The following is a 51,138-nucleotide window of genomic DNA, read 5'->3' on the forward strand; positions in this document are numbered from 1 at the left end:
TAATGCCAATTTTGCTTCTGAATTAAGGACTTGTTGATTCATGAATCTTTGAATCTTTGAATTGGTCATCTTAGCAAGATTCATATATTATTCAATTGTATTAAGTATCTAAGGTAGTAGTAATGTATTCTATTATACGATGACTTATGATTGTCTCTTTGTATCTGCAGAATCTGAATCTCTAAAAGAAAATTGCTTAACCTTGTTCCCAATATATCACCACTCTTCTTTCTCCTTAGTTCAGGTTTGTGCTCTTAACTATACTTAAGTATACTTTAGTTAGGTTGTTATGCTTCAGGTTTTGTTGACTTATTGGAACAATGTTTCGTGAGGTTTTATATAAAAGTATAAGTTTTGAAGTTCTACTGTTATTTTGATTACATGAAAACTTTGGCATACTATTTCGTGAGGTATATTTATATATTTACTTATTTGTGGGATTGAGAATGAAAATGCTATCTTTATTCTAAACCATGATCGTTGTGCACTATGAGCATGTTTGAATGTAATACAAACATTTCAACTCTTCCTCTTGCTATTTTGTAAATTGAAAAAGATGTCTTAGTTTGGTCTTGGATTTAATGTATGAGTTCATATTGATGTCTCTACTTTATTGCAACTTGGTTTATGGAATTCTACAAGTTTTGAAATGGATTGAACTATATTAAAACATGCTCATATATTAAATTGACTTTAAGAGATAAGAAGGAAATATCTATATTTATTTCTGAAATGAAATGAGATGGGAAACATTCACATTATTCTCTTTCAAATTTTACATTATTCTCTTTCAAATTTTTACTAGTGATTTCATTTTCAACCAGTTTTTTGGTTTGTGGACTTATATTACCTTGAAATAAGGTAATGTCTTCTTTAAGAAATCGGGTATTCTGATTAGGTATTCTATTATGATGATAACTATTTATTATCTTGACAGAATTCCTTAGTACCTGATAGAGAAACCAAGAAGCATTTGTTTAGCTTAATTAAGACATGGATAAGACATGGATGAATTCAAACCGATTGTCGAAACAGTACGAGAAAGGGGTATGGGAATTCGTTGAGTTTGCGGTTAAGCACTCCGAAGACCCGCTTCGAATGCCGTGTCCTTGCTTGGGTTGCTGTTATGGGGGTAAGGTTGACGGGGAACAGTTGGGATCCCATTTACTACGGTTTGGAATTGATAGAAGTTATACATGTTGGACAATGCATGGTGAGAAAAGTAACGGGAATGCTGAGTCGAGGTGTAATAGGAAGTATGCTTCAAACGACGATTGCACAGACACATACGATTGCGATCGAGTCGAAGAGATTGCAGAAGCGCTTGAAGAAGATCTTGCGGATTGTCCCAAAATGTTTGAGAGGTTGGTAAGCGATGCAGAGAAACCGTTGTATGATGGTTGTTCAAAATTCACAAGATTGTCTGCGGTGTTAAAGTTGTACAACTTAAAGGCGGACAATGGATGGTCGGATAAAAGTTTCACAGAGTTATTAGCCCTTATGAAAGATATGCTACCAGAGGATAATGTTCTTCCCAATCGAACGTATGAAGCCAAAAAGATGTTGTCCTCTATTGGCATGAGCTATGATAAGATACATGCATGTCCAAACGATTGCGTTTTGTTTCGAAACGAGTATGCAGCGTTGAATGAGTGTCCTAAATGTGGTGCCCCTCGATATAAGAAAAAGTTGTCTCCTGCTAAAGTCTTATGGTATTTTCCTATAATTCCGAGATTTAGACGCATGTATCGTAGTGAGACCGATTCAAGACACTTGACTTGGCATGCAGATGAAAGAATTATTGATGGAAAGTTGCGACATCCGGCAGACTCACCACAATGGATGAAAGTTGATACTGATTATCCTGAATTTGGAAAAGAAGCAAGAAACCTTCGGTTGTCATTGTCTACTGATGGAATGAACCCGCATGGTATTCAAAGTATCTCGCATAGCACATGGCCTGTGATTCTTATGATCTATAACCTACCTCCGTGGCTATGTATGAAGCGTAAGTACATGATGTTATCTATGCTAATTTCTGGGCCTAAACAACCAGGGAATGACATAGATGTATACTTGGCACCGTTAATCGAAGATTTAAAGTTTTTGTGGGACAACGGTGTGGAGGTTTACGATGGGTATAGGAAGGAAAGTTTCAACTTGAGGGCGATGTTGTTTGGAACAATTAATGATTTTCCAGCATACGGAAATCTATCCGGGTACAGCAATAAAGGTCAAAAGGCGTGTCCCGTTTGTGAAGATGAAACCGATACGACACGATTGGAGCTTTGTCAGAAGAATGTCTTTCTCGGCCATCGTAGATTCTTAAATTCTAATCATCACTACCGTGGGTGGAGAAAAGCATTCAACGGAAAGGCCGAACATGGTACAGCCCCGCCTTTTTTGTCAGGTGATCAAATTTTTGAAAAGGTGAAAGATGTGAGCACTCAGTTTGGCAAGCCTTTTGCACATTCACTTGTCAAGGGTGGGTGGAAGAAGAAGTCCATTTTTTTTGAACTTCCATATTGGAAGTCGTTGTACGTAAGACATTTCCTGGATGTTATGCATATTGAAAAAAATGTATTTGACAGCGTCATAGGTACGTTACTCAATATACAAGGAAAGTCTAAGGATGGCCTTAACATAAGGAAGGACATGGTAAACATGGGGATGAGAACTGAATTGGGACCCGTGACGAAAGGAAGACGAACATATCTGCCACCTGCTGTTTACACTCTATCTAGAAAGGAGAAGAAAACATTGTGTAAGTTCCTAAGTGAAGTTAAAGTTCCAGAAGGCTACTCTTCAGATATTAGAAGACTTGTGTCCATGAAAGACCTCAAGTTAAAGAGTTTGAAGACGCATGATTGTCATGTTATAATGGAACATTTTTTACCATTAGGTATACGTTCTATTCTGCCAGAAAAAGTAAGAAGCGCAATAACTAAGCTGTGTTTCTTCTTCAGGTCAATTTACAGTAAGGTGGTCGATCCCGCGATCTTACCAACATTGCAAAAAAGAGATAGTTGTTACTTTATGTGATCTTGAAATGTATTTTCCTCCCTCGTTTTTTGACATAATGGTTCATCTAGTCGTTCATCTTGTGAAAGAGACACAATTGTGCGGACCAGCTTATATGAGATGGATGTACCCTGCTGAACGTTATATGAAAATATTAAAAGGGTACGTGAAAAACAGAAGTCGATAATTATCAGCACAACTCATGATTTTTCAGTAGTTATATTCTTGAAGATGTGTGGAAGCGAGTTAGAGCATGAAGGCCTAAGTAGTGGGATATGTGTCAGATCTTTAGAATTTAACCGTTGTCGACGGTTATCTTTGTAATAGTATATAATGCAAGCTTCTACATTGTAGTTGGGGTCGCAAATCCTCATTGATTCTCTATGGAACTAGAGCACCCAAGTCATTAAGCGAAATAGTTTGTAGATATGTGAGTATGTGTCCACCCTTTAAACTTTTCTCAAATATTTTATATTCAAAGCATTTACACTAAATGTCATTTACTTCATTTACTTTGTGTCTTGTCTATTTTCTTTAGCCCAAAGTTTATTGTTTGTTTCCGGTTGTTTATTATTCAAGCGTTATAAACCTAAAACACACATTTTTCTTACTAATCCATTTTTGCACAATATGCCTCCGAGATTTTTCGAGTTAATCTCTTAAGTGAACTAAACCACTACTAAAAATATTACATTTGCTTACAAGATTTTACATCAAGTATAAAGATAACTGATGTGAAAAATATGTCAAAGAATTTTACATCAGGTTTTATAACAAATTGATGTGAAAAAAATTGATTTAGGGATTTTACATCAGGTATTTAATGGAGCTGATGGGAAAAATAACTAAAAAATTAAAAATCCAATACACGGTGGCATTACTGTAAATAAAACTAAATTTTTTATAAAGGCTTTTATATCGGGCCATATAATACCCGATGGGAATAGTATACTAGAATGGGATTTTCCATCGGCCAATACAATACCCGATGGGAAAAGTCTACACGGTGGCATTACTGTAAATAAAACAAAAGTTTTTTATAAAGGCTTTTACATCGGCCTATATAATACCCGATGGGAAAAGTTTGCCAAAAAGGGATTTCCCATCAGCCCATACAAAACCCGATGGGAAAAGTCTACCAGAAAGAGCTTTTCCCATCGGCCCATATATTACCCGATGGGAAAAGTCTCCCACTATTTCCAACTTAGCCCTAGCCTCCTTCACTCACAAAATAAAATTTATTTTTCCTTCTTTGCTTTCTCTGCACGGTACAACTTCACCTTCACCGACCCACTCACCTCCACCTCCTCAAAACCACCTGCGACCGCGTCACACGGCGAAACCACCTGCGACAGCGACCGGTCCTGCCCGCAGCGAAACCAGCGGCGAAATCACCTATTCACGGCGGCGCAACCACGAAACCCTTCACCGACCCACTTCCGGTCCTGCCCGCGGCGAAACCTCCTACCCCACGGCGTCGAAACCACGACAGCTCACCGACCCACTTCCGATTCAGCCTGCCAGCGGAAATTAGGTGCATAACAATTAGTTTATCGCTATATGTATGTTTGTTTTTGAAGTGTTTAGTTATGCCATCTTTAGGGTTTATGAGAGTGGTTTTTGCTTTGCTGTTTTGATATGGATTTTGCATTTTGTGACCTAATTTTCTATTATGTTTTCCACAAACAGCTTTTTCTGCCTTTGCAAGCAGTTAATCCGACTTCTTTTTTACATTAGTGAATACAAGTAACACTATCAGGTTGGTTCTCTTACCTGTTAACTATGAATGTGTGCGGATGCTTCGACAAACTGAAATTGTGTTGATGATTTATTGAGTAAAGTTGTGTTTTAATTTACAAGCCGTGTTAATTTACTGGTTATGTCGGTGTTTGTTGTTTTGGTTTTTGTGAATGAATTTTGTAGACTGATTTTGAATGAAGTTTTGTCGGAATACATGGAACAACACTCTATATATTGTATCAAATACTAGTATGTGCATAATTTAGCATGGAATGCAATTTTACCATGTAGTATTGTTCTTCAGTAGTAGTAATTTGGTGACCATGCTACTGTTGCTTTACCTTACCCTATGATCTCTCTCTCTCTCTCTCTCTCTCTCTCTCTCTCTCTCTCTCTCTCTCTCTCTCTCTCTCAGTTTCATTTAATTGAAGTATATATATATATATATATATATATATATATATATATATAGCTTTTGTACTTATGGTTTGTTTGTTGTTGAATGTGTTTAATTTGTATAAGTTAGTTTTGAATAAATAACAATGAAATTCATTTTATTATATTTGTTTAAGTTTTTCAACTATATGACCTTTTTCTATGAATGTGATTGTTCACCGATCAAAAATAAATTATATATAGCAAAACAAGCTTAAATTATATGTTTATGTATTTTTTAGGTACTTGAAGATACATGGCTGATTGGAGTTCATCTGATTTATAATAAGGTTAGTTTCTTGTTGTGGCCTAACTTGAGTTGAATATTGACATGTTTAAGCTTTCAGACATATGTATTTCTGGGTTTTCTGAATGCGGTGTTTTTCTTTTTAAATTTTAAGTTAACACACATAAATTTTGAGAGCAAAATTACAACTCAACACAGTTAGTTATAAACTTCCCAATCAAAGTTATTATCCAACACTAAATTAGTTATAAATTTTCAAAAAATAATTACAGCAATACACCATCTCATTCATGTTTAAAAGTCTCTCAATTCTAATAAATTTCTTCAAGTCATCAAATCTTTCAATATACCATCTCATTCATGAAATAATTTTATTAGAAATAATGTCTACACCCCCGCCTTTTGGACAAATATTTAATGTCAATTGTAGGCGTCATAATGATTTAATGATTTAATTATTTATGCATTAATTTCGGAACATAGATATGGATCGTAGTTGGATGAGAGCTAATCGATTAAGTGCTGCGTACGAACATGGAGTGATGGAATTTCTACAGCTTGCTGAAAGTAATGCTAAAAAAGATCTTCCTCCTCCTAAAAGTAGTGCTGAAGAAAGTCTTCCTACGCTTATTCTCTGTCCATGTGTTCGTTGTGCAAATCAAGAACCAAAACTTAGTAAGAAAGAAATCATGAATCATCTAATTTGTAAAGGGATTTGTCAAAGTTATACATAATGGATATGGCACAGTGAAGTAGTAGCAACGTCAAATGTGTCCCAAATAGATAATGTTAGTGTAGAAATGGATGATCGTCTAGAAGACATGATGCGTGATATTGGACAAGATTTGTTTAAGAGGGCACATGCGTATGATAGCTTATGCATTGACAAGGATACACCTTTGTACCCGGGATGCACAAATTTTACACGTTTGTCAGTTGTGTTAAAATTGTTCAATCTGAAGGCAATTAACGGGTGGAGTGCTAAAAGTTTTACCGAATTGCTTGAATTGTTGACACAAATGCTTCCAGAAGGTAACGTACTGCCAAGTCGTTATTACGAGGCGAAGAAAATATTGTGTCCGATGGGTTTGGAGTATGAAAAGATACATGCATGCCCTAATGATTGCATATTATACAGAAAAGAGTATGTAAACTATAATCATTGTCCGAAGTGCAAGGCGTCACGCTACAAAAAGAGACATGGTGAATCTAGTGATGATGAGGAAGTCAAAAAGGGTCCTCCTGCGAAAGTGGTATGGTACCTACCGATCATTTCAAGGTTCATGAGATTATTCGCTAATGCAAACGACGCAAAGAATCTTAGATGGCATGCAGAAGAAAGAAAATGTGATGGAAAAATTCGCCATGTAGCTGATTCTTTGCTATGGAAGAAAATTGATTCTTTGTTTCCTAATTTTGGCAAAGAGTCGAGAAACCATAGACTTGGACTTGCTACTGATGGAATGAATCCGTTTAGTAATCTAAATACTAACCATTCTTCTTGGCCTATTCTTCTGATGATTTACAACCTATCTCCTAGGCTATGCATGAAGCGTAAATATATTATGTTATCGATGATGATTTCAGGCCCAAAACAACCAGGAAATGACATAGATGTTTATCTAAGTCCACTGATTGATGATTTAAAAGTGTTGTGGGAGGAAGGGGTGGATGTTTTCGATGCGCATTCTGGTGAATAGTTCAATATGCGTGCCATGTTGTTTTGCACCATCAACGATTTTCCGGCGTATGGCAATTTGTCTGGGTATACAGTTAAAGGGCATAAAGCGTGTCCTATATGTGAAAAAGACACATGTTACAATCAGCTTGAAAAAGGAAAGAAGACTGTTTATCTCGGACATCAAAAATTTCTATCGTTATCATCCATATCGTAGATTGCGGAAAGCTTTTAATGGGAAACAAGAGCATGGTGTTGCTCCAAAGCCCTTAATTGGAGAGGAAGTTTATCAACGACAATAGGGCATTACTGCTGTCTTTGGAAAGTATCAAAAGCGGCCCATTGTGAAAAATATATGGAAAAAGAGGTCGGTTTTCTTCAATCTTCCATATTGGTCTAGTTTTGAGGTAAGACATTGTATTGATGTGATGCACGTGAAGAAAAATGTATGTGATAGTGTAATCGGAACACTTCTCAACATTCAAGGCAAGACAAAGGATGGTATTAATGCTCGTCTAGATTTGGGCGTGATGGGTATACGAGAAGAGCTAACTCCACAATATATAGGTACCAACTATTTGTTCAAATTAAGTTATCCTTACCTTTTGATATTAAAATAGCATGTTCATAACTTTACTTGTTGAAATTCTTGATGATAACATTATGTAGGTAACAAGACGTATTTGCCTCCTGCCTGCTACACTTTGTCGAAAAAAGAGAAAACAAGTTTTTGTGAGTGTTTAGAAAGTATCAAAGTGCCGCATGGTTACTCATCAAATGTCAAGAGGCTTGTATCAGTTAAAGATCTCAAATTAGTTGGCTTAAAATCTCATGACTGTCATGTCTTAATGCAACAACTACTACCAGTGGCTATTCGTGGGATATTGCCTAACAATGTTAGGAAGACTATAACTAGGTTGTGCCTGTTTTTCAATGCAAATTGTTGCAAAGCCATTGATCCATTAAAGTTAGAAGATTTGGAAAATGAGGCTGCAGTTATCTTGTGTCAATTAGAGATGTTTTTTCCTCCTTCATTTTTTGACATTATGGTTCACTTGATTGTTCATCTAGTAAGGGAGATTAGATTATGTGGTCCAATATTTTTACGGTGGATGTATCCAATAGAGCGATACATGAAGATCCTAAAAGGGTATACCAAAAACCCGCACCGTCCGGAAGCATCGATTATTGAGAGGTACATTGCAGAAGAAGCAATTGAGTTTTGTTCTAACTATTTGTCGAAAGTGAATGCTGTAGGGGTTCCCAAGTCTCGTCATGATGGAAGATGTGAGGGTGTGGGTACACAAGGTTTAAAGATCAAGAGCTTAAGTATTGATGTGGTTGTTCAAGCGCATTTGTATATATTGAATAACACGGATGAAGTTCAACCTTACTTATCTGCTCACAAAAGCATCATAAAGAAAAAGTACCCCAAGATGAATGAAAGAGGGTTGTTAAAAGAGCACAATAAGAGTTTCTCTGAGTGGTTTAAAGAAAAAATTGCTGGTGATGATAGTGCTTCAAAAACAATTAAGTGGTTGTCCTATGAGCCTAAATGTAACATAATAACTTGGAGTGGATATGATATTAATAAAACTTCCTTTTATACAAAGTCAAAGGATTATCGTAGTACCACGCAAAATAGTGGGGTTATGATTATGGCCGAGTCCATGCACTTCTCTAGTGCTAAAGATAAAAACCCAGTTATGGCATCTACACCCTTTGGGGTGATTGAAGAGATTTGGGAAGTTGATTATGTTGTGTTTAAAGTTCCTGTATTTAAATGCAAATGGGTTGATATCAATAGTGGTGTAAGAATTGATGAATTTGGAGTTACACTGGTTGATCTTAGCAAGTTAGCTTATGCGGACGAACCTTTCATCATGGCATCTCAAGCAAAACAAGTTTTTTATGTCACAGATCCTTCTAATAAAAGGTGGTCAGTTGTTCTACAAGGAAAGGTGCATGATAGTGATGAAAATCAAGATGCGAATCTTGATATTTCAGAAACTCCTCCTTTCTCAACAAATGTGCCTACCTTCATTGAAGAAAATGTAGAGGATGATGTGCATTCTATTCACATAGATCATGAAGAAGGGATATGGGAGAACTAGTAAGGTGTTTTTTATAAGTTATTTTATGCTTAATTTTATGTGTAATCGTTTTTATCTTGTGCTTAATTTTACGTCTAATTGTTTTTATCTTGTGTTTAACTTGATTTCTAATTATTTTTATTTTGTTTAAACAGATACATGGTTGATTCAACCGACAAGTCCTCTTCATCTGGTAATCCTAATAAAAAAAGAGTTAGAGGTCCAACTTTGATGAAACAAATTGACAAAGTTCATCAAACGGGTGAAAAGATAAAGGTTGAGTTTGATCAAAGAACCTATGAATGTACTGGTGTTGGTAAAAATGCTGCAAATTTTAAGAGTTATATAGCATCTCTTGCTCGGCAGAGATGTTGTATTTTGAAAGATGAGTGAAAGACATAGATAATGGGATAAAAGACTCTATATGGGTTGATGTTCAGGTATTTTAAATTCAACACTTTATTATATTTTATAATCACATATATACTAACAACATATGCCATATATTGCATGTGTAGGCTCATTTCACTATTCCAGATTGGTGTGTTAAAGACAATGATGGTAAAATCAAGGATCCGTTGAAGAAGGAATGGATTAAATATGCAGGAGAGAGATGGAGAGGTTTTAAGACACAACTCACAGACGAATATGTTAATAATCCCAAAAAAGATCTCGCTCCTGCACATGTCAGGTATCCATATATTAAAAAAGAAGTATGGGAAGAGTTTCTGAAGTCTCGAGATACCCCCGAATTTAAGGTTAGTAGGAGTTATATTTGATTTTTTTTAAAAACATTTTTATTATGCTTAGTGATAACTTTATGATTTTATAATTAATAGGAAAAAAGTCGAAAGGGTAGGGAAAATGTGATAACACATATATTTGATAATTGCTATTAAAATCAAATATATGGTGGAAAAACAAGTTTAGCCCGTCGAGCATGTCTATAATTTTTATAATTGTTTATAATTTTAATTTAACAATTTCTATTAACAAATATTATAAAATAAAACATATTATACACCAAAAAACATATTGATTTAATAATTTGATTAGATTTAATTAATTATATTATATTATGTTTGTTAAATTTATGTAGTAATTTAGAAGTTATATGCTATAGCAATTCAAAAGTCATTAAACATATTATCTCTAATGTCTATTCAATTTAAGTCAATATTTTGTCGGCTTGTAAGAAAAATAGGTTCGGCCGTCGGGCATGCTTATAATTTTTAAATTCTTCTATATTGTAAATTTATGGATTCTATTGATATTATATGGTTTTATCATCTAATAAAAAATAAAATAACAATTGTTGAAAATCTTTAAAATTATTATTTTTTTAAAAATGGAATGTGATAATTAAATTGTAAAAATATCATATAAATATAAAATCCATATACTATGAATTTACATATGCAAAAATATTGTATGAATTTATCTATTTTTCTTATAACTTAAAATATTAGGGTTTTTTTTTTTAGACTTTAAAATTTTTAATAAGTCTTTTTTTTTTTTAAACTGAGAAGCAGAGTGCTGCTACCCAAATATATAGATAGGAAGTAAAAAAAGAATACAAAGAAGATACAATCCAATCTGGACTCTCAAGGCTTAGCGAAATATAAACTTAAGAAAGCCAAATTTGTTACAATGAAGATCAGAAACTATTTGCGGCGGAGGATATTTCCACCAATAAATATCATCTAGACTTATGCCAATATTTGCCAAGCTATCAACACAAGTATTTCCCTCTATAAAAATATGAGAGACTAAGAAGTGCATATTCTTTGTAATTGATATACAATTCTGCCAGCGATTTCTTAACTGCCAAGGTAGGATCCTTGAAGGCAAGTTGGACAAGCTGAGAATCTGTTTCAAGCCATAAATTGAACCAACCTTTAGATTAGAAGATTTCAATAGCAAGAATAGCTTCCATCAGCTCAGTAAAGAATGAGGATGAAATTCCTAGGTTAGTAGCAAATCCACCAAGTTAATGAGAGATTTCCAATGAATATATCTATTATTAAACCTCTATTGGTTCCTAGCAAACCAAATGCAATCAATAATATTGATAACTGCGGCTAGCACGACCTTTTGCAACTTAAAATATTAGGTTGTTTCTCAAGTAAAAGTAATTTGTTTCAAATTCGGTATTGTATGACCCGTAAGATGAAATATTGTATTATCATATTTATATACTAACTCTCCATCACCATTATCCATCAACCATCTGTATTATCAGTATTAAAAAACTGATAGGTACGTCAACATTACTGACATCTGAGATTGAACATTTTAAAAATAATAAGTTTTTATTTGAAATAATTTTAATATTTAAAGTAAACTCATAAAAAGATTGTTTGATAAATAATTTATTATTATAGTAATTTTAAAGCATTTAAATTTATATTATTTTGATTATTTTAAAATAATTTGATTTGAAAATTTAGATAGACTGAATCTGAATCTAAAAAAATCAAAAATTTAAATGAAGTTGATAAAGAAACATATCTGAATCTGAATATATCAATAAAAAATGAAGGTAAGAGTTATGAAGAGTTTTTAAATGAAGGTATATGTAGAAAGATGATGATTACGAAAGATAATTGAAACATTAAAAATATAAAGTGGGATTTACTTTTCTCCCAATGACGACTACATAAATGTGGAACAAAATACTATGTTTAGAATACGTATCAGACAAAGCAAAGTCGTTGTATTAGATTTATGGAAGGTTGAATATGGTAATTACACATAAATTTAGATAATCAAAATAAACATCGAGTAATGACAAATTTATCCACAAATTAAAGAAAGGAGATATTTCTATATAAAATTTATTAATTCATATACATATATAATATTTCTAAACAAAACTATAGCATGGTAAGAATTAAACTATTAAATAATAATACCAAAATTTTCATATAAAAAATATTTTTAATATAATTAAAAAATTATTTATTTTTTATATATATTTTAGGAATAAAAATCGGGTAATGAAAATTTTATCTACAAATTGAAATTCATATGAATATAAAATCCATATACTATGAATTTACATATACAGAAATATAGTATGAATTTATCTATTTTTTTTATAACTTAAAATATTAAGTTGTTTTTCAAGGAAAAGTAATTTGTTTCAAATTCAACATTATATGACCCATAAAATGAAATATTGTATTATCATATTTATATACTAATTCTCCATCAACTATTTAAGATATGGTAATAAAAAAAGTAATGCTAATCAGTGTGCCAGAGGCACTAATTAATAGTTTAAAATAAGATATTTTGTTTATTAAATACTTTTATTAAATGTAATGAAAATTAAAATAATTGACTATTATAAGAAATAAAAGATCTGTTTTTCTTAAAAACATTTGTATTCAATGCATTGCAAGTTTAAATAATTTATTTATTTAAAAGATATTTTTTATATTTAGAATCCTTAATTAGTGTCTTGGCACACTACTAAAAAAATCTCTTTTAAACTTAGAATTAGAAAGATGCTTTTTGTGACAATAATTTTCTCAGTTTTTTTTCATTTGCTTTCCCTTTGTGAAAGCACACAAATAGTTGTTACCCAAAAAAAACACACACACAATAATATTTTGAATATAATTATCTCAAGACTTTATGGATAAGAATTAACTAAAGAAGAAAAAAAAAGAAACTGATTCTTTTTATATAACAATTTTGTTTACATCAGTTATTATCTCTCCATCTAAATCTTAGAATATTTAAAAATAATAAATATACTAAAATTTATTTAATTTTTACTTTTTTAAGTCTATCTAATTTTAAATTTAACATCAATTTCACTCACTTTCCTTATACTAAACTTTTTTTATTCAAGTTGGATTTAACTATACATAAATAATAAAAAATTTGACTTGATTATATTAATATTGTAAAAAGCTGATAGATACGTGTATAACCAAAAAATAATAATTTTAATTTCTTAAAATTATATTAAAACGGATTTTAAAAGGTTGTCCGTGGTTTTCTATGGCAGACTAAGTAGACAATAAGATAAAAAATTTACTTTAAAAATATTATAATTATTATTATGGAATATTTTAGGAAATTAAATTAAAAGAAATTGACAAATTAGATAATAAATATTTTACTCTTTATTTGTTCATAGAACAAAGAAAGACACTATAGTATTTGGGAAAGGTGGTATTTTTGGTGTACCTTTGGGGTTGGCACTGAGAGACATAAAGTGTCTTTCTATCTTTTCTACTGAGTTCCGCCATTTTCATGCTTCCATCTTCACACACTACACACAAATGGAGAGTTCTTTACTCTTCTTCTTTCTCTCCTTCACAACTTCACTCGTTCTCCTTCTCCCTTTTACATCTTCTCAGATCATGCAAGGTATCTATCTATCTCATTACTTCTTTGTTTTTTTTATATACTACTATTTCTTTTCATGTCTCCCATGCCCTAAACTGGATGAGAAAAAATCTAAATCCTAAGAACTCTTTATCTTGTTTCATTGAGATACCTCTGCTATAATATAATCAATAATCACTGTTGCTTTGTAGATTAGTGAATGAATTAAAGTAACCAGAAAACTATGATTTATGCTTTGATGTTGTTGATTTAGGGTTGTTTAAATTGACTGCTATGTTGTTGAGTAAGAAATTATGTTATAATGAGCAGGTTTTGTAAGTTTGGACTGTGGAGGGACAGAAAGTTTCACCGATGAAATAGGTCTTGATTGGACTCCTGATAATAAGCTTACATATGGAGAAATAGCCACTATATCTGTTGCGAACGAGACACGAAAGCAATACTCGACGTTACGGTATTTTCCTGCTGATTCTAGGAAATATTGTTACACACTTGATGTTATTAGTAGGACGAGGTATTTGTTAAGGGCGACTTTCTTGTATGGGAACTTTGACAAGAACAATGTTTATCCTAAGTTTGATATTTCTGTTGGAGCTACTCATTGGTCTACTATTGTTATATCGGATGCTGATAGTATAGAAATGAGAGAGCTTATATTTTTGGCTTCGAGTTCAACTGTGAGTGTGTGTTTGTCTAATGCGACAACTGGACAGCCGTTTCTGTCTACGCTTGAGCTTCGACAATTCAACGGTTCGGTTTATTTTACGGAATTTGAGAAACAGTTTTACCTGAGTGTCTCTGCAAGGATCAATTTTGGTGCGGAGAGTGATGCTCCAATCAGGTAGTACCTTCAGCTGTTCTATATGGTGTGGTTTTGAAACAGGTTTCTGTTTTGTAAGAGGCTTACATTTATTTGGTTTCAGGTACCCTGATGATCCTTTTGATAGAATTTGGATGTCGGATTCTGTTAAGAAAGCAAATTATCTTGTTGATGTCGCTGCTGGAACTGAGAAAATTTCTACCAATGAACCAATTTTTGTTAACCGAGATGATATACCACCGATGAAAGTGATGCAGACAGCGGTAGTAGGTACAAATGGATCTTTAACTTACCGGTTGAATTTGGATGGTTTTCCTGGCACTGCTTGGGCAGTCACCTATTTTGCAGAGATTGAAGATTTGCGTCCAACTGAGTCTAGAAAATTCAGGCTGATGCTTCCAGGCCAGCCTGAAATTAGCAAGATCATTGTGAATATTGCCGAAAATGCTCTTGGGAAATATCGCCTTTATGAACCGGGATTTGTCAATCTAACCCTACCTTTTGTGCTTTCCTTTAAATTCGGCAAGACAGCTGATTCGTCCAAGGGGCCTCTCCTTAATGCCATGGAGATAAATAAGTATCTTGAGAAAAATAATGGTTCACCGGATGGTAAGATATGGTTCTTTAGCTTATTTGAGACTGTTGAAAATTCATTTAATAAATATGTTGATTGCAATGCAAAACATTATGAGCTAGACGTTGTTCGATGCAGTAGAAAATTACAATCTATATTTTAGAGGGTTGGTTATTTTGCAGTTGAAGCTATTTCGGGAGTGCTTTCTCGCTATTCTTCAGCAAACTGGACTCAAGAAGGAGGTGATCCATGTCTTCCTGTTTCCTGGTCATGGATCCACTGTAGCTCGGATCCACAACCAAGAATAATTTCAATGTAAAGGTTAATCTTTTTGAGGTTTTAATTATGCCGATGTAGATTCCTTCTCCTTCACCCAAAAGAAAAATGAAAAGCCAATTTACTTGTGATAAAGGAGAAGTGATGTGAGTTATGACTTATAACTGTTACCTTGTGTCCCTTGTGTCCCTTGTGGTTGCAGCTTGTTATCCAGTAAAAACTTGACTGGGAATATTCCTTCAGATATTACCAAATTGGTTGGTCTGGTTGAACTGTAAGTTTCATCTTGAGTTCAACCTTTGTCTCTTGTTTGATCTGTGAATCTTATATTGTGATAGTGGTGTAATTTTATTCATTGGTGTAGATGGCTTGATGGAAATATGTTGACCGGCCCAATACCCGATTTTACTGGTTGCACGGACTTAAAGATCATGTAATCCCTAATTACTTATTTCCCTCATCATGCTATGCAGTAGTATTCGGTTAATTGAATCCTTTTCCTCTTACAGCCATCTTGAAAATAATCAGTTCACCGGTGAGCTCCCAGCCTCCTTGGTGAATCTTCCGAGTTTGAGGGAACTGTAAGTTATTTTGAACAGACATCAATTGTTTACCAAACTGGAAATTAGTATACTTTTGATGCATACAACTTTGATTTTTAGCTTTGATTTTTAGCAATAGGACATGTACTTCACAACTAAATATTACTTGTGTTGCTTCATTCTTTTGTTTTATTTTGTTGTGATGCCTATGCTGTTTGCAGATATGTTCAAAATAATATGCTATCTGGAGCAGTACCGCCAGAGCTTCTAAGCAAGAATTTGGTTTTAAAGTGAGTACGGTTTTTCCTTTCTAACCTAAAAATGAGATGAAACTGTGCAGCTTTATATATTAGAAAATCGAAGAATTTATTGGCCGGTTGCATCTTAGAAAGTGGTTCAAATTAATGTTTTTTAGAGCTTTTTCTTCTGAGCTAATTTTATGATTTTCTCTGAATCATATTTACATGACAACCACTACTTCTTTTTCCGTCATCAGTTACTCCGGAAACATTAACCTACATAAAGGAAGCAAAACAAAGAGCCACATATATATTATTATTGGTTCAGCAGTTGGGGCTTCTGTTCTACTTTTGGCTACTGTTATATCTTGCTTGGTTATGCGTAAAGGCAAGAAAAAATATTATGAGAAAGGTAGGGTTCTAAGCACAATTGTTTCTTTTGCTGTCAGATATTTGTGGCGACCAAACATAATTTACTTGTTTACGTTCTTTATAGACCACATAGTTTCTGTCCCTTCTTGGAAGAGTGATGATCCTGCAGAATCGGCTCACTGCTTCAGCTTAGCTGAAATTGAAAGTGCTACAAACAACTTTGAGAAAAGAATCGGTTCTGGTGGTTTTGGAATTGTATATTATGGAAAACTGAAAGAAGGAAAAGAGATAGCAGTTAAAGTTCTTAGGAATAATTCCTATCAAGGCAAGCGTGAGTTCTCCAATGAGGTAACTTGAATTATACTAACATTTCATATTCCAACATTGCACTATCGTTATTGCTTTGGTTCAATGATCTGATATGATGGTTATATTATATCTTTCTTTGTCCAGGTGACTCTTCTATCAAGAATACATCACAGAAACTTGGTACAACTTCTTGGGTATTGTCGAGAAGAAGATAATAGTATTCTCGTGTACGAGTTCATGCATAATGGCACACTCAAGGAACATCTCTATGGTAAGCCAACTTGATTTAAATTGAAAAGCTGAAGTCAGTATCCTGAAATTTGTCGAACTTCTTGCAGGCCCTTTAGTGCACGGACAAAGTATAAGTTGGATTAAACGCCTTGAGATTGCAGAAGACTCTGCCAAAGGTTTATGTTTTAAACCTAATGAATTATTTAAGATGGTTGAATCAAATGGCCCTTCCCTTATGATAAATGACATGTAATTAACTATAATTCTCATGCTTCTCCAGGAATTGAATACCTTCATACAGGTTGTGTTCCTGTAGTTATTCATAGAGACTTGAAAAGTAGCAATATTCTTCTTGACACACACATGAGAGCCAAGGTTTCAGATTTCGGTCTTTCCAAACTCGCTGTTGATGGAGTCTCCCATGTTTCAAGCATAGTTCGCGGAACAGTAGGATACCTGGATCCTGAGTAAGACTGTTGTCTATTTTCAATGAATATTTGTATTTTAGTAAACCAAAAGTTTATTTTTCTTGTTCACTTTTAATTGACTTATGGTCCAAGTAACCTAAAGTTTGTCTCAATTCTCTCTTTTTCTTTCTATAGGTACTATATTTCCCAACAACTAACTGACAAGAGCGATGTGTATAGCTTTGGTGTAATTCTTCTAGAACTCATATCTGGTCAAGAAGCAATATCAAATGAAAGTTTCGGGATTCATTGCCGAAACATAGTCCAATGGGTGAGTTTTGATTTCTCTGCAATTTGGAGTATTAAAAAGTGAAATTTCTAAAATCCTTTTTAATTTTGTTTGGCATCTATTTCATAGGCAAAATTGCACATTGAGAGTGGGGATATACAAGGCATCATTGATCCCTTACTAGGAAACAACTATGACCTACAATCAATGTGGAAAATAGCAGAGAAAGCATTGATGTGTGTTCAACCTCATGGAGATATGCGTCCATCGATCTCGGAAGTTTTAAAGGAGATCCAAGATGCAATATCTATTGAGAGAGAAGCTGAAACATCGCGAGAATGCAATTCTGATGAGGTTTCAAAAAATTCTTTTCATTCTTCCATGAACATAGGTTCAATGGATCTCGGTAGAGTTGAGAGTTTCCTTTCAATCGATGAATCGATTGCGCAACCTACTGCAAGATAGATTTATTTTCTCTAGTGAAAAAGCACAATGTTTTTCTATTTATTTTTTCCTCGAATTTTATTTATCAGTTCTCCCGTTTTTTGAGTGTTCATATTGTGTATGTTCTTGTTCGAGTTAGTGTTTGATGCTTGTAGGAGCTCAGTTTTCTGCTTTTAAATGATTTTGTTTGCCGTTAACAATGTTTCTAATTTGCTTTATAAATATAAACAATTTGTTTTGAGATATTGTGAAATCTTTTCGTCGTCTTTTTCTTGTAAATGATTATTTGTGAAAGGTTGTTTCAATCCTCATTTTCTTTCTACCAAAATTTGTTTCATGATTAGTTTCTTTTTACACCTAAAACTAAATTGAAGTGTCAATCAGGATTGAAAGTTAGACAATTTTAAAGTTAGATCAAGGTTAGACGAGTGTAACCACAATCGAACATGAGCCAGACGATTTTTTCTCAAGTCTACTAGGATAACTCTAGACTACGTCAATATACACTGAGACATAATAATGAATTTTATGGTCATGTTTCACGTTAATAGTGTCACTAACTGATCTTATCGGAATCAAAAAGTGAAGAGTGATCGGCGGACGTCGTGGATTTGGTGTAGTTAGCAGAGGAGGGGGTGTACTTGCAGACACTCTGATGCCAATGTTAGAATTGGTCGTGGAGGTACAAGAATTATGGCTAAAAAGTGAGAACACCTAACCCTCATGCAAAGGAGAGTATTTATAGTGAGCCTCAAGTGCAGGGCCAATGATATTCATTATGGGCCGAAAGTCCAAGTCCATAATGAATAACTGCCAGGATTTTCCCGTGCACGTGGGGGGTGAGCAGCACGTGCTTCCCATCCCAGGTCATCTGCTTCTTGATCTTTGGAGGCGTGGGCGGAGTTTCCCGTTACGAGAGATGAAATAGTCTTTCTTGCCGCGCAAGTCGTGGGAGACAGTTGATGACGTGTCCTCGGGTGAGGAGTACGTGGGAAATGTGCTCCCCAATAACTCTAATGGATTGGGCCAATGTATTGGGTCATCCTCGACGCTGATGTGGATTCGGCTTTGCCTGACGGTGGGCCAGCTCTAGGCCTAGTTCGAAACACTAACAAAAATAGATGAAGAGTGCGGAACCATGTGCTAAAAAACCTACTCACATAAGGATATAGTCAACTACACTTACCACCACTAAAAGAGAAAACAAATAAAATACCATACATAGCTCTAAAAAATCCCTCTAAAGCCTTGAGTCCTCTTTAAGTAACTTTCATCTTCACTTCGCTAGAACGACGAGATTAACCAGCCGAAGATCCCTCACTCTTTACCCCACCCCTTTGGTCTTAGGTTTGCAAACACCTTTCTATTGAACCAAAGGAACTTTAGAAACTCCTTTCACACACACCCAAAGGAACCTTCTTAAGCATTTAGAAAAAGACAAGTAGAAGATAAAGATATCATTAAGCACAAAATTAAGGAGACCAAGATACTTAAAAGAAAGATAATCAATCTCATAGTGGATGAACTCCCTAACTAATGAAAGAAAGATAAGATCTACATTAACACCAATAAGACCACTCTTGAAAAAGTTCACTCGAAGACCCAGAGCCCTATCGAAATTTCTAAGAATAGCCTTAATACACCATATTCTTCAAAGAAGGATCAGGCCACCAGTAGAGTATCATTAGCATACTAAGCATACTAAATATGTGACACCATCAATCTGGAAGTACCAATCCTGAATTCAGAGTAAGGACAAATCTCTTATGCCATTGGAAGAAAAAGGAAGGGACCTAGGGGTTCTCCTTGTCTTAAACTTCTTTGAATGCTAATCTCTTAGGTAGGATACCCATTTATCAGCATTGCAAGATTATCAGCAAAAACACAAGCTCTCATCCAAGACCTTTATTTCTCATAAAAATTAAATCTGGTCAACATATAATCTAGAAATTTCTCAATAATTGAATCACACGCTTTCTCAAAATCCACCTTAAGAATGAGGCAATCTCTTTTAGTTTTTTTAGCCAAGTTGACCACCTCATTAATAGCCACCACTCCATCTACCAATATTCTTTCCTTAAGGAAAGACAATTGGTTATGAAATATGAGCTTATACATCACTAATTCGAGTCTATCAGCCAACACTTTAGACATCAACTTATAGATTGATAAAAAAGAATAGGCCTAAAATTTCCCAAGTGAGACGAGGGTTTAATCTTATGGATTAGAGTGACAAAGTAAGATGCAAAACTACGAGGTTTATATGTGAAACATGGAATTGATCAAACATGATCCCCATATCAACTCTAAGAAGGTTCTATAATCTCTTCAAAAAGGAGAAGTTAAAGTCATATGGACCTAAAGTTTTATTACCATTGCACTGAGACACAATAAAATCAAGCTCCTAAAGGGTAAAAGGGGCTGATAAAAAAGATTTTCATCATCTGAAAGAGAGTGGAAGACTACACCATCCAGGCGAGGCCTATCAATATTAGGTTCTTTTAAATTTTCTGTGAAATGATTCACTACCTCTCGTTTAATATTAGACACCCTTTCAATCCAAATCTCTCCTATTTTTAGCGCTACGATGACATTTCTTTTGTTCTTACTCTTAATAAAAGCTTGAAAGAAACTATAATTGGGATCTCCCTCCATGACCCATCTAGATCTTTGAAACATTTGGGAGTCTTTAATCCTACGAGGGGACCACAAATATGCAACCAATTTAGATCTAGCCTCAATCACTACAATAAATAAGGCTCTAAGATCGGCCAGGGAATCCACCTTGCTAATTTCCTCTCTCAACCTTCTATACCAAGATTACCAAAAACCTCTTTATTCCAATATTTAAGGACCCTTTGAGAGCTTTAATATTTTCCATCAGAACAAAATATTTCCAACCAAGAATCTCAATATCTCTCTAGAATGAAGCCATAATTTTAGGGAAACTACTATGGGATAACCAATGATTATTGAATATAAATGGTTTGGGACCCCACAACTGATTGTTGTACTTTTGGATAGTAGGATAATGATCAGAGACGTCCCTCGGAGATCCCTCACCATAGTTATCTCACCACCCATTAGAAATCATAATACGATCAATCCTACTCGTCGCCCCACCTTTACGTTACAACCAAGTGAAATTTCTCCCGAAGGGAGGTAAATCTAAAAGCTACATCTAAGAAATAAAATTTGAAAAGTCCAAACAATCCACTCTCCCAGAAGAACTAGAAACTGCTCCCACACGAACCCTCTCCTTCGAAGAACATATGAAATTGCAATCACATATAACACACCAAATGGAACTTCTAAAGCTCTCTTTTCTGGAATTTAAGTCAACCCACATGGTTCTCTTATTCTACAAAGTACACTATGAGTACACATTTATAACAAAACATACAGACTTAGAAGAACCCACTCATAACAAACACCCAGAAACCCTAAACCAAAGAAGGAAAACAAAGATCTTCCTTTTATCTCTATATGTTGATGATATGATTATTGCAGTGATAGTGTTGATAGGATTGATGAGTTGAATTTATAGTTATCTAAACAATTTGTGATGAAGGATTTAGGCACTATTCGCTAGTGTTTTTGGTAATTAAGGTTGCATACTCCCTTAGAGGTTATCTTTTTTCTCAATCTAACTATACGACTAATATTCTTGAACAAGCTCCCTTGAGCTTAATATGAAATATTCCACTTTGTATCGTACTTTAGTTGGCAACTCAATGTATCTACTATTATCATATTAGATATTGCTTATATTGTGCATGCCGCCAGTCAGTTTATTGTTTTTCGGTGCATTAGGCATCTATTCTTTGCACACTTCAGTATCTTCGGGGCACTCAATTTTAGAGTATTCTTTTGTATTCATATTTTTCTTTGTAGTTACATGCTTACTCTAATGCAGATTGGGCCGGTGATCCCATTGATCACAAGTCTACTACTACAAGTTTTTATATTTTCTAGGAAACTCTCTTATTTCTTGGAAAAGCAAGAAGAAAGACATAATATCTCATTCCTTAACATAAGTAGAATATCGTTCTATGACAATTACCACTTCAGAGATACGGTGGTTATTTTAGCTTCTTTCTGATATGAGTGTCTCTCTTTATCTCTCTCTAAACCCATTTCTATGTATTGCGATAACAAGAATGCCATTCAAATTGATCATAACTCGGTCTTTCATGAACACACCAAACACATTGAGACTAATTGTCAGCTCACCCGCCATCATCTTTAGCATGGAAATATTACTTGAACGCTTGTTTACATGTCCTTGCATATTACTGACTTATTCAAGAAAACACATTCTATTAAACATTTTCGTTTCTTAATTGACAAACTCTCGATGCTTCTTGTTAATGCATCGTGAGTTTGACAGGGAATGTTAGATAATATTTTATATTAAGGTTAGTTTAGTATTTTAATACTTTAGTACATATAATTTTCTATTACTTTGTATTGTAATATTTTTTGTCATTCCTAATGCAATCTCAGCCACTTTGTCTCCTCTCTTGTTATGTTAATCCCTAATGTTAATAAAACTATAATGTTAATATATCTAAACATATTTAACATATTATTAGAGTTAGATTAAGGATTGTAATATGGACATTCGACTCAAGCCCAAGTTAATCATGAGAATGTATGTTGAATATGTATTTGTATTATTTGATTTTGTTTGAAGTCTCACATTGCTTAGATTCACGAGATATTGAATATATAAATATACGAGGACAACCTCACCCTTTGAGATAACTTTTGGGATTGAGATCCAACCACTTCTAAATATGTGATTGGAACAACAAAATAAGGGACGAGGGAGATGCCGACGAGAGAAGTTGCAGTGAACATGTGCATTTCATTTGATAGAAATTCAATAGAAGTTGACACAAGGGCATTTCAACATTGCATAGTTCACCCTGGGTTTGAATTATGAGCTTCGCCATGAGGGCATGTCAATCTCCACAGAGGGATATTACGATGACATCACTACTAGAAAAGGTGATATTGACCCCTAATTCGCCCTGATCGACTTTGGAGAATTCAAGGGATATTACGTTCGCGGTCAACACCTACCTAGTGTATTTCCTCCAGGAGGAGTTGAAACTTCCTCCGCCTGCGAAATCTCTAACCATGGTGTTAACCTCATAATATGGAGTTTTGGTGGCCATCATTAAGGGAAGGAAATGATAATAATGATGATGGAGATTTGGCCCAAGTTAGTTTTACCGGGCCCTATGGTGGACGAGACTGTACTTGTCAAAAAGTACAATATGCATGGTATCCTTACACGGGTTGTAACACCTATGGCCGACGAGGATGGGGAGTGGTTGTTGGTGCAATGAGCGGCTCTTGACAGCTTCTTCGCAAAAACCGAATTCACGTCAGAATGAGAGGGAATTTGAGGCTATGCATGTTTATAACTGCATGGTTGAAGGAATACTTATAATGACTGAATATTACTACCTATACCAATAAGATGCATCTTCTTTTCGGTAATGTGACAAATAAGAACTCTATAGTTAAATGTGCTTGACTTGAAGTAGTATTTGGATGGACGACCTTCTGGAAAGTTTCCCGGAAAACGTGTGAGTGAGAACAAAGCATTGCCGAAAAGACGTGTATTGGTTTGTAGGGTTAGTCGGTAATCTTGAAAGCAGTCTGGAGCGTTATACGGGTAAGGGATAACTAGAAGCCTTAATGATTTTTGGTGGTATAAGGCTTGCTCACGGTGTAAGGTGTTATACATGAGGTGAGAAACTCTATGTTTATGTGTTGTTATCAGTATGTTATGATATGTCTTTTACCTTCGAGGGGTAAGGTATTTATAAAGGCTTTTGGGCCTAGGATATTTTTGGAAATGATAACCGCCCACTCTGTCAGTGGTGGACTGTTGAATCTCTATTTTCCACGGAGACGTGGATCAACCTTTTGACCCTGACTTCTATCTCACCGAGGAAAGTCTTTTTCCATGTTTCCCATGATTGGACGAATATGGAGCACTTAGGACGAGATTGTTCTTAATAACGGGCGACAAATGGACGTCGCCCCTCCTAAGGGCTACAAGACTCACTCCTTTACTAAACCCTTTACAAATATATCACGAAAACACATTTGTTCATTTAGTTGATTAATTATAAAATAATTATTTAGTTAACTAATAACTAAAAATAATAATTTAAATTACATTCAAATAAAAATAAATAAATTATTAACATAAAGATAATTTAATCATTTAAAAATAAACACATTTTTCTTTTCTATTTCTTATCTGTTTCTGTTAAACTAATCAACTTGTCAAATCTATTATATTTTTATCTCGTCGTCTTTTTCATTTTTCACCTTCATTCTTACTTTATTTTTTTTCTTCAATTTTTTAATGGATTCAATCTGATCATAGTGTAAGGGAGATAATTTGATTTAGATGGAATATTCAACTCAAAAAGTCACAAATTCATCAATTATTTTATATTATTTATAATTTTTTTATCTTATATATCTAATTAAATTGTATTAATATGATATCTGTGATATTTTATGAGATAATCCTAAAAGGTGATTTTATAATATCCTAGTAATAATTTGATCCAACGTATCTAAAATATTTTATACTATATATGCAATATTTTTTAATTGACTTTTTTTTTAAGCAAAAAACATTAATACTAATTTATGTACTAGTAACTTTTTAAGCGAGGGGAGCGGTATCTAGAACATTTATTAAAAAATAAAAAAAAGAGGAGAGAGAAACAAAAAACAAAAACCAAAGACAAATGTTAAAAATAAAAAAACAGAAGAAGATAAAAAGCAAACTCTTCGAGTGTTGTGTTGTGTTTTTTGCAATAATAAAAGAAAACGAACGGTGGTGATATCCCTCGTTCTGCAATCTCAATCGCTCCTCCCTCCTCTCTTTTCCAGCGTCCGATTCCTTCTCCATTATCACCGATCTTACACACTCTCGCGCCAAATACAAATTCAGGTATAACAATATTAATATTTTAATCCCTCCAAAACCTCTCTCTCTATCTTTCTCTCTCTAGGGTTTCAATTTCGCTATGTTTATTAGGGTTCCGACGATATGTCCGACGCTCCGGCGAGTCCTGGCGGTGGAAGCCACGAGAGCGGCGAGCACAGTCCCCGTTCTAACATCCGCGAGCAAGATAGGTTTCTTCCTATTGCCAACATCAGCCGCATCATGAAGAAAGCTCTCCCTGCTAATGGCAAAATCGCGAAAGATGCTAAAGAGACCGTTCAGGAATGCGTCTCTGAGTTCATCAGCTTCATTACCAGCGAGTATGTTTGTTGTTAATTATTTTTTATTTGAATTTTTTCCCTTTTGTTCGTACAGTGAATTGATTGTGATTTCGATTTTGATTTTGATTTCGTTGAATTGAATTTGTGTAGGGCCTCTGATAAGTGTCAGAGAGAGAAGAGGAAGACTATTAACGGCGATGATTTGCTTTGGGCGATGGCGACGCTAGGGTTCGAGGATTATATTGATCCTCTTAAGATTTACCTTACGAGATACAGAGAGGTGAATTCTATTTCAATTTACTGTTTTTCAAGCTTTTCTGGTCCCCAGTGAAAATAAATGAGAATTGGGTCCTCTGACAATGTATACAGAATTATTTTGAAGTGTTATTGCTGTTGTGCTTTTTACTGATGGTAATTTTTTTTGTTGCTTTGTCGTGGGTTGATTGGAAATGTTGCAGATGGAGGTAATTTCAAATCCTTTATTTTGTTGGTTGAATTTTTTTGGGAATTATTTTGTTTTGTGCACACATCTATGTTATGGTTTTGCAATTTGTTTTGTTCTAGGGTGATACTAAGGGCTCTGGCAAAGGTGGAGATTCGTCTGCTAAGAAAGATCTTCAACAAGGTTCTAATCCTCAGGTAAAAGAACATACACGTTGAATATGCTTGATTTTATTGTTGGAAATCACATCTTCAGAGGGAAAAAACAGTATCTGATTTTGATATATTTTGTTGAAATTGCAGCTTGTTCATCAAGGTTCTTTCTCACAAGGTGTTTCTTACACAAATTCTCAGGTAAAACTAGTCTCTTAAATGCTAGATTGTGTTGAATGTTAATAAAAGAAATTGCCATGGTTGTTGCTAAAACTATGAATTGTAACTTCCATATAAATAAATATATATTGTTCTTGACTTTACATCAATAATGTTGCCTCCTACTAACACCCTAATGCATAGAAATATTAATCATGATGATAGAAATAAAACTTTACTCACTTACATTTCCATTTTTCAGAACACTATATGTTTAACATCCTCCCATTTTCCATAAACAGTTTTTCTTGTTGGCTTTTATTTTAATGTTTCACATATTGTTTGTCCTCTTACTATTTTGGTTTGATATTTTTATCTACCCCTTGAAAAAGGTCTTTGTTACCATTAATGTGCCTGATAATAACTCACCAATGAGTTAGCTCCTTTTGGTTGGTAGTACACATCAATGCACCCATTAAAGAAAGTTGTGTGGGCTACAGTGTATTGTTAGGTTCAAATCGACTCTTTCTTTATCTTCTCTGTACTCTCTCCCACTTTCTTAAGCCTCTTTTTGGCTGATTTGTGACTATTTAGTATGTACACCATCTAAGAAGGGCTGTTTTTATGTATTTTGAGCTCTGAGGTTGTTTGAGATTCTTCTTCCCACATGAATTATATAAACAATACAAATGTCAATACAGCCATACGGTGCCTTTGTGTTCTAAACATTCTTTTACAAAATGCATTAAGATTAAATGAGGTTTTGTGGATCATGTAGTTGTACATGTAGTTGTAAGCTGGAGGCTATCCTAGTAGTTCAGACTTACTGAAAAAAAAAAGCTTTTTTCGGCTAGTCAGCCTGGGTGTGTGAATGGGATATTGTTATCATATGTGAACTTATGTATTAAATGGTTATTTTTGGCCTAGTTTCTGAATTACACGGGACAGGTCATATGGTTAGTAACTTATAGTTGCTCGAATTGATAAATCAAGATTTTTTTTTTTTGAAAATTGTTTAATGGTACTTATCATCCTGTGCTCCTTATCAGCACTTACAACAAGGCCACTTCCTCACCTGAAAACGGTGCTTCAGTTCTGCCCATCACTTTGTTTGGGAGTCCTAAAAAATAAACAACTAGGAGTCAATTAAAACATTTTATCAAAATACTCATAGAAGTGAAGTCCCTGCAATCTATATGAAACCAGAAAAGTCACCATGGAAATCATCTCAAAAGAAAATTTATAACCCCACAAACTACTCAAAAACCCAATATCCAGCAACCATTATTAACAACCTCAGCCATTGTTAACCATGTCATTATTATGCAGCCTCGCTGGAGCACGGAGCCAGCAATAAAGCTGCAAATCCAAAATCTGCTACAACATTTTGAGACACCACCCTTCACTTACAACTAGACCCATTCTGAACTCCCTTCAATGCACTGTACCCATGCTAGACCTCTGTCTGGGCTTCTATGGACACAAAGCTCATAGTCATATCCTAATTTCCAAAATGGCCAATTTATAGTTTAATAATTTATGGACACCGAATTATAACGGATTTAACTTTGAAGTCAAGAACCTACTATTATAACTAAATTTTTAGTGTGGAATGATGGTTTTGATAGGATCTGTTACTCAACCATTAAGGGTGAAAGTGGTGATGTTAATCCAGATTAAACATTTTAGGATTACTTTTCTCCTTGAATGGTCTTATAATTTATTGTGTTCATGACTCAATAAAGAGAGCCTATCCTAAAATACCAGCTTATTGGGTGCATAGTCCGATTGCTCATGTATCTCATTGTCCTTAATCCATGTGGATCATGGTACTGCATATCGCTTCAGTAGTTGGTACTGGTGTCACTTGTGACACAATCTAAATTAGATATACTGTTATTCATTTTTGAAAATTAGCTTATTAGATACTGGGATACTGGTCCAAAGGTCATAAGATGTCACCTCTAAAGTCACTTGGACACTTCTACTAGAATTCTTTATCAGCACACTCATCCCAAAAAGTTCATTATCTGTTGACACATGTATCTTTCTGTTAGAGGCCCCATCCATGTACGAGGAGCTATCAAACATTAAATATCAGTGTCATTTCTATTGGGATCTGAACTGAAGTTTGTTGCCTTGTGTCGAGACTCGCCTCTCCTCTCCTCTAAGCCCAACGGCTGCAAAAGAGCTTTGTGGCTTAACTATGCCTGCATATAGTATTGTGCATTCATCACATGGAGATTTTTCCTCTTTTGTTTTTAAGTTTATATCAGTTTAAGGAATTTATGCTGATATAGGCAATATAATGATTTTTTATATTGATATTTTTTTGTTCTTCAATCTCAGGGTCAACATATGATGGTTCCTATGCAAGGCCCAGAGTAGGTAACAAGCCAATTGACCTTCTTTCAAGGGTTGTCTGCTGTGCTGGTAGAGCTTTACAAACTGCTCTCGGCATTATTCGAGTGTATTTTATGTTAAGTAATACAACATAAGGCACATTAGTTCTTGTGTCCTGATTTTTTTTTATTTTTAAATTAAGGTTTGTATATTATGTCTGGATTAAAATTATTATTTCAAAGTTACATTTGTAATTTTAAGGGCTGGAGCCATGTTGGTCTTATTCCTTCTGGCGGCTTGGCAAATGTTGAAAAATTTAGGAAATCTGATTGTATGCATAAATTGGGGTTTTTTAAAACCTTATATGGTGTACAATAATGGATGAAGACGGTTGAGTTTTTGAAGCATCGTGGAATTTTTATTGAGTTAGCATGTTAAATGAGATTTAAATGTTTTTTTGATTTGATTAACATTAGATTTCAAGTAAAATGATTTGTGTTTGGATGATTTTATTTTAAAAGTTTGACGTCATTTTTTTATTACAATTTTTAACTTAATATGTAGATTATACTTGAGCGTATCACTTTTAGCTAAAATAGTTGATCTTATCGGGATCAGAATGTGAATAAGGTGATCGTCGTTGGGGGTATACCTGCTGATACTTTGAAGCCAAAGTCAATATTAGTTGCAGAGGTACAAGGATTAGGGTTATAAAGTGGGAATACCTGACTCTCCTTCAGAGGAGGGTATTTAAATGGGTATTGTGTGCAGGGCCAATGGTCTCTATTATGGGCGAAAAGTTCAAGTCTATAATGGATGATTGCTAGGATTTCTACGTGTACGTGGGGGTGAGCAACACGTGCTCACCATCTTGGTCAATTGTCCCATGATCTTTGGAGACGTGGACGGAGTTGTCTGTTATGGAGGCGAAATCGTCTTGCTGCGCAAGATGCAGAAGGCAGTAGACGACGCGCTCCTCGGGTGACTGGGTGAGGAGTACGTGGGAAATGTGCTCTCCACTGACTCTAGTGGATTGGGCCATCCTTGATATGGATGTGGATTGGGCTCTGCCCGACGATGAGCTAGCTCTAGGCCCAGTTCAGAATAGGAGCCCCCAAAGCCAGTGCTCGTAGACTTAGGAGTAATGACTTAATGACAGTTCGGGCGTCGAGGAGGATCAATGGGCACAACGCGAAACGAATTGCATTCGAGTCCGCAAAGGTGAGCCTGCATTACCGCAAATGTCGTTTGCCGTGGTTGCCTCTTGTTCGTGAGTTTGTGAACGTATGGACGATATGTTCTGCCAAGGTTTTGGTCGATAGTTTCACTTGGTCAGGAAAAGTTTTCAGTATGACAAGAGTCTTGGTACGCACAAGCTCGTTGTTGGAGGCATCATAAATCATGTCGAGGAAGCAGTTTTGAGTACGTACATGTTCTGCTTGGGCTCAACGTCTGGATCTCCTTGCGAGTCTCCTTTCTGCTCTTGCGTCTGCCCCACACTATTTCTCGGGGACGTGCTCGGAAGGAAACGAGGGAGTTTGTTGCGGTGTTCGAGTAGGTGTGGCGGGACTTGAAGAGACAATGATTCGTCTTTTTGAGCCACGCATGGTGGTTATTTAATGCGTCATCTTAGGGTCTACGCCTAGGGCAATTATGAACTGTAATGGTGACATAGTTTTCCAAGAGTTGTTACGCTTTCCCGCGCGGGGACTTGGCTTATAAATATGAAGAAGAGGAATTCATTAGTACCTTTCACTCTCTCCCCCACCACACTTCCCTCGTCTGAGTTGCAACTTCTCCAACTTTTGTTCGCTTGTTGTTGCTTTTCTATCGGAACTCTTGCTTTCCTTCCGATAATCACGTAAGCGTTCCTCTGATTTTGTCTTGTTTTTTATTTCTCTTCGAATTTATTTTATGCTCCGGTTAGTTTGCATGCCGAACCTCGACGAATGTTGGTGTTTGGCAGTGGTTTGGTCATCTCCAAACGCCGATGCCAGTTAGGATTACTTAGGAAATTGAGTAGGGACTCTAGGGATTTGTGCGATATTTGACACGCCGCCGTTATGACGGTGACTGGATTTTGCACCGATAGAATTTATGAATGAATTCTATAGGAAACCCATGAATTTGAGATGAAGTTCATGTGCCGGAGAGCGCTTTCTCGGTGACATTCATAATTTTCAGATGAAGTTCATGTATTGGGTAGCATTTTCCTCGCGACATTTATGAAATTCATGTGTCGGGGAGCATTGTCCCCGTGACATTCATAAATTTTAAGATGAAACATGTGTTAAAGTTCATGACCCGAGGAGTGGATTTGATTTGACCGTCGACTTCACTGTTGTCTTCTGCTTTTCAGGTATAATGGCTCACAATGCTGAAAGACTCCATATGGTCGACACAATCACTGACTCCAATCTGGATTAGGTTGCGGAGGAGCCCCGGGGGATAACTTCCCGTTTTTCAGATCACCCGAGGGAAGCGTATGCGATCGTTGAAGTAGGTGCAAGCGAGCGGAATTTTCGGGAAAACTGGGAAGTGTCAAGCCAAGACCAGAACAACGGATCTGCACGTCTTTTTCGGGGAGCCGATTTCCTATGTACGAGTTCATCTTTAGGGAGCTGAGGCTTCAATTTCCCTTCAGCGATTTTCAGAATGGGATCTTTAAGCATTTGGCACTGACATCCTCCCATCTGCACATGTACTCGATTGCCTTTATTCGAGCTTTTGAGATCGTGTGTCAGTACCTCGAGATTGGTCTTCCACCTTTAGTGACAACCTGCAAGCGGGCTACACAGCTGGGTGTCTCTTAAGCAGCCGAAGAAGCTGTTTAAAGATTTCACAGACATTCATAATTTGAGATGAAGTTCATGTGCCGGAGAGCGCTTTATCGGCGACATTCATAATTTTCATACAAAGTTCATGTATTGGGTAGCATTTTCCCCGCGACATTCATGAAGTTCATGTGTCGGGGAGCATTCTCCCTGTGACATTCATAAATTTTAAGATGAAACATGTGTTGAAGTTCATGACCCGAGGAGTGGATTTGATTTGACCGTCAAATTCACCGTTGTCTTATGCTTTTCAGGTATAATGGCTCACAATGCTGAAAGACTCCATATGGTCGACACAATCACTGACTCCAATCTGGATTAGGTTGCGGAGGAGCCCTGGGGGATAGCTTCCCTTTTTTCTGATCACTCGAGGGAAGCGTATGCGATCGTTGAAGTAGGTGCAAGCGAGCAGAATTTTTGGGAAAACTGGGCAGTGTACAAGCCAAGACCAGAACAACGGATTTGCACGTCTTTTTCAGGGATCCGATTTCCGTTGTACGAGTTCATCTTTAGAGAGCTGAGGCTTCAATTTCCCTTCAGCGATTTTCAGAATGGGATCTTCAAGCATTTGGCATTGACATCCTCCCATCTGCACATGTACTCGATTGCCTTTATTCGAGCTTTTGAGATCGTGTGTCAGTACCTCGAGATTGGTCTTCCACCTTCAGCGACAACCTGCAAGCGGGCTACACAGCTGGGTGTCTCTTAAGCAGCCGAAGAAGCTGTTTAAAGATTTCACAGACTCGGTTCACTCCTTTAAAGATAGGTATTACTTAATCAAATTTGTGAGCGAAGAGGTTGTTGATTCTTTGTTCGAGCGGAGGGTTGTGATCGGGGAAGATGAGCACGCGTGCCACAACGAGGATGGGAGTGAAGAGACGGAGATGGTTGATAGGTTCCCCCTTTTGTTAGCATTTTAAGCGGGGTACGAACTTCTATATCACCAAGCCTGACGATTTAGACCCCGGGTACTAACGCATCTATGATGAGTTGATGAAGTTTGTCAATGATTTTTCCCTTGCTCAGTGGGTAATTAGGACCGGGGAGGCTAAGCTCGACGGGTAGGGCCAAGCCATTTACGAGGTCCGATTTATCAACACCAAAGGCCTCCTCGATTGTAGTACCTTCGAGGATGCTAAGTTGCTTTTAGGTGGTTGTTTTACTTTTATTATGTTGATATGCATTTCGTCCTTGGTATATTAACCTTTGCTCGTTATTTGTTGTAGAGAATATGTCGAGCCTTCAGGAGCGCATTATGAAGATGGCTGCCAATCAGGGGAAAGCTGGAAAGAAGCATCCCGAAAATCGAGTAGTGCAGGTCCAGAACGATCCCAGGGGTGACGATTCCAATGGCTCTGACAACAAATCTTCCTCTTCCCCGGTTGGCAATAGTTCTCCTCCTTGGCAGGAAAGCCCAAAGAAGAAAAAACAACGTACCGAGGGAGACGTGGAGGTGCACGTAGATCTTACGAAAGAAACCCCTCGGGTCAAGTTCGAGCTTCCCACTTGCTATCTCCATCGAGGGCTCTTCGAAGGGGGTACTTATCTGTTCGTCCGTCAGGCGGAGTTGTTGGTCATCGAGAACCTCGCCGTGGAGGGCAGGAGAAAATTGTTGGCTCAGAATTCCGCTGCTTTGCTGAGGGTGAAAGAAATGAAAATGGTTCTCATTGAGGCAGAGACCTACCCTTCTCGGGATTTTGATAAACCCAAGTCTTTATATGAGAATCTTAAGGCGAAGGCGACCAAGCTGGAGATCAACTTTATTAATTACAAGGAAAAATATGGGATCCATGCTGAGATCCTTAGCGAGGTATGGGTGAAGGACCTGAAAATCATCGAGCTAGATGCGGAGGTGGACACTCTAAAGGCCGAGAATAATTTTTTTGATGAGAAGATCGCTGCCCTGGAGGCTGTTGCTGCGCCTGTTGAGGACGAGGCTGAAGGGGTGAAAAACCTAACGACTCAAGCTGAGCTGGTTGCTCGGATATGTGAGCTCGAGCAAGATTGATTGGCCGTGGTTGAAATGGGTTTGACAATGCAGTGGCTTAACTCAAGGTTGTGAACCTTACGACTGAGCTTGTCACCAAGGGGACTGGGTACTTGTCTAGGGTGGTAGATGACCAGATAATACCTCTCGTCGTCTCGACTTCCGAGGAAGAAGAGGGTAAATACACTTAATAGATATTTGTTTCTTTAGCTGATATGCATTTGGGGCATGCGTGCCTTATTTTGTAACATTTGGATGATGGGGTTTGCCCCCTTTTATTATAGTATTATGACATTTTTCGGCCCTTGTGGTTATTTTCTCTTAATAGTAGTTATCTTTTTGACATGTGTGCTATCTTTCTTGTTTGGCTTTTTTGTATGCTAGACGTGCCCAATATTTGTCTTCCTCGGACAGGAGTTCTGGGTGCTCGTCGATTTGAGCTGCTCGTGAGACGTTTGTTTGTGATTTATTTCTGCTAAGTGTTAGGGGATCTTGCTTTGATAGTGATGTTTCTCGATAGTGCGGGGAACTAGTCGAGTGGTCGAGGTTGGGATTCGAATTGATAGCGCTTCTAAAGATCTCAATCAAGATCTTAGTCCCGCAGCGTGAACTTCTCATCACGAGCTAGGCGTTATGCCGAACTGGTACGAACGGCGGCAGAGCATGATTGAGGTTTCTCTGTCGGGTCAAGAATATGCTCGTCAAAGGGCGGAAACTTGCCTTTTATTTTAATATGGGATGCTATGCTTGTACCTGAGCACACATCCTAAGTCGGGGCCTACCTTGTCGTCGATTGGACGGGGTATGCAGAGTGTCTGGCCTAACTGTGATACCGTTTCTGATTTTCGGGGTTCCATGGTCGAGCAAGTTCCTAAGTCAGTGACATGGAAAACACGCCACAACTTTTCTTCGTATATTGTGCCATCCTGCTTTTTGCAGACTTTGTCTGTCCCAGTTGCAGATAAAGGTTTGGTAATTGTGCAAAATTAGCGACGTGCCTACCATGTCACAAAGTTGTGACGTGATTAACACAACACAATAAAGTTCCCACGCACTCCCAGGCGACGTGTGTGATCATGTCGCTAATTTTAGGTTCTGACGTTATTTTCCATGTTGTGTCATGGATTCCACGTCGCTACAGACGTGATTTTTTGTAGTGATAGGTCTCGTGTTCCATTTTTGTTCGAACGCGATAGGGGTCTTCCCAATTCGTAGCGAGTTTGCCCTTGCGTGAATATTTGTGGCTCTTTGTAGGACCAGCCTGCCGACTTTGAATTCTATTTTCAGGAGTTTAGTGTCATGTCATATTGATATTCTCTATTTCAGTGAGGCTTCTCGGAAGGCCGCTCCCAATCGAATTTCTTTGACGAGGTCAAGTTCCTCTCTTAGTGCTTTTTCGTTCATCTCCTCATCGAGTGGGACTTTAATTCTCCTAGTGCGTTCTCTAATCTCGACTGGGATTACTGCCCCGGTCTTGTAGGTTAGTCGGAATGGAGTTTCACCCGTGGTCGAGTGTCCTGTCGTCCTGTAGGCCTAGAGCACACTGTGTAATTCTTCGACCCATCTCTCTTTGGCTTTGCCTAATCGTCGTTTAGGGGTGTTCATTGGTTCGGGTAATTCCGAACCAAACCAGAATCCGAACCAAACCATAGTGTTTGGGTTGGATATTTTTTCAGTTCGGGCAAGAACCGAACCAAACCAATGAAATCCAATGACAATCGGTTCGGGCATCAGATTTTCAATTTTCTACCCGCAATCCCAACCCAAACCAACCATAATTAATTATCTTGAAAATTACTACGAAGCATTCAACTTCAATAAGAAAAAAATAAAATGTTATGTGTGGACAAGTTATGCTATTTTAATTTGTTATTAGAAAACTGATAGTGTAATATGATAAATGAACATAAAGTTATGAAACACATTCATTATCATATTAATTCAAGTGACTAGTTATAGATTCAAAAGTCTTAATCTTAGATATTTTTCTTGTTAGATATTTTTGAATCTATTAGAGAAAAATATTTGTATAATATTTAAATTTGAACATTATTAGTATTATATTTTTTATAATATTATAAAAAATTAATTTTTGTAAATAAGTTATTTTTTAAAAATATTTTTGCATTTTTTATCTACCCGATCAATCCAACCCAAACCAATCCGTTGTTTCTCAGATCGGTTCGGTTTGGGCTTTATCGCAAAAATTTGTAAATCCAATCCAAACCAATCCATTTAATTTTAATCGGTTTGGGTATTGGATTCTCTCAAAACCGAACCAAACCGGCCCGCGAACACCCCTATCGTCGTTTAAGGACGCGTGGGATTACTCTGTTTGCCGCTTCGGCCTGCCCATTTGTTTGTGAGTGTTCGACAGACTTGAAGTGTTGTTTGGTTCCTAGTTTAGCGATGAACTCCTGAAACTTTTTATCAGTGAATTGTGTCCCGTTATTAGTGATGAGTGCTTGGAGTATGCCAAATTGGGAAAGAATGTTTCTCTTGTAGAAACAAAGTATATTTTGTGTTGTGATTTTGGCAAGGGCTTTTGCTTCTATCCACTTCGTGAAGTAGTAAACGCCGACTATCAGGTATTTGTTCTAGTACGACCCCGTGGTAAACGGCATGAGGATGTCCATGCCCCACCAGGCGAAGGGCCACGAGGATGAGAGAGTTTTAAGCTTGTTGGGTGGTTTTAGGTGCATATCTCCCAAGCGTTGGCATTTATCGCATTTTTTACGTGTTCTTTTGCGTCGAGTTGCATGGTGGGGCAATAGTAACCTGCTCGTAGGGATTTCCGCGTGAGGGATCCTACCCTGAGGTGTTGGGGGTTTATTCTTTCGTGGATCTCATGTAGGATGTCGGTGACCTTGGATTCCTCGACGCACTTAAGGAGGGGGATGGAGAATCCTCGTCTGTATAACTTGTCCTCAACCAAGAAATAGTCGCTAGCTTCGTGTCTAAATATGCTAGATTCTTTTTGGTTGGAAGGTACCTCCCTGTTGAGAGGTAGTTGTATACCGGGGTCATCCTGCAGTTGTTGTCACCGATAACGTTTACATCGAGAGTTGCTGAGGGATTTTCAATGCTCGGACTAGAGAGTATTTCTTGGATGACGGATTTGTTTCCTCCCTTTTTCTTCGTGCTTGCAAGTTTTGATAGGATGTCTGCTCGGGTGTTGTGCTCGCGACGATCATGCTTTACTTCGGCGGACTCATACTTTGCTATTTTTTCTCGGACCAGAGCTAAGTACTCGAAGATATTGTCGTTTTTGACTTGATATTCTCATACTTGAGAGGCGACGAGATGGAAATCCGTGTATATTTTTACCTCTTTAACTCCTAAGTCTTTGGCTAGGCGTAATTCCGCGAGGAGAGCTTTGTACTCTTCCTGGTTGTTCGAAGTTGGGAAGGATAAAGTGAGGGAAACTTTGATCAAGATGCCTTCCTCTTTCTCGAGGATGATGCATGCTCTGCTTCCTGTCAAGCTGGATGCTCCGTCGACGAAGATGGTCCACTTGTGGGCTCCGTTTGTCGTAGATTCCAGGACGGTCATTTCTGCCATAAAATCTACTAGTACTTAAGATTTAAGGGAATTTTGGCTCTCGTATCGGTTGTCGAACTCATAAAGTTCCAACAACCATTTGAGCGTTCTGCCTTCCATGTCGGGACGACCAAGCAGCTGCTTCAAGGGCTGGTCGGTTCGTACCACGATTGTGTGAGTTAGGAAATAGTGTCTCATCCTCCTCCCCGAATTGATGAGGGCCAAAGTTACTTTTTCGATTTGTTGGTACCTAAGTTCTGGGCCTTGTAGGGATTTTCTCGTGAAGTATATAGACTTATGTCCTTCTGGTTTTTTGCGGATGAGGGCCGAGCTGACGGCCTCGGATGCGACGACGAGGTAAAGATAACGTTGATACCCTTTATCATGTGCGCTCTTACGAGCAGAGGGATGATGGAGTTCTAGGAACCACCGAAGAGCTCCTCGTAATAGAAAGTGATGGGAGCTGAGCTTTCTCGACACTTGATGAGGGTAGAATTCTGGGCCGAAGTTGCATCTACCAGCTCTTCAAATTTCTGTTTCACCGATCTCACGGTGAGTTTGTTGAATCCCCTGCCGGATATGACCATGGTGGAGGGGAAAACTTCCCATGAACTATGTGTCGACAAGGAGGGAGGATGTTCGGCCTCGTTTGGGACGTAAAAGTCCCCATGTCAGGAGATGCTCATTGCAACCTGCATAGTAGCGGTGTCGTCAGAGGGTGGTTTTTCCTCCTCGACTTTTTGAGCTTCCTAGATTTCTTGCCGAGGAGCTTCCCTCCTTTTGGTGTATTGTTTAAGACGCCCGTCCCTGATGAGAATCTCAATGGCATCCTTGAGGTGGACGTATTCTTCAGTGACGTGCCCGTGGCTCTTGTGGAATCGGTAGTATTTGGTCCTGTCCGTGTTAGATTTGGAAGGTGTTTAATAAGGGAAGCGGACCTTAGCCTGGCGAAATTCTGAGTTTGTGCACTCAGACAGAATTCACTCGCGAGAGGACACTAGAGGTGTGTACTCGGCTAACCGACCAACAGGTCCTTTTCCCTCTCGAGGTTTGTGGGGCTTATCTCCCCTTCTCCTCTCTCCTCCCCGACGAGATGTGGAGCCATCGTGCCTCAGAACTTTGGCGCTCTTCTAGTACCGTGAGTCCCAAGCACTGTTAGCAGCTTATTTTGCCTCGTACTGAATATAGGCTTGATCCTGGAGGAGGAGGGCGTCGAGCGATTCCAGTGTTTCAATGTCGACCGCGTTGGAGAAGTCATTGTGGGGGAGTAGTCCCCGCTCGAGTAAGTATTTCTTCATGCGGTATTTCGTGGGGACCTGGACAGCTTCCCGATTGAATCTCTCAATGTAATCTCAGAGAGATTTGTATTTTCGCTGTATGATCGCCTCGAGCGTCGCCTCAGATTTCGGATGGCAGTGAGATGTGGTAAAATGCATTGAGAACCGTTGGCCTAGATCTTTCCAAGAGGTTATGGACTCGTAGACGAAGCTCTTGTACCAGGCCATGACACCCTTTCTAAAGGTAGTGGGGAGTAGCTTGCAGTTGATGCCCCTTTAATGCTGCGGTAGTCGAGCAGTCCATTGATGTTCTTGAGGTGCTCGTTGGGGTCAATCGTGCCATCGTACATCCCTAAGCTCGGTGATTTTTCAAGTCCCTTAGGCAAGGGAGATTCCATGATGGCTCGAGAAAATGAACCGCGATGGTCGTCTTCATCGCTCCAAAACGGCGACGGAGAGCGTCGCACCTCACTCGCTGAGGGCCATCGTCGTGTCGCGGCGTTGATTTCTTTGGTTGAATCTTTGCTTTGGGCTGTGGCGAATGACGATTTTTACCCCGTTGAACAACATTACTCTTCTTGACCCCCGGGGAGTGTCGATCCTCGTGGGGAGGAGCACGATTGTGCTGCTTGTTCTCTACGCCGCCGTGGAGAAGGACTTCAAGAATCGTTCCATTAGTGTCTCCGCGGGGGAGTGGGTTAACAACGAGCCTTCTCTAGGGCTCCGATCCTTTTGTTCGGCTAAAAGAGCAGAGTGTTGGTCTGGTTGAGCACCACGACCAAAGCCATCATAGTTGGGTCGACGTTGGGCGGCACTGCGATTAGTTGAAACCTTTCTGATGTCTTCTCCGGACTCTATCGGGTCTCGATGATCTGGACGGCGTCGTCAGCTGTGTCGTCGGAAAAGGGGGAGGTGCACTCTCTGTCCATCCTTATTGGGGAGCCTTTCTCTGCGAACGATATCTCGTCGCTGTTATGAGGGTTACACACAGGAGAGATGGCGCTTTTGCTACCGATGGTGAGGTTATTGCCGGGACCGGCCATAGTTTGTTATGAAGAATTTGTTATGGTCCTTTAGTTTCAGAGAAATAAGAACGGGGAAACAACCGTTCCCACAGACGGAGTCACTGATCTTACTGGGATCAGAATGTGAGGCGCGGTCGGCAATTGTCACGGACTGGAAGCAATCAACAGAGGAGAGGGGTGTACCTGCAAATACTCCGATGCCAAAGTCCATATCGGTTGCAGAGGTACAAGGATTAGGGTTAAAAAGTGTGAATACATGACCCTCCTTCAGAGGAGAGTATTTATAGCGAGCCCCCAGCGCAAGGCCAATGGTCTCCATTATGGACTGAAAGTACAAGCACATAATAGATGACTCTCAGGATTTCCACGTGTAAGTGGGGGTGAGCAACACGTGCTCACCATCCAGGGTCAATTGACTTGTGATTCTCGGAGACGTGGGCGGAGTTGCCCGTTACTGGAGCGAAACCGTCTTGCTTGTTGTGCAAGATGCGGGAGGCAGTTGACGACGTGCTTCTCGGGTGAGGAGGACGTGGAAAATGTACTCTCCACTAACTCTAGCAGATTGAGCCAGTGTCTTGAATCATACTCAATGCGAATATGGATTGGACTCTGTCCGAAGATGGACCAGCTTTAGGTACAATCCAGAACAACAATATTTTGAAAAGCAAATCAATTGTAATCTCTAAAACAAAGCTACCATATGATCAACAAAGTTTTAACCTTTTCATGTTAAATATAATAAAAAACTTCTTTTTATTTTTTTATTTTTGAAGTTTTTATATTTTTATATGGTTAAAGAGGTAGTAAGAGTTTACCATGGGAAGTTTTTACCGTAGCATTGTCTTCGTTAAGAGATTCCTTGTATCCTCCCTAAGACTCTATATATAAGCCTTTTGTTTTGTAAGACTCTATCGATATAAGCTTTTTGTTTTGTGATGATTTTAAATATTGTTTAATTTAGATTTAGTTTAACGTTATGATTAAAATCAATTTTTTTCTTAATTTTTTTTAATAACGTGACTGTTATGATTTGATAGTATAAAAAAATCTTTATAGTGATGGTGGTGCATATAATATAAGTAATATTTTTCTTTTAGTCAAATTATGCTTTGGTCAATCGATCTTTATTTTTTACGTCCCTACAAACTGTATTGTCTGGATTTTAATTTTTTTTCTGTATATCTTGCTTCTACTTATTATTTTATGAAGGAAATATTAAATGAATAACATTTTGTATTATATTTTTAGTTTTGGTACAAGGATTAATCAGGGGCAATTCCGACTTTTTAGAAGTCCGGGACAAATAAAAAAATGGATTCTTAACAAAAAAAATATGTTTTACTCTTACTCGCCTCAAAAATGAAAAGAATCTTGGAGAAAATATAAAAACATAACGAAACCCGCTAGGTACAAATTGCTTATTAAAAAAAAAAAACTATAAAAAGAATTTCAATATAGATAATAAGTCATATAAGTCATATGCAAATCATTAAAGAATTTAAAATCGAAATATAATTAATTGAATTAAGAATAAAATCTTGTAAGTGCCTTAATTGCTCCAATTTTTAAACTTAATTGATAAAAAATTATTTTAATAATCAGATAAATAATAAATCAAAATACAATTGATAATGAATTTGATTTCATCATAAAAATATGATAATAAATGAGCTAATTGTATGACAAATTTTTAAATATTTAATTATAATATATAAATAATTTTTGCTGAAATAAATTAAAATAAAATTGCAAAAAAATACAATAAATAACTATCAAAGATAAAATTTGATTTAAAATCTCATTATAAATTTTAATTGATTATATAAAAATTATTTTATAATTAATATTTAATAAATAATAATTATCACAAAAAAATTATATAGAAATTTATTTGCAAACTTATAGAATTAGGTAGCAATTTTTTTTGTAAAAAACTAATAATTAAAATTTGTAAAGCACTAAGACCATCTCCAATGGTGCAACTCATTTTTGAGTTCTTTATGGGTCCCACCAGTCATATCATCTTAAAATAATTTATTTAATATTTATTTTATTGGTGTAATTCAAATGGGTCCCACAACTTTACCTCATAAATTAATTTGATTGGATACCACAATATTTTACTAGTTGCATTGCAATGCAACTCTACTATGACATGGCAAATTGATTCAATATTTAATTATTATATTAATGTCTAGTTGGAGAACTCATTGAAAAATACTACCATTGGAGATGCTCTAAGTATCGAACAACCATCACTAAGAGCATCTCCAATGGTGAACCCATTTTTTGGTTCCTTGTGGGACCTATTAAGCAACGTCAGCTTGAAGCAACTCAACTAATTTTTCGCTTCAATGGTGCAACTCTTAAGAACCCATATTGGGTCCCACAATTTTACTTTATTTATTAATATTTTATTCATATTAAATTTTATAGCAATTTATTAATATTGGGTCCCACATTAAAATGAAGAAAGAACCGTTGCATGCTAGGTGAGCCACAAGCAATTAGTTGTTTAACGGTTTCACCAAACAAATATAATTATAATTACATTATTATAAATTCTTAACCCCTATTTTTTTGAGGTCCTCGGTTTTGGGCCTGCCTACTCCGGCCAGGGCCGCCCAGGGATTAGTGTATGACAATTTTTTTAGAGATTTTCTTTGGAGATCCTCCAGCAAAAAATAAAAAATACCCCTATTTCGGAAATGCATTTTCGAAGTAATTTTTTTTCAAAATTTTTCAAGAATTCGAAAATATACTTCCGAAAACATCAAATGGGGGGTGTTTTCGAAGATGCATTTCCGAAAACACTTTTTCACATTTTTGGATCTTTTCGGAGATACATCTCCGAAATATGCAGAAATTGTTTTATTTTTGTGTTTTTCTAAACAACGTTTAGTCCCGTATTTTTAATTAAACGAAAACGCTTGCAGTAAACAGTGCTTGATACAAATAAAATATAACCCGAATAAAATAAGCGACATATCAGCATAAAATACTAATATTATTTATACAAGCTGAATAAAATACTAATAGTGTGCGAAAATATATGTAAATGTCAAGAAATACAAACCGAATACAATAAAGTCCAAGAAAAATAAACCGGAACCCCCTAATGAGTATGCCTAACCCTAACGCCTTGGGACCTCCTCTGCCTGGTATATGCTGCCGCACCGCCCACGTCACCGACCATCCTCTCCATGACTGCAACTGCCTCTGGACCGCCCTGCGCGATGATACCTCGGTCCAATGTGTCCCGCCCAAGCATCTTTATCCGCTGGCATATCGGTAGGAGATCAGTGCCATGGTCATCCTCAACTTGTTGGTTCTCCAAGATCTCCTCATATGCTGGCCTAGGAGCGTCGGGTGTCATCAGAGGATGTGACACCCGATAGAACCATGTCACGTACCCCTCTACACAATGCCACTCCCGGGTGGTCTGCATGCGACGATACTCCTCCGGGACCAAATGATGCGCCCAGTCCTCAAATATGGCAGTGAGCTCCACTCGGGTAACTATATCGGGAGCAGCCTCAAACGGTGACCTCGATATCATCTCCACACGTCCAAACTGCCGCATGCACCGCTCTGGCAGATACCTCACCATGGTGTTGGCCCCGTATGCCAACCAGCCAGAGTATAACGCGATGCGGTCAAATGGAACAACATCAGTGTAGTCACTGAATGGCATCCAACGAATGTCATCGTGAGTTGTGCGGTCGAGGTACCCGCGATATGGTCCCACTACGTTGTTCCCCCTTTGGAGAACGTATCGGGCGGCCCTAGGAAAAGCGTCATCGTACGCAGCATCAATGGCGAAGCCGTGGATGCGGGGGAAGTTGGAGATGATCCAGCCCTGAAACACAAATACGATAACATGTTAAAAATAAATACGAACCTTAAATAAATGTGAAATAATTAAAAAGAAACGTACCGTCAGGAGTGTGGCAGATCCAGTCAACTGCCTAGTCCTCCAATTGGAAGCTTCATTCAGCTTTTGGTATAGGTATACCAGAATAGCTGACCCCCAGTTCCACTGGTGAATGGTAGTCAGGTCTATCAAGTAGCGGAGACAAGTCACGTCGACGTATGTTGCACTCTTGTCCACAAAGAGTGCAGTGCCTACCAAAAATATGAACCAACATCGGAGAGCGCATGCACGGTGATACCCCGTAAAAAGCTCGTTCTCCGCCTGCTCGGACTCGGCCGCCGCCACCAGGTGGTTCTCATACAGCTCTCTCAAGCTAGAGAATCGGATATGGGCCCCACTCGTCGTCCTACACTCAAACTCAGCCATGTATGGGTCCATACCCAAATAGTCGACCATCCACTCGATCGCCTCGACCCTCTGGATCCGAGAATGGTGCATCAGTCTTCCTTTGATCGGCAGGTGGAGCAGACAATGAACATCGTGTAATGTGATTGTCAACACCCCAACCGGTAAGTGGAAAGAAGATGTCTCCCGATGCCACCGCTCCACGAAAGTCCCCTGCATGCCGTGGCTGATAGTGGTATACCCGGTCATGCACAACCCACCGAGCCCGGAAGCAGTCACCACATCATTAAATCACTGCGCCTCTGGTTTAAATAGATCAAAAATCTTCCGCGCGTGGTTCACCATTTTTAGCGTCGCCCTTTCCTATTACAACAAAAACAAAAACAAAAAAGATTGTTAATTAGATCGTGAAGAAAATGTGAAATAAAAAGGTAAATAAAAAACAGTTAAATAATAAAGTCGGTTTAATTAAAAAATATCTCTCTCTCCCAGACACATCGAGCGACGTGCTCGTGGTAGGAAATCAGCACAGAAGTGTCCGTAGACCCTCCCGGTCAGCCTTCCTCCTCCTCCCCGTGCGTAGTCTACCTCGTCCCTGCGTCGATGCCAGCTGCGCCGCCCGCTCATGTCTAGCTGACGCTGTCTGTGTCTCTCTGCCCTGTCTAAGTCATGAGGTGCGGGGTTGCCTGCCATTTTCCTGAAAAATTGAAACAATAAAAAAAATTTTTTTTGGTTAAATTCGGAAGTACATTTCCGAAACTGGTTTGGGAGGTGTTTTCAGAAATGTACTTCCGAAACCCCCCTGCGAACACCATTGTTGCAGAACCTTCCCCCATTGCCCTAAGTGGTTCAAAATGCAAATTTTCCTATCTAACTTTACTCAATGACATATAATAACTTAAATATACTACATTTTACTAATTTCTAACACCCCTTTTATCAAATTCAATCCTAAATTTCAAGTTTTGAAAACTTACAGATTTGAGGTGTTGTTGGAGGTGCTTTAGAAGTGGTCTTTGAATATTGAAGAGCAATAGAATGTTGTTTTCAAGTAGCCTTTGTAGTGTGAAATGCAAATGCTTGAGAAATCCAGAAAATTTGAAGTTTTAGGGTAAAATGGAAATGGGGGGAGGCTGTTTTGTTTAAACAGCAAAACACGCATTTTTTCGAAAATGCATTTCTGAAGTGGTGTTTTCAGAAATGTATTTCCGAAATAAAAGGGCATTCTGGAAAATTCACCACGGGTGACCAAGAAGACTAGGGGGTCTATAAAGAAATTCTCTTTTTTATAGACTTCCATGAGGTGAGGACCCCTGCTAAAAACCACAAAATACCCTTTTATTTCGGAGATGCATATCCAAAATGACCCATTTTCACATTTTCAATTATTTCGGTTATGCATCTCCTAAAGCACTTATTTTCTAATTTAAACGATGGATTTAAAATGTCAGGTGTTTTTTCGGTGATGCATCTCCGAAAAAATCCTTCCCAAAATTTTGGATATTGGTTAATTGGGATATGCATATTCGAAATATCCCAACATTCTAAGTTTTACGTATCAATTTTATTAACGCACAATTTAAAACACAAACTAAATAAAATAAAGATGATAAACCGTACATTCAACCAAAAACCAAAAATACATCGTTAAATAAAAGAATATTAATATTTCAAATATGTCATTGGTAAATTAATCGATCAATTACATGTTACTATATATATTAACACACAAATTAAAACACAAATTAAATAAAAGAAAGATGATAAACTGTATATTCAACCAAAAACCAAAAATACATCGTAAAATAAAAGAATATTAATATTCCAAATATGTCATTGGTAAATTAATCGATCAATTAAATGTTATTATATATTATATTATAAAATATTAATATTTCTTTTGCTTTATTATATTAAATAGATATTTTGATTATAATAGTATATATTTAATTAATACAATTAATTATAATATTAATACAATTGATTCACTTTGATTTTAATTTTTTAATCAATAGTGAGTTTTTTTCGGATATGCATATCCGAAAAATTCCAAGATAAAAAATTGAGTTATTTCGAAAGTGCATATCCGAATTCACTTTTTTTCTTTTAAAAAGGTGATATTTTCGGATGTGCACATCTATAATCATTTTTTTTTCAAAAAATTATGTATTCGAAAATGTACTTCCGAAATATAAAAACATTTATGAAATTTTGCTGCGAATTACTAATAAGATAAATATGTATATAAATAAATTGTCTTAGTGTATTAATAGAACAAATAAACCACCAGCGTAGTTCAAGAGATTTGAATCAGTTGAACTTACGATTCAAAAGAAGTTCAAAACTTCAACAAAGCATAACAAAAAATGCTAATTAGTTACAATTTATTATGATTATAAAAATAAATAAATTTAAATTCATTCCTCTACATTTATTCTCTTATCCCTACAATTTTTAAAATATTTTTATTTTATCTTATTAACTAGCAGAATTTTGCAACTCCATATAGTATAATTTGTCTTATTAACTAGCAGAATTTTGCAACCCCATATTGGAAGTACTTCGAAAAAAATCATTCGGTACGTTTTTATTTATTTATTGGATAACTTGAAATGTTCTTTGGTGTGCATTTTTTTTATTCGGAGAACTATGTGATATGTTATCTAATTTGTAATCTTTACCAAATAATTTGGTTTAACGTTATTTGGTGACTTTACCATTAAGTAATTCCATATATTTTTTGTTTTGATTATTGTAAATTTTTTTATGTTGCACAAATATGAAAATCTCTTTATAAATATGCGATACAAATTAAATATATGTAAATATTATTTATGTATTTTCAACTACACAAAGATTCGTTACACGTGAAGTGGTAATAAGGTGTATTAAGGAGGTTGAAATCAATAAAATATCTGTTATCATCACTCGTTCGTATACCGAAACAAACAAGAGATAGAGAAACAACAAAGTAATATTTGATCATGATAAATGTGAGAAATACAAGGAAACAAATAGTTGAACACAAAGTACCATTAAAAAATGCGGCAGTCCATTCAGAATCAGATCAGCACCGTCAAAAGATGATTATGGATGGAAAATTGATGTAAAATATGGACTGCATAACCACAGTTTACCTGATAGACTAGAAGGTCATTTGTTTGTTGGACGGGGAAGCGCAAATGAGCAACAACATGTTGATTTGACAAAGCGTCATGTTCCTCCCAAACACATATTGTTGATCTTGCAAGAGCGAGATCCAAAGAATTTCACTTGGATCACGTAAAAGTATAAACATAAGAGTAAGTTACAAAAGAGATAAGAGGTCTTAGAACTGAGATACAACATTTGTTTAAGCTGATAGAAAATGCAGGCTATGGATAAAGTGAATATGGTTGACCCATGGTTCGTCAAGACTTGAATAAAGAAATAAGAGAATAAAATAGATCAAGTTTAAATGATAAGTTATTTGGAAATCAGTTATTAGAAGTGATAGAATCTTCCATGATATCACCTTTAGGTCCTCAGCCACCAGAGAAATGGATGACAATACCATATATGAGTTATTTGGTAGCGAATCAGTATAATGTCATTCTCGCCAGTTTAAGCTGTGCATGACTTTCTTTTCTATGATGAGATCACATTCTCCAACTGTATCCATTTATTGCACTGGTTTTGTAAACCAAAATTATTGGGTTCAGGTACTTAAATATTATGTTTGTTAATATTAATGTAAATATTAATTTGATGTAAATATTAATGTTTGCGTTATTTTTTAATCAGGTAGAAATGAAGGAAGGGTTTCCAATTCTAGAATTCATATTGGATTGGAAGAAATTTTGTTTCCCGGTAGCAACATCTTGGATGTTAGGATTTGCGGGACAAATACAACAGTGGCAACAAGTTATGCCTGTAGTACCAAACACTATTAGCTTAGCATAATACCAAATACTGTAAGTAAGCTGAACATCCATTCCAGCTTATAATAAGCACCCCTGCAAGCAAAATCATATACTACTTGTTGGACTTGAGAATTCACACAAGAGGAGGGAGGGGGTGAATTGTGTGGTTTGGAAAAACTTAGTTTTACATTTTTTTCCATATTAAAAATAGAAATTGAAAAACTCAGGCAGTGAAAAGTAAATAGCAGAAAATAAATCGATGAATTAAAAAGTTAAGGAAGAAGAAGAACATCAATAATTATAGAGGTTCGGTCAAATCAAAAGGACATAATCCTCTCCCAAGAGTTGATCTTGAAAGTTTTCAATAATAATTGAGAGCTTTTAGTATGAAAGACTCACGAACCCCCTTATACGAGGAAATAATGGTTGATCTTCAACCGAATATTGTAAGACGATGGATGTGGCTGTTTGCATCTTTCTTCAATATATTATTTAGAGTGAAGAGGCCAATCTTTCTTCCAATAGTGAATCGAAGCGGTTAGTCTTCTTTCCACGAACACGGACTTTGGAGCGGTTAGTCTTCTTTCCACGAACACGGACCTTGGAGCGGTTAGTCTTGTTTCCACAAACATGGACCTTGGAGCGGTTAGTCTTCAAGTTCCAAAACATTTGAGCTTAATATCTTGGTTTTAACAGGGATAACAAAAAATATATGAGCTTTTAACCGGGCTGTTATCGAAACTATGAAACTTAAAATATTGGGCTGAGCTTCAACCTCTCTTGGTTTTGACTGGGCTGACTAAGAACCTAGGAATATTTTAAGACGGGCAAATCTTCAACCAAACCTAAGACTAATCACACAATCCCCAAATATAAGCTTTTTATAGGATGAGCTTATAACCTAGATAAATCCCTAAATGGATAATATTCAACCAAGGTGTATACAAAAGATTCCCTTGGTGAATTTTATAATTCTACCATTTCTAGAATTACAAATATATCCTCACTCACAAAAGAATTTTTCTCACAAAGGCATTTGGCTAAAACATTTAGTGAGAGAAAGTTAAATAAAACTTTAGAGAGAGAGTGTGTGAGAGATGAAAGTATCAAATCACGATTCTGGATGATTTGAAATGAGAAATGAGACCTCTATTTATAGGCAAGAGGCTGACTCAAAAAGGAATTTGCACTAAACACATTTTACCGTTAGCTAATTGATTAGAACAAGTAACTAATCAATAAGATGATGCAAATATACGTTTGTAAGTTCTAAAAATGAAAATTTAAGATATCTAGTCGTTGCACAAAATCAAGGCGCATTAAAACTTGCTTGGGTCTTAATTTTTTTCATTTCTAATCGATTGGGCAAATGTTCTAATCGATTAGAAAAGTCAAAATTTTGCCCATGGCTTTTTTGACTTCTCCCATTTCATCTAATAATACTTCCAGATGTTTCTCAAAGATTTTTTTTGGGTAAATCATTTAGAAAAAGGTTTTATTGTGTGTCTGTGTCTCTGTTAGCCTTGTGATTTTAAGGAAACAAGCCTTTACTTAACATATGATAACTCACTTACTAGACTAGGAGATTACTCCTTTTCAACTAGCTTTTGCCATGTGCAGCTCTTTAAATTAACACTGCTTGTGATCTCTTGATATGAGGCTTTATATTATTTATATTTAATTTGCCCTCATTGGATAGTCAAGTTTATCAAACCATAATACTTAGGTTTGCATGTTTGACCGCTTAATTGTTCATGCTTGATTTATCATAGTTGTCATCATGGTGGTTGTCATCATCAAAAGTAGATGTCATATAACATGCAAAACAAGGTTCCACTTTCTCCCCCCTTTTGGTGATGACAACACATCTCTCAGGGAGGTGATAACACAAACAATATATTTTAGAGTATAGAACTCCCCCCGAGTTAGATAGAAAATATACCCTCCACTGAGAGTATACTTCTCCCTCTTTGTCAAAATAAAAAGGCGGGTAAAAGATGCACTTGCGAGAAGTAAATATTCAAAACAAGAGAAATTTAGACATTTAAGATAGAGAAATCAACACACTCATTATTATTGAAAAGTTCAAAATAAAGAAGAGAAATTTGCTGAATTGAAACATATGAAAGTACGAAAAGAACTTGCAGGATACAAGGAAAATACTTAAGTGATACTATTCTGCATCAAGATCATCAAAAAAGAACATGTCATGAGATAAATTTGGATATGTTAGAGATCAGGTGACGAACTATGAAGTCGATCTTGTCATTGATAACATATATTTTTCAACTTATGATTTTTAAGAGGCTTTGGTTGTTAGTATCCGAGGGAAGTTCTCTGAGCTATTTATTTCTACGGTTATCTCCTTGATTTTGGCTTTTCTTTACTTCTCATCTAATGGTTCATATTCAGCGATCTTTCCATATCGTGGTTGTTTCTTCCTTGAACTCATCAACTTTAAATTTGAACCATGTTACTTCTAGAATCTCTGTGACTAGGTTTCCATATGGTAGGTGTGAGCATTTTTAGTTGCTTTCTATAATGTCGTTAATATCTTGTCGTGCCCAACTAACCTTGACCTTATTTTCTATCAGCCACACAACTTCCACATCTACTTGGGTTAGGCAACCAAATTTACCTTTTATAGGAAATTGGATATGACTCATAACATAGAGAATCATTAGGCTTCTAGGGTAGATGTATTAAAAAGTGAATGGATAAGGTATGTGTGACGAAGGTTCTTTCGCGAGGGAGAATACAATAGTGATGTAGTTGTATCTGTTGACTTTGTCTCCAAGTTCATTGATTCCGTCTTCATAAGGAAGATTTATCAACTTTCTAAATTCTTCTACTGAGAGATTTATCTCGTACCTTCTTACCCTTCTTTGAAGTATTCTGTCGATTGGATGAAGGTTTAATAAGAACATCTTTACAAGGAATGTATAGATTCTTTTTTAATGCATAGAGAAAAAGCAGAAAAAGTCGAGTTCTATCAAGTAAATTTTGTGATGTATAGATTCTTTTTGAATGTATACTTTTTGAACATAAAAAGTGTGCTAGTTAAGGTTTTAAAAATTGAGAAATGATATTTGGATATAATTTTTTTATTCTATCTAGTATATTTTGTGTGTATTTTTGTAATGTGGGTTAGGTATTGAAAGTAAAAAGTATTAATTATAGAGATAAAAACATATAATGTCACAAATAACATTAATATTTTGATGTTGAAACAATGTAGTTGTTAAAAATTATCCTTGAAACATGAAATTATGTTGAATAAGTTTTATCAAAATTCTCTTTTGGGTGGGGAACGTTTCATTGAATTGCTACACCATTATATTTCTCATTTATTTTCTTGCAGTTTTTTTTTTAGAAAGGTTTCATTGAACCTAATCCATCTATTTTAACCGAAGCATGTGAATACCGGTAAAAATAACCATATTTTTTTCTTCTCTTTTTAAGGCATTGTATGCTTTGTGTATTGCATAGACTCTTAACATTTAGCACTTAATTGAAAGACGTCTTATTCGGTTGTAGAAAGTGATTGTTTATAAACTTTTTTAAGTCTTGATTTATCAATTTCAAACATGAAATTCTTTTTTTATGTAACAAAACAATACGTCACCAATCTAAACTAAAGAGCTATAATACAAATAGGGTTCAATCAATGTACTTTCATAAGCAAAAGAGTATAAATATAAGAATGGTGTTATTTAGAATAACGTATCTCTATTTCATTTCTATGAACCTCGTACTACCAAAATCCATGTCCACTAAATCAACTTTATCAACCTTAATGACTTTGACGTGACAATTTATTATATATGCTTTTGCACACAAAAAACATTAA

At 36.5% G+C, this 51,138-nt stretch overlaps 2 protein-coding genes across 2 annotated transcripts; both read left to right on the top strand.

The window, feature by feature from the left end:
- The first annotated feature begins 13,394 nt into the window (after nucleotides 1–13,394).
- Nucleotides 13,395–18,325, top strand: LOC131629875 (probable LRR receptor-like serine/threonine-protein kinase At1g67720). Its single transcript, XM_058900677.1, has 15 exons — nucleotides 13,395–13,600; nucleotides 13,889–14,420; nucleotides 14,503–15,008; nucleotides 15,156–15,288; nucleotides 15,452–15,523; nucleotides 15,614–15,682; nucleotides 15,759–15,830; nucleotides 16,013–16,081; nucleotides 16,288–16,442; nucleotides 16,527–16,750; nucleotides 16,856–16,982; nucleotides 17,050–17,118; nucleotides 17,223–17,409; nucleotides 17,545–17,680; nucleotides 17,768–18,325. The coding sequence occupies exons 1-15, from the start codon at nucleotides 13,513–13,515 to the stop codon at nucleotides 18,101–18,103; spliced, it is 2,775 nt and encodes a 924-aa protein (XP_058756660.1). The 5' UTR covers nucleotides 13,395–13,512; the 3' UTR covers nucleotides 18,104–18,325.
- Nucleotides 18,326–24,871: 6,546 nt separating this feature from the next.
- LOC131629876 (nuclear transcription factor Y subunit B-10-like) lies at nucleotides 24,872–28,848 on the top strand. The gene is made up of 7 exons (XM_058900678.1): nucleotides 24,872–25,073; nucleotides 25,161–25,387; nucleotides 25,499–25,628; nucleotides 25,807–25,812; nucleotides 25,913–25,987; nucleotides 26,093–26,143; nucleotides 28,451–28,848. Exons 2-7 carry the CDS (start codon nucleotides 25,173–25,175, stop codon nucleotides 28,487–28,489), a joined length of 516 nt encoding a protein of 171 aa, XP_058756661.1. The 5' UTR covers nucleotides 24,872–25,073; nucleotides 25,161–25,172; the 3' UTR covers nucleotides 28,490–28,848.
- The last annotated feature ends 22,290 nt before the right edge of the window (nucleotides 28,849–51,138 follow it).

The sequence above is a fragment of the Vicia villosa genome, unplaced genomic scaffold (assembly GCF_029867415.1).
Source record: "Vicia villosa cultivar HV-30 ecotype Madison, WI unplaced genomic scaffold, Vvil1.0 ctg.000621F_1_1, whole genome shotgun sequence".
NCBI classification, from domain to species: domain Eukaryota; kingdom Viridiplantae; phylum Streptophyta; class Magnoliopsida; order Fabales; family Fabaceae; genus Vicia; species Vicia villosa.

Bases quoted from the DNA above. Each gene is read 5' to 3' on its own strand.
- LOC131629875 (XM_058900677.1), top strand. From the start codon at position 13,513: ATGGAGAGTTCTTTACTCTTCTTCTTTCTCTCCTTCACAACTTCACTC. The intron at 15,009-15,155 runs GTAAGATATGGT...GTTATTTTGCAG, and splicing joins AAATAATGGTTCACCGGATG to TTGAAGCTATTTCGGGAGTG. The intron at 16,983-17,049 runs GTAAGCCAACTT...AACTTCTTGCAG, and splicing joins ACTCAAGGAACATCTCTATG to GCCCTTTAGTGCACGGACAA.
- LOC131629876 (XM_058900678.1), top strand. From the start codon at position 25,173: ATGTCCGACGCTCCGGCGAGTCCTGGCGGTGGAAGCCACGAGAGCGGC. The intron at 25,388-25,498 runs GTATGTTTGTTG...GAATTTGTGTAG, and splicing joins ATCAGCTTCATTACCAGCGA to GGCCTCTGATAAGTGTCAGA. The intron at 25,988-26,092 runs GTAAAAGAACAT...TTGAAATTGCAG, and splicing joins AACAAGGTTCTAATCCTCAG to CTTGTTCATCAAGGTTCTTT.